We start from the raw sequence: 72,089 nt of genomic DNA on the forward strand, positions 1-72,089 counted from the left end.
CCAGGAGAACCCAAAGCTCATTGCTTAGCCTACCCTCCTGGTAGCTAGCCATGGCTTCCCCCAACGCACCACTAGGAGCAGCGTGACGAGCCCACTCCACGCACTCCACAGGGGTGCGAAGGGTTGTTCCTCGGCGAATGTTCCATCGTGGAACATACACTTCATTGGAATCCGACACTGCAAAAAACAAATAGCAGTTAGGAAAAGATGATTGAAAAATAAAAATAGGCCAAAAGAACCCTACGCACCTGTAGGGTCAATAACAGGCCGATAGCCGCCGAACCCATCACCTGAACCCAAGGGAAATCCATCCAAGAGGTCAGGCAGATGGGAAGGTGGCAGAGGTTGGCGATACGCCCCATGCATACCTGAAGGATCGGCTGTCGTTGCCGATGACGGAGGAGGCATGGTAGCGGCCGCCGCGGTCGCCGCTGCGGAATCCGCAGCAATAGTAACCGCCGGCTCGGTGAAGGATGCTGTAAAAATAGCACTCACAGCCGGCGGTGACGTCATCACAGATGGAACAGTCGGCTCAAAGGAGTGAGCAACTGAACCAGCGGAAGCAGGCGCAGGCGCCTGGGTCGTCGCCTCAGGTAGGCTGACCAAGCCTACCGTCATTGGCGGAGAGGTACCCCTCTGCGCTCTACCCTGGAATGCGTCAACATCCACGCCTGCGTAAAGAAGATAAGTATTAATGATGGAAAACTATGAAGTTAAAAGAAAGGAAGTTTGTACTTACGGGTTTTCTTGAGCCTAAAGGTACGGAGAGGCGGGGACGAACCCGATGGAGCCGGCCTCTTTGCGCCGCTCACCGTCGTCTTCTTGGGCTCTCCGGAGGTGACAGTCGCAGCCTCCGGAGCGGTGGTCTTATCACCACCGGGATTCCCCGCCACCTCTTCGCTCTCGGTCTCCGAATCAGACCGAGGCGCCGGATCGGCAGTGGAGGCCACCTTCTCCTTCCCCTTCCCGCCGGCAGCCTTCTTCTTCCGCACCAACGGAGGACCATCTGCGGATTCCTCATCAGAACATACGATTAAAGGAATTCCAGCAGAGGTTTCAACATTGAGGGGTTGAGGGTCGAATAGCGCCTTACCTGGCCGCCTGGCGCTAAGGATCTCGTGGCCTAGTGGATAGACCTCCACGAACCGATCCGCCGTTTATTCTAGGATGGGCAACTCGTTCTCGTCTAGAGCGCGAGTACCCATCCGAGCGGGACCGTCAGCCTCCCGCGGGTTCAGGAGCGACTGCAAGTCGTTCCCCTCTGAAATAAACAGGAAAAAAAGGTTAGAAGAAATTCAGAATCAACAAAAAGAAACAAAGCATACCGTAAGGGATAGAGTTCGAACCGTATTCGAGGACGATCGGAATCTTTCGCGCATCCGCCTCCTTCCACACCCGGCTCATCCCCAGCATCACCATCCCAGACTCCGCAAACCGGTAAACCGGAGATTGGACTCGGGATATCTTCGAAAACCATTCCGCCTCCTCGTAGTTGGAGGCGTGAAGGCTGGGAAGTGCTTGCCCGTTCTTGAATTTCATGGCAAGGGGGATGGCGCGAGCGGATATGTAGAAGAACTCCCGCTTCCACGAGCGAAGACTGCGCTCGGTTGCGCAGATCTTCAAACATTTAATCCGGGTTATCAATGTATACCACCCCTGGATGCACCTCCAAGTGTAGAAGGTCATCAGGCGGTCAACATAGGGCTCAATGCCCAGAATCCGGCACACCCACTCGAAGTGCCGAATCTTGGCAATCGCCATCGGGTGCACCTCGGTCAGGTGCACACCGTGCCTCTCAAGGACACGGTAAACAAACTTTGTCAATGGGAACCTAAGATTCCCTTAAACAAAGAATGCAGCATAAACCCCGATCTTGCCTCTGGGGGCATCATACACCGTCTGGTGGGGTTCAGGAAACTCAGGCTCGAGAGACTCGAGCATGAACTTCCTGACGATGTACTGATACAGATCGCCAGGCAGAGCACACTGGCACTCGCCAGCAGTACTCTTGTCATCGGCTGTAGATTCGAGATCACGAGACGACATCTTGCAAAAAGAAAGAAGAAAACGATTTCAAGAGAATGCTCGACTGAAAGATGAGTATTCGCCGGAAATCGTTCTTAAGATGAAGAGAAGAGTGAAAGTGTGGATTACAAAGAACCCTCTCCCCCTTTATATACTAATCGCAATTAATGCGATGAATTTAATGCGGAGGAGAGAGAAATCGAAGGTGCAATGAAACTATGACACGTGGCAAAAAGCAAGCTGGCAACAACTGTTGAAAGGACGCGTACCATTAATTTCGCGGCCACGCGCCCGAAAACTCGCGCCCACGCGCCTGAAAAAGCGTCTGGAATGACCATGTACTGTCACGTCACCATAACTTCCTGCACGTCCTGACACAGTCAGAAGAAACCGTCGCACGACGTTTCAGAGGTTTGGACTGTTCTTATCCTTTCACCAACTCTTCGAATTTCAAAAAAATTCAAAAAAAAGATTCAAAAGTAGGCGGGAAAATACCCCTTACCTTGGTAACCAAGTAACCATAAGACGGGTGCGGGTACAGTGTCAAGGCAAAACTCTTCACATACTTAGCACCCGCAGGGAATTGGCACCAGGAATACCTTGGGAATAAAGTAACCGTAAGACGAGTGCGGGTACAGTGTCAAGGCAAAACCCTTCACATACTTAGCACTCTGCAGGGAATTCAAACCAAGAAGGATCTTCTGGGCCATGCTTGCGGAAACGGGAATAACATCCCCGCATGACGGGAACGTCGAGAACTATATTGTTTGAAACTCCAAGATGGAATTGGTGGTTTTGGCATAATTGATCACTATGTTGAAAACTATCAAAACCCCATGGAGAATCCACACAAGTGGGACTCAACGCTCCTGACTTGCGAGAAGGCTACAAACCTACCCGCTTCATACCCTAAGATCAAGCAGAAAAGTCAGGAATTTCTGCGTGACATCAGGAAAACCGCGGGGAGAATCACCACGGAAAACCTAAGATCTAAACCCCTTTTCAAAACCCCTTGCTAAGTCCAAAAGTTCACCTCACTTATTAATAATTCATGAGAAGAACATTGGACTTAGGGGACTTGAAGAGGTAGGTCCCAGCAGAGCCCAGTTGGACCCGCAAGACTCACCTTGAACAGGGACGTCTGCGCAACGACCAACTGCTCCAGCAGGACCCACCATGCTCAAAGAACCTTACGCGCAGTACGCCAGCTGTACCCGCAGGGAAAGCCTCCCAATGGTGAAGTACCCCGCCTGTTCCCGCAGTTACGGATACAAGCCATCAGGGAAGGCTACCCGCACTAACAGCAAGGCTACACGCACAAGGCACTAGCTACTTCAGTAGTCACATGAAGGAATGAGCAAGGCGGGAATTCTCCCGCCTAAATGAGCCAGTCCGTATGCTTCTGGAAGATCTTTTGTACTATACCTACTAAGGTATGGGCAGAAGACGATTTGACCAGAACAGCCCGTGAACCAATCACAGGGTGACAGCTCACCGACAACAGTACGAGGAGGAGCACCCTCTAGTACTGTTTGTCACTATTAGCCGCTGCCTACTCACCAACCCTTACAATGGGACGTGCGCAGCCTACAGTTGGTGGAACAGTGCGTAGCCGGCAGTAAAGGAACAGTGTACAGCCGACCTTGTTACTATTGGCCGTAGCCTATCCACCAACCAGTATGGCCTGTGCGTAGTCCACTGTTGGTAGAACAGGAATACTATTCAGCCGGCTGTACCTTCTAGGAAACCTACCTTCGGCTATAAATACTCCAACACCTTGGAATGGTAAGGACATCATCTGATATCTCAATCTTATCTAGCAATCTCTTAATATACACTTATATTCAGAGCAATCTAGTCTGATTCTCACGCCGGAGGGTGGTCACAAGGAGGAACCCCCCCTTCTCAGTGACGAGCTTACGGTGTCTGTTTTGCAGGTTCCCTGAAGGACAACCTTCTCTGCTGGACCTCATCCTCGTGGGAAACATTACTTAACCCCCAGATTATCTATAATCTGCCCGTGGGTTCACTTAGTGTTTCTTCAGTTTGAAAGTGAGTCGAACCGAGCGGATTGAATTTATAGAAACGAGCGATATCTTTATGCTTGAAACCGAGCGGCTTGGTTCGGTTTGGTTTTGCTTGATTTCGAACAAAAGTTCCACTTTTAAATTTTTAAAACTTCAAAATATCATTATTTTAAGACTTTTCAACTCTAAATTGTCTAATACCTTTAAAATGTATAAAACTCATAGTTAACAACAAAACATATATAAAACGAGTGGCTATGGTTTAAATTTGAACTTTGAATTCAACACAAAAGAGGGAATTTTTAATAAGTTAAAAAAAATAGTATACTTTTATATATATATATATATATATATATATATATATACATAAAGTTTATATATAAAACTAATAAATAAAAAATAGTTCGAGCAAAACGAACCAAACCAAACCTAGTGAGGCTTTGCTCGTGTTTGGATTGCTTTTTTTGATATATATTTCGTTTTTCATTTTTAGTTGTTTATTAAAACAGGAAGGTAGTTTAGTTTCTTCTTCAATATGTGAGTTTATATTAGTTTGTTTTATGATTTCCATTTTATATATTTTTATCATAATTTTACCTTTTTTTTGTTTTTAAATATAACTAGATAATACAATTTCATATGTACATATATAGAGATATCCTTTTTAGGTAAAAAACTAGATAAAAGAAACTCAAACCAAAGACAAAGGGTAGTTAGATCGGTGTAATAACAAAAATAATACGAAAGTAAGTTGAAATATTAACACTAACTAATATAGAAAAAGTTTATTACGACCCTCCAATTAAAATGTTCTGGTTCCGTCACTGCGTGAGATTTGTTAACCACTCACAGTGTGACACGTGTAAAGGTACGTGAAAGTTACTCCCAAATCTGTCTGCACCGATAGTTTTCTGGCCAAAATCTTTTTCTCATAAATTCATCTCATTCGACGCATTTCAGGTGAATTTCATCTTTTTTTGAATAAAAAGAAGAGTTGTAAGAAAAGATGGATTTTGTTACAAATTATTTAAATTCGATGGTTTTTAGATGAAAGTTATCTTTTTTTTTTGCATAAAAAGAATAGTTGTTTATAAAACATTTTCGAAAATCATATCCACCACCTACCACCGCCCACCGCCCACCGCCATCATCAACCACCACCACACACCGCCATCATCCACCACCACCATCACCCATTACATTCTTAACACTTGCCATATTTTTAAAACTTTTATAAAAATCATCTAAGGAGATTAAATTCGTTGGGAAATTATCGTTTTTTTTACCACCACCACACACCGCCATCATCCACCACCACCACCACCCACCACATTCTTAACAATTGCCATATTTTTAAAACTTTTATAAAAATCATCTAAGGAGATTAAATTCGTTGGGAAATTATCGTTTTTTTAAAACTTTTTTGAAAATAATCTAACAAGACTAAATTCATTGGAAAAGTATCGTTATTTTTGCAACATTTTTGAAATTTTTCGTAGGAGACGAAATTCACCTGAAATGCGTCGGATAAATTTTGGCCAGAAAACCATCGGCGCAGACAGATTTGGGAGTAACTTTCACGTACCTTTACACGTGTCACACTGGGAGTGGTTAACAAATCTTACGTCACGATTCCCAATCTCACGTTCCCGATTAGTTTGGTTGGGCTGGTAATTAAAATCACTTTTGGACTAATTTGGTCTTCTCTCTTCTATTTTAGACTATTTTGGAAATTATCCCTTTAAAATTTTACATGATATAAAGCTGTTTGCTATTTAAATAATGTTTATGTATATCGTTACTCCTTAGGGAGGAGTGGGCACAACCCGCACCCACCCACCGAAAAACCAATCACCCACTAACTACTCACCAGTTGCCCTTAGCCTGCGGAACCCGCTACCACCGGTTCTCCATTAACCGTGAACTCGCTCCCTCCCTCCCTCTCCCCTACACACAAAATCAACACTCGATGTCGATATAACCAATAACGATTCCAATGGGTCCAAGACTCCAACCTAAAACAGGCCGGTCCTAATCATAAAGGCTGACATGGCCCGAACCAAACTGTTGGGATTTGCGGTTCTAGCTAGAGATGATCAACAAAACCGGTTCCTGGAACCGAACCGGTGGACCCGAACCGGACCCGAACCGGTTCCTACCCGTTTTTTGTAGGAACTGGACCCTATCTGATTCAACCCGATGATCCGTGACCGGTTCTTGCATTTCTGAGTGGGGGCGGGTAGGAACCGGAACCGAACCGGAACCGGAACCGGTTCCTAACCGTTTTTTTTGGCCGTTTTTTGACCGTTGGGGTCAAAAATAGCCGTTTTTTGACCGGTTACGGTACAGGAACCGGGTTAGAAACCGGTAAGAACCGGTTAGATAGGTTAGGGGTCCGAGGGTGGGAGAACCGGTTCGGTTCCCTAACCGGTTCGAGCCTGGAACCGGTTTAAAAGGTGGTTTTGAATATAGGAACCGGTTCCGGTTCCTAGTCCCAAACCGTTTTGAACATCTCTAGTTCTAGCTCTAACCAGCCAAGTTCAGTTGTCACAAAGACATTGATAGTAATCACAAAACAATGTCTGGATAGTATTAATAGTCAGATTAATATAAGTGATGGTCTCATTATTAAGAAATGATATTAGTTGAAACATTTAAAAAAAAGTACATCAAAATTCATTTATTGTCAATTCGTGTCTTATTAAGTTTAATAAGTTAAAAACGACGTGCTTAACACACTATCAAACATGAATATGACTTGTTTAACTACTTTATATATCATGGCTATAAGACAATTTAAAGTTTCATGTATCAATAAGAAGAAATGATGGAACTTAGCCTACTAATTTCAATTATTTAAATTAATAAAAAAATAACGTACCAGACGTTAATATAAATAAATAACTTCAACTTAGAATTTTAAAGAATGTATCATTCTTTATCTTGGAATGTTTTTTTTTAAGGTCAAATCCACTTCTATATTTTTATTCAAAACTTAAGATAAGATGATAATCATATGATGTTTATAGTCATATATAATACGTTAGATTAACTTATACAAACAAAAAAAAGTATATCTTGTTCATGCTTACGTATAGTATAATTTTCCTCTAGTTATTAATAGATTTATTTTTCAAAATATATGTTTATTGAGATGATAATAAAAGATGTCTGATACTTTTTGAATAGGCTATTAAGAAGATAAGAATATAAGAATATTAAAGTGGGCTGAGCTGATCATGAGCTGATCAACATAGCCCATTATGCTGTACAAGCATAATACAAATCCAACTTCACTTATTTGGTTATGTCTTATTAGTTGACATGGGAAAGGTTAAAGTACAAATGAAATTACCATGCTAAATGTGAGAATCAAGTAGAGTAATTATATATACAATTAAAGTAATTATTTAATGAGGAAAGTGAGTATGAGGCTGTTATGCATCTAACTTAGATGTGAAACTCATTAAAACTACGTAGTTTTGATTAAAACCTAATTAAATCCCTAATATTCAATCCATCTATTACATGACAACTTATCTCCTACGCCCTGCTCTTGACAAATTGTATTCCAAAAATTTGTTTTTCTCTTTGCCATATATCAACAAAAAATGAAGAATATTCAGTTCATATACAACGTAATACAAATATGAGTAAACACAATTAAAAATTCAGATAGTGAACATTAGTTCTTAACAAATGTATTCCGAAGATTTGTGATCCACGTTCGTATTAGAATCAACATGAATAGAATATAATAAAAGTTCAGAATAGTGAGCATTATCATAACCAAATAGCAAAATAATGGATAATTACCAAAGTCTAGAACGATGATTACCAGTTGAATTAATTTGGAAAATGAATATAAGCGGTTAAATTACGATTATAATTAAGATGCAAGTGGGATTGAAAACCTACTACCCCTGATCGCAATTTTTTTACTGATCGATATTAATGGAGAATATTGATTTGGAAAGAATAAGGTAAATAAGGGATTTAATTAGGTTTTAATCAAAACTACGTAGTTTTGATGAGTTTCACATCTAAGTTAGATGTATAACAGCCTCATACTCACTTTCCCCTTATTTAATTACATCAGAGAGTAATTATCATAGAGTAATTACATAATTACTCTACTTGATTCTCACGTTTAACACGTTAATTTTATTTGTATTTGATTCAAACCCTAGTTGTTATCCTATTCCATAGTGATCAATAAATCGACTAATAAGTCGTTTCATGGCAGTTCCGTCTATCACTTTATTGTGAAAGACCTGAGTGGGCCGTTCTGCCTTATTTGTATCCGAAAATTAAACATAAATTTAAAAATAAGTATCTGCAATTTTATTTTAACAATACATTTTCAGTGGGATATGATATGCTTATAATATTATTCGGTTTTAAAAAAATTGGATAGGAGGCTAGGAGCACTTTTTTTACATATTAAAGTATCCACAATGCGAATACATAGATGGTCACCGATGATAACATGACAGGCGACATGCCGACATACAAAACTGCCACTTATGCCGCAATGTACAAGTTCGTCCATGGCCGTTTTCCAAGTTCACGTTCGTGAGACTAGCGAGGAGAAACCTTACGATGAGCAAATGTGACCTTTAATTTTCTTTATTAATCATCTATCTATGTTATATTTATAGGGTAGAGATACTGTACACTAATACCTTAACGTACGATAGGTACGCGAGACGCTCAAAGGCAAAAAATAAAGCCTTGTTCTTGAGTTTTTTAACTAAGGAAAGAAAAGGAAAGGAGAGGGAAGGATAAGAAAGGAAGGGAAGAGAATGAATTTTTTTTAATTAGGTATGTTCTTGAGTTGGAAGAAATTAGAGGAAAGAAAATGATAACTTATTGGGAAAAAAATTATCCTTAGTAATTATCCAATTTTTTAGAAGATAACTTATTGAGAAAAAATATCAATTTAATCCCTCCTAACTCCTCCTACTACTTTCCTTTCCATCCTAAAAAAAACTCAAGAACACCCATTTTTTAATTATCCTTAGTTTTCCTTTCCTTTCCATCCTTTAAAAAAACTCAAGAACAGGACGTAAACGCTCAAACAAACCCTAAAACGCTCAGCCAAAAACCTAACACGCTCAAAAACGTTTTTCGTGAAAAAAAGTGAAAAATTGATCGATTAACAATCCAAAACTGTTTTTCGGTGAACCAATGATTAATTGGATATGCATTGACGATTCCAAGATGTTTGGATGTGATTAATCATGGGCGGATCTAGGTAATGGGGTGTGGGTTCACGGGAACCCACTGAGTTTCGGATTTTATATAAAATGCCTATATAAAATATGATAGTGAGCTCAGATATAAATTATGAGTGAACACATAAGCAAAGTTGAACCATGGTCTGATAGTAAAAACCTTGCTTTATTACTATGAGAACCCGGGTTCGATTCCCACTTGCAACAAGTTCTTTCATTTTTTTATAATTGGTTACTTAATTATTGGTGTGCATCTTACTGTCTTATGTTTAGCCCAACTTAGCTTGCATGCAAATCTGATTGCTATGTATAGAAATAGAGATAGGCTTAGTCTTTCTAAAAGAATGTTTTGGTCATTATTTTAAGGAAACAAATATGATCTTTAGTAAAATCTTATTCTTGGTACACCGAATTGAACCGAACCATCAATTCATCGAAGCGATCCGAATAGTCGGAACGACCCGAACCGTAAGACCTACCCGAACAGTGAACCCATTGAAAAATATTCCTAGATCCGTCACAGTGATTTCATGGATCCATTTCGTGAAAAAGTGGATTCACGTACCTATTGTATGTTAAGGTTTATTATATTGGATTTTTTCCCAATATTTATAAATCCTTAAGATATGAGCAAACATTATGATATTTATATGTCGTTAAAAATTACAAAATTACTTAGTTAAATAAATTATAAACTTGAAACAACGTTAAAAGCATATTTGGTTGTAAAAAAATAGATGTGAAAGGCAATTATCATGTGAAAAAGTACGTAGATAACGTGTCAAATTACATTGCACATTATAAAAACAGGGGTGTTTATTAACAATCCATGAATTATTTTGTGTAAATCGTTCAAACCGAAACAAACTGAGACTATCTAATCTCATGAATTATTTTGACTTCTGAGTTGGGAGTTATTTTAGGTAAACCACCCCATGACTATCATCAAACCATCTACATTAACCTAATATAAAATTCATAGATGTTAGTCCAAGTCATCTAAATGATATTCATAGAGGAGTCTCAAGTTTTAAATTTATATACACATTTTTGTTTTTTATAGTACATTTGTAACTTTAAAGTGAGATAGAAAACAAAATATAACAAAAAACTTCTACTTAAACAAGTCATGTATGATAACGGGTACTATCGTGGTTTAAAAAGTGTGCCTGGACGCAAGGCGACCTCAAGCACATCTCCCTTCAGTAGAGGTGTGAACGAGCCGAGTCACGCCAAAACTCGACTAGACACGAGCGCCTTTTCTAAAGCCCAAGCTCAGCTCGTGAACTGTTTTAAGTCGTCATGGCATTAAAACCAAGCATACTTTGAAGAGTCCCTAATTATGGTATTAGCAAGGGTATGACGGTCGAATGGGTTAAAAGTGTACACGTAGAGTAGATACCAGTATTGTGAAGGTTAAAGAGTCTAGCCCAACTTATAACTATTAATAGGTTATTTTCACTTAGCTTAACGCATGCCTGATGCGCAAAGTGCACCTGTAAATAAAACATCGGCTGCCATACATGAAGCTCTCGTCTCGCTCCCTAAATGCCACTCAAGTACTCATGCTTTCTAAACCAAGTCTAAAAGGTAGGAGATCAAACACTCAATATCTAAACTATGTAACAAAATGATGCATTTGCCACATAAAAGTCTACAAAACAAATAATATTAAGTTAGACCTACACAATTTCTTATAAAACACCCTGTACATCAAACAACCAAGATAACAAACACCAACTTCTTTCACATTGACAAATCAAATATATATAGTTACCAATTTCACAATTCACATATTATAGCTCTACCACTACAACAAAACCAAACACTATATAATAATAATAATAATAATAATCAATAAACCAAACAGAAATAACTAAACTTAACCCGGTTTCACTTCGACACCAAAAGGATCTCAGGCTTCTTAGCTTTACTCGGCGTGTTAGCATTCGAACCCGTTGTAACAGCAGCCGATGCAGCCGCCACTGCAGCATCATCCCGAGCCCGCTTATCGAGTTGAATCAAACTCCGTGTAGCCAAAATCGCCTGCGGAACTAAATCATGTGAAGCCCTAGCATACAAACACCTCACCGCAACAGACGCTGCATCCTTCACATCGTTCGAATTCAACGGGCCTAACAAACAATGCGCTAAAATCCTCAAAACCGGCTGCAGTAACTCCCACGGAAGCAGTATTCTCGTCCCTCTACCGACACCATCACCCGACTCATCATCATCCTCAATCTCCAAATTCTTCATCTTTTCAACCACATCATTCCCCTCAATCTCAATTTCATCTTCCACTTTATCAGAGCCATTCACATTCACCCGTTCACGAACATTATCGAACTCGGACTTGCACGCGCAATCCTGCCCGGCCCAATCCGCTGCAAACCTACAGAAATCCCGCTTCGACCAGCTTGGCATCTGCGAGACCTGCTTAAAATAACAATCCAACGCAACCCCAACGATAGTGGCCCGCTTCGTCGACTTAATCGCCGTCTGCGGCTCCAACGGGGGCGACAACACCCCAACAACAGGCCGAAACGCCCTTGACCCGGAATCACTACCCGGGTTCACTTTGGCCGAATTGGGCTTCTTCTTGGCGCCGCTAACTCTGGGATAATGGTAGAGCGAGGGTTGCGATAAGTCGGGTATGGAAACGACAACCGGCTTTCCGCCTCGGGATTTCGTTTCGGAGGAGTATAAAGCGAGAAGGACCGCTTCGAAGCCGGAGAGTGATGGGGTTAAGGTTTGGGAAATTGAATGGATACGGGATAAATAAAGGCCGGATATTAAAGGGATGAAGGACAGGACGACAAGACGGAGGTCTGGGTCCGAGGAGAGGAAGGTGTCGTAGAGCCAGTTGCAGAGGTTGTCGTCGCCGGAGCCGGAGTGGTCGGAGGAGGTTAAGGAGAGAGAGACGGCGGTGTAGGCGGTTAAAGAGGAGAGTAGAGAGTGGGCCGGGTTGTCGGAGTCGGCCAAGGAGGAGATCGGGTTAGGATCTTGTGGTTCGGATTCAGGTATGGGTAAGAGGGTGGAGAGTAAGTGGATACGGGATCGGGCTTTGGAAATGGATTCCCACCAGGAATGCATTGGATCGGCGTTGTTGGTAGTAGTAGTGGTGTTGAGGATCTGGTGGTTGCCGTTACGGTGGTGGGTTTGGGAGGAGGAGGAGGAGGTGGAAGAGGAGGAAGGAGATCCGCCGGGGGCGTGGTGGCGGAAGTCCATCGCTGGTGGTGGGTTTCCGGTGAAAGAGGAACGTGGAGGTCCACGACTCAGGATGAAAGCTGTTGTTTTGAGTTGTGGGGGTGATTTTTCTTATGTTTCGTAGGATATTATTTTATCCAGAAACTATTTTTTAGGTATCTAGTAGTTTATTATGTAGAGATTATTATGATTTGCGTCACTTTATTTTAGGGGTGGAATCATGTTTAAATAGACCCTCTCATCTTTGCTACAACTCAATTCACGAAATTTCTCTTGTTCTTGCTAATTGGAGTATTTTTACCTACTTTGACTTTATAAAGTCAGTTGTCCGAGTTCAAGATTTCTCCTTTTATTATCTTGATTTTTTCCGGGTTTGTTAAGTTATATTTTTTCTTGCGTGTTTGAGTCGTTTAGAACTTGATGTTATGTTAAAGCTAATTTAACAACAATGTTAGTTTATAAAAAAAAAAACGAACTTGACTCATTTATTTAGTTATTCGGTTTAGTTTAGTTAATTTTTTCCAACATCAAAAAAATTGATTATTTTCATCTCATCAACTCAAAAATAATTTTTTTAACAAGTCGGAAATGAACCCATCATAAAAGTTGAGTTCGGGTCCAACCGGAAACGAACCACTTGCTTAACTCGTTTAGGGTCCGCTGGGATTTTTCTTGAAACGAGCCCTGTAACAATTCGGGTTTTTTCGTTTAATATTTTGTGACCGTTACCCGACCTGTTTCTATGTTCGGGTAATTTTATCAATAAAATATCACACTTATCGAGTTATTATTATTTTATTATTATTATTATTATTTAATATATTTAATTAATATTCAATATATATGCATTTTTAACCCTAAATTTAAGTTTTATCTCTATATGTACCCTCATCCATAGTCCAGGGACTGAAGTACAATTATGACAATTATATTATACCAAACCTATTTATCCAACTTGTAAACCCAAATAGAGTACCCAGACCTGTAAACCCGTGACCCAAATTGTTTCTTGAACCAATCTTCGCATTTAACATGGAATTGATCGGTGCATCTTATTCATTATACCCAATACGGCCTTACCGACATAGATAACTAGGAATTAACGATCAAAACGATTGTGTTTGCATTATTATACTAACCGTCTATAACTCAATTGGTATATATCATTTATCATAGATCATAACTCAATTACTCGTGTCTACACAATCACATACACATCACAAACCAAACCCCATAAGCAGTTATATTATCGTAGCCTGCTGTTACTTGTTCTTAATTATGTTTTGGCCGTATACAAGTTGATCAAATTAACTATCGTTTAAACACTGTATAAGGTAATAGTTTATATGTGTCTATTCGTTTTAATGTCAGCAACATTAACCCCATGGTTAATTGGCCAAATGATTAACGATTTGGCCGATTGAATTATTAGGGTTCTTATTTGAATAAGGGGTTTTTAACTGTGCGTGGGGTTTTTAACTGTGCGTGGGGTTTTTGACTGTGCTTATAAACTTTTAGTTTCATGTTATATCAGTTGACATCCCCACCTCAGTTGGTTTGGTGTGTATGTGTTTAAGGTTCTGGTTGAATGGAGGGCGCGGGTTCGAGCTCCTCCATGCCCGTTTTTGTTTTGGTTATTTTTGGAAAATCATATTAATAATATATTACTTATTTTAATTCATTAAACTATAATATAAATAATATAAATATAATAATTAATTAATATTTAATCAAAACCGGATTTATTAATTGGTCGTTTGTTCGTACTTTTGTGTTGGTTGGGTGTGTATGTGTTTAAGGTTCTGGTTGAATGGAGGGCGCGGGTTCGAGCTCCTCCATGCCCGTTTTTGTTTTGGTTATTTTTGGAAAATCATATTAATAATATATTACTTATTTTAATTCATTAAACTATAATATAAATAATATAAATATAATAATTAATTAATATTTAATCAAAACCGGATTTATTAATTGGTCGTTTGTTCGTACTTTTGTTAAATCGTAAGTATAGGTATATATTTACATATGTATATGTATATATATATATGTGTGTGTATAACAAGTATTAAAAATTAATAAACGTTTTAACAATAACGATTATAATAAGGCTTTTAATTTATAATACATAATTAATATATCTTATTATTTAACGTGATAAATAATTATTGATACAAGTCTTTTGTAAACAGATTTATTTTTATATAAAATAAAATTTAAATAAATTATTATTTCACAAATACCCGATCGATCTCAAATCGTTATTAATCTACATAATCTATTCACTAATCAATAGTATTTCTCCTATTACTCTTACTTAGGATTTTCTCGCACTCATTCCTCTTGCTTATTTGATAAGGTGAGTAATCACTCCCCTCTTTTTACCATTTTTAAATGTTATGGGAACATATGCGTACTTTATGTTATTCACATATTACTAGTATTCATTGTAACAATTCGGGTTTTCCATATTCTATTTTTTAACCGTTACCCGACCCATTTATATGTTCGGGCTATCCTATCAATAAAAAAACCGCATTTATCGAGTAAATTAATTATTATTATATTATTTATTAATTATTTGTATAATATACATTTATAACTTTCAAAAGGTTGCAAATCTAACCCTTAACTAAGCTTTTATCCAATTATGTTTCAATCTTCTTAATTCAGGGAGTAAAGTGCAAATTACACATATTAATATTATTATAACCCATCAGATTCATTTACCCAAGATCCGAACCAAACCCTAGACCCGTATTACGAACCCGTTTATACTAAATTACGACTTGGACCTCAATTCTCGTAATCAAAATGGTAATTGAATTATAATTCTTATTATACATTCCAAGTTTGGCCTAACCGACGTTCTAATTTAGTTATATCGATAAATTTTGATATGTTCTACCTAATATACTATGCCAACAATAATACGATCGTGTTATACAAGATACCGATTGTTATAATCAAGTTAAACACAAAATTAATCCTCTAACCCTCGTCGTCATAACCCCTCAACCCAATTAGATTATCATCACTGTTCGTTTAAATTAACCAGTTATATATCACAATACGACCTAATTGATTTATGAATTGTATTCGTCACTGATCAATTAATGAAACCATAACATGTAATTGATTAACAACTGATTAACTCAACTGTGATTTCTAGGGTTTAAACTGATTTGGGAATCATTAATGTTAGTTTATAATTAAACGGTTTGATGTTATAACTAGGTTAGCCACCAGTGGGCTGGTGGACCCCTGGTTAGACTTTGGAGTGGCTGGTCGCGGGTTCGAACCCCAACCATTCCCTTTGTGGTTATTTTTGGTAATTTTATTATATTTAATCATTTTTGATTAATATTAAGTATAACAAATAATATTTTATTAAAAACCGACAATAATACATGTGTTATTCCACATCTTTATATGTATGTATAAATATATATATGCATGTATATATATATATAGGGGTGAGTTAAAGTACAATAATAGGTTATCGTACATTAGGTACGCGAGACCCTGCACCACCCAATCCTAATTGCAATTAAAACTATGTAGTGGCATAATTGTAAATCAATCAAAAGATACTTCTTGCACAACAGATCGTCATTTGCTGCAAGCCTTCAACCATAATCAATCATCCACAAAACTAAAGCATAATCAAAATCGATAAACCCATTATCGCTATAGGTTAATAATATTCAAATTGATCAAAAATTGGTGATTTAATCAATCGATTTGATGTGTAAGAGGCTTTAGAATCATCAATCGATTATGGAATTACAGAAATAACGCACTAAATCGAGCTCTGATTAGGGTTCAAAATATTATGTTTAAACGTTCTAAAACAAAACTGAAGACCTTTAAACGTTCTGACAAAAAAATAACATCATTAAATATTCTACCACATTCAAAGAAGTTATGGGTGTAAAAAATTGAACATCTTTAAACATTCTAATATGTTCTAAGAAGTTCAGGGTGTTTAAAAAAGTTTAGAAGTTTTGATAAAGTTTAGAAGTTCCGGGTGTTCAAAAAATTGATCAAAAATTGATGATTTAATCAATCGAATTGATGTGTAAGAGGCTTTAGAATCGTCAATCGCTTATGAAAATACAAATTAACACACTTAATTGAGCTATAATTAGGTTTCATGTTTAAACGTTCTGACCAAAATGAACACCAAAATGAAAAAAAGCTTAAATCTTATCTTATTTGGATATAATTATGGACTTTAGAATGAGCGATAAGTTATTAGCGTATAATTTACAAGTTTGCCACTGCGTGTCTTTTGAAATCGACATTTAAAACTGTCGCGTACGCATTGTACGATAAGTTATTAGCGTATTTGATCATTTACCTATATATATATATATATATATAAAATAAGAGAAAAGATCAAATAAGAAGTTTGATTTTCCTAAGAAAGCTAGGAAGGAGAGTATTTTTGTCTAATACCTTAATATTGAAACCCACTTAATTTAATTTTAAAAACCCACTTAAATTCACTTATCTCCTACAACCACCACCGCCCACCGCCACCACCTTGCCGGAAAAGTCTTCGGAAATTTCGTCGGAAAATAAAACACTATGAAAAACACAATGAAAAAGACACAATGTAAAAAACACAATGGAATAAACAATATGAAAATAAAAACACAATGACAAAAACACAATGAAAAACACAATTAAATTACACAATGTAAAAAACACAATGCAGAAAACACTATGAAAAAATAAAACACAATTGTATAACACAATTTTGTAAAACACAATTATGGTAAATACATTCTGTAAAAACCCACGAATTTTTTTTTTATTTTTATAAAGCAATATGATACTCATATAAAAGATAAAAAAAACACTTGTTTTTTTGGTGAAATTGTTTTGAAAAAAAAATGTCGTATAAAAAAGTTATGGACGTTTTAAAATGATGGGGGAATTTGACATGTGCCTTGCATGTGGAGAGAATGTGTTATCCCTATTATGTCCTTACCCTTGTTTTACACTTGATAATCTCTCTAATCTAATCTCAACCATTCAATTCTCAAATGAATGGACAAAATTATTTTCTATCATTTCTAGGAAAACTAATATTCTTGTTTGAAATCAACCCTAAAAAATAATACTTGTAATAAATATAAATAATTAAGATGTTTATAATTTATTATCTATATATTACGTTATAATACATATATTCATCATCTTCTTTCTTAAGACACCTTCAAATTAAATGTTTATTGACCGTCCGGCAAGTTCCTTGGCAACCATCCCGCTTGCATATTCAATGCGAGTCATTAAGTCTCCGACAGTACGTTCACTTTGTGATAGCTGGAGCAATTGAATTCAGCTGTTACGATTCTCCCAATTTAACGCTAAATCGATGCAATCTTTCATTGTTTCCCTAACCACTGAACCCTAAACCGATCCCACAAATCTTCTCATCTGAATCCGAACGAAGGAAAAATTTGTTAAAATATTCTTTTTTCTCAACGTTGGTGCTTTTCTTTTTCTGTTAGTGTGATCTTTTGATGGAAACTTATTTGTTTTTAGGGTTTCAGATGTGTATAATCTAGCAGTATCTGCTCCATTATGTGTTGTTTATGTTAGTTAATGCTTTCTACATCCTTTAAGTTTATGTTGTTTACACCATTTTCTGATGTTATGTATGACTGTTTTTATGTTTTTTTATTTGTTTAGTTTTGTGTACAGGTTGCTAACATTTCAATATTCATGATGTTTCAGTCACCTGGCACGTTTATCTTGTCTTCGGGTATGCAAAGTATAACAGTTTTTTAAGTCTTTCAAATCATTTTTAAATATTTAATGGTTTTGTTACAGAACCAAAATGCTCATGAGGCACTTGTGGAATTTATTGCTGCGAATTTTCTTTTTTTTGGTAAGCCCATTGTTGTATCGAATCAATATGGTGATTTGAAAACGATTAAGTAGGCACCGCACCGTCGGCAGTCTCGATTACAGGTAACTTTCTAAAACTATCACATTTTGATCGTTTTGTTGAAGCTAGGGCTAATCTTATAATGCATACTAATATAAAAGTAGTAGCTATGTTATACATATATATATATATATATATATATATATATTCGTTGAGTGTATGTGTTAATTTAGGGAATAAAGGTTGTTGCATGTTTTTTGTGTAAATTTAAGTGTTTCTAAGCTGGCAATGATCCTAGGCTGTTAAAGTCACCATTGATATTTCCTCGAAAGCTGGCAGTTGATGTATTTAACAAACACCTTATCATTTCAGACAGTAACGCAGGTTATTTTATATTAGTGACTGTTTATTTGGTATAGTGACTACTGATTTCTGGTGGATAAGCGGGGAGCAGTGGAAAATAAGGTCCGCATGATGGCAGTTTTGACATTGCAATGTTCGACCGCCTACAGGTCAATCTCACATATAATATTTTACTTTTTATAAGTTTCTTAGTTGGGTGTGTTTTAATAATGTACCTGGGCTTTCGTATTTTTCATGTTTTCGTTGATGAGTAATTGCTTATGTTTGTTTTCATGTTTGTGTAGGGTTTGGCATACAATGCCACTAAAAATCCTCTGCCCCGAATCTGCATATGAAACGGGCATATGGAGTTAAAGCGCTATTCGAGATCCTATATATGACAATTTCCATGTGAAGGTATATATTTTTGTCCAAAAATAATTATTTAATGTTATTTGCGTTAACCTACTAAAAATGTTATTTTTATGCTGGCCTTTAAATCACTACCACCTTTGCTTCATCAAAATAACTCACTACTCATATGAGCAGTGGCGGACCCAGGATTTTTTGTCAATGGGGTCCCAATTTTTCCGGTTTACAAAATTTTTCGGGTCGGTCGTTATTCGGGTCGGGTCGAGGCGAGGAACACAATAAAACACGGAACTATGGTGTCATTGGAAACGAGTAAGTAGAAAGAATCTAAATTACAAACTAGATGAAACATACACTTTTAATTCATACCCGAAAAACATGAACATAATCTATATATATGGTCTTACATAATTGACCAAAACATGAAAAAATAACTCTTAAAACAAATAAATGATTAATTATAATATACATACACAAGGTAAATAATAAAAGAATATGCAAAATCCATGTTAACATTATATATGTTGCATGGTGATAATGACTATATGAGAGAAACTAACAAAAAGCACAAATACCCTAATTGAATAACTAAGACTAGGATATTAAAAAAACAACAAAAAATGAGTATTGTGGGGCTTGAACCTACAACCTCTCACAAGTAAAACAAGGGACTTTCCACTGTACCAGTTCAATCTTAATAGTATGGGTTCCAAGTATTAATTTTTATGGGGTCCTTACAAAATTTAATATACCGTCTCTAAGTAATTTTTAAAAAACATCGGTGTCCCGGGACCCCGATCGGACCTATGTGGGTCCGCCCCTGCATATGAGCTAATGTGTTAGATACTTACTAAGCACAAAAAGTTTTTTTTTGTGAGAAAATGATGTTTTTTCAGTTAATGTGGTTTGTTTGGGAGTGGGCCCACCAGTTTTGGTGGAAACTGAGTTGGTCTGGGTCAAAGAAAGTCAACATCCTGTTTTGGGTGAGCCCGGTTTGAGTTTTAACCCGGCTTTTTGGTCAAAATGTCAGTTTTACTGGTTTGACACAAGTTTTTAACTTGGTTGGATTCAAACCGGTTTCAAGGTTTTGGGTTAAAAACCAACTAAACATCCTTTATGCCATAAAAGTTAGATTTTATGAGTAACCCATGATAAAACCTTTTTGTCTATTGATGGTTTTTTTTTCATTGTCTCAAACGGGTCGCATATGAATATGTTATCATTCTAAATATATTTTTTTATATTAATGTTTACTATTCTTTGTCGTAACGAGTATTATTGGTGTACGTTTGATATTTTAAATAAACATGAAAATTGTGTTTAATTATAGTTTGTATTTTCTTTATGCAGGCTGCTTGTTTTTAACGGTGCTAATTTGCATATGAATTAATGGATTGACGACATTTTTCACTTTAGGTATGTGGAATATTATTATTTCGCCGCTAATTTCGTAATATTTTGAGTGATTTAGGGTCATTCAGCCTTACTTGCATGATATTTTGATGGAGAGTCTATGTTGTTTTTGCACCGGTTTTTCGGTGCACAGGTGACAAGTCAAACCGGTAATATCCGTGGGTTCTTTAAAGCTTGATCTTGCCCTTGGTGGTTGAATGAAATAAGAATATTTTTGAAATTGGTAAAGCAATTGACAAAAATGATCTTAGAATTGTCACACTTCTCCGTTTCAGCCTCTTATTCTCGTTTTCTGTTGGAAATTATATTATATGCACCTACATCAGTCAAATTTGTTCCATACGTCTTAGGAAGGTTAGCCTTTACTTACCAACTTATTTTATATATTTTTGTTATATAATTATAAAGAGTGCAACATGTTGGTGATAAAATGTTATAAAACCCCATGATTGGGTGCAGTTGGTTGGTGATGTTACCTGCAACATGGGCTTTTGTTGGCGCTGATACATTTGGTCGAGCGATCACTGCGAGTTTATACAATTTTAATGGAAAAGGTATATGGTTTTTTTTATTGCTATTAAGTTGTAATATTTTGCAGCAAGAAAGAACTAGGAGTGGTTTACCAGGGAGGACAAATCATCTACTGACTTTGGGGGTTAGATATTGGCAACAACATTGGCCCCTGGATAGAACCTATAGCATGCTTGCACGGTTAGCCGAGTTTAGGCATGTGGTCTTCCATATATGTATGTGTGTGTGTGTGTGTGTGTGTAGTATTGCATTGTTCATTAAATTCTGTTTGTTTGCAGGGGAGGGCATAATCCATCATACATGTACCGGCTCATAGCAGATTACTACTCTGCTGATGATCTGGTGTTGCAACAGAGGCCAACTTCTTGATATTGGTTTCAACATCCATATCTGTTTTCATTCCTGAGTAAGCCAAGCCTTTGATTTCATTTGCTTGATCTTAATGTTGCATTTCGACTTATTATAACTGTTGTTGATTTGGTAGGTGTAATTGAGGAGTGTTTTGTATAGCTCTGATTGCGGAGGAATTGCAGCAGTTTTGAAAGGAGCTGGAGCTGGATGATTAGGGACAATGATAACATTTGTGAGAATGTAGTTAATTTATGGTATGATGTGCTGTTTGTTTTAGATCCTTTTGTCTCTGTTTTGTTTTGCAAATAAGTGTTGCTAGACCCAAAATGAATGATGAAATATTATAATACTCAAAACCATCAACATTAGGAATGGTGCCGAGTTTTAGCACCACTTGTATCAGAATCAAGCTCAAAGAACACATCAGAATTATTATTAAAAACTGTAGTAAACTTTTAGGCACTTTCAAACACGTTCAGTTAAAAGTCTACTCTACTTCACCTGAAAATTTAATTATTAAATAATTAACATAATTATTAATACCTGAATTCATTTTTTTTGGCCTAAAGCTAAAGATTTCAAACTCAAATAGCAAAAAATGAAAAAGCCGAAACCAGACTAATACCAAAACAAAATCAGAAGCCGAAAAAACTGAAACCAAAAGGTTTCAAAAATCTATAAACCGAAGTTTTGGTTTAATTCAAACTGCAATGAACCGCACTATGCACACTACCACATGTAATCAAGTTTTTTTAACTTTAAATACAAGGATACAATCGGTATTTCAAAATAATAATGTAACATGCATCCCATTCACGAATAATCCGCCCAAGCAATTTGTCATAGCTATGATCAAACATGCAATATATGGACACCACCTACATAAACCATGAAACCAACCACCATCGATGCCTTGTAGAACCACAACCGAAATGAACTCAATTCTTCTTCTTCAACCTTCAATTCTTCACCAGTAGGTTCATTCTAGGGTTTCAATTGAAAGCAATTAATTGGCGAATACTTCCGCACATCAATTAATTAGTGGTACCAAAAGTGATGTAAAGATGTCTCTACAATGCTCTATGTTGAGAGTTTGAGTTAGCCGTTTTAAAAATCACAAGAAATTAGATATGAAGATTAAAAACAAACATATGTTAAAGATCAAATATTTTTTTTGTGTTAAAAGCCTAATCTTTAAATTGGTTTTAACAAAAAAAAAACCCTCAAATATGCTATATAGTTATACATGTAAGCATACAAAGATCAACAACTTGAAGAAAATAACACGGCCAGACCTCAAGAGTAAACAAATATGGTCCAGGAAATACAAAAACTATTTTAATTCACAAACCAAACTCATAACCAAATATCCTCAAAAATTTCAAACACTCGAGGAACAAAAATTGTTGTATAAGCAAAGAGCTGACCCACAAATGCGTTACGGTGCTTAGCATTTTCCGATAAGGCCCGAAAAGTAAATAAAATTCCAAGATATCAGTCAATCACATCTAAGGTTAAAACAAAAATATTTGCAACCTCGATTTTGTGAAGAACAAAAGAGTAAAGAAGAAATACGTATGCGTTTTAACAACTTATCTGCGTATTGTGCTTTTTTTAAAAACAAGCGGTCCTGAATGTTAGAATGAAAATGAGGGATCATGCTTGTCAACTTATTTGTAGGTGAAACGAGTTGTTTACATTACAATAACCAGTTGATATCGCTCAGTTCAAACTCGTTATTCTTGGTGTATAATAAGCATAATCATGCTTACATTAGCAATCCCAATTCTTAAAACACTAGATGAATTTATCATTCAACAAAACAAGCTGCTTAGGAAATGTAGAATTACTTAATATTAATAATAATCAACTATATTAAGTTATACCAATAACTAGTTGATATATATAATAAGTTGATAATAAAAAAGCCCTAAATCATTTGCCCTAAATAAAATTCATCATCACATACTATTACTAATAATCCTTCTCCTGGCTAAAAACCTAGCAATCGGAGGCGTAAGAGCGATCGTAACCGGAAGGAAACAAAGCCTTATTACAAAGCACCGCCAGCTCCGCCGTCCGGTTCTTCCTTCGGACCGATCTTATCGAAGACGTAATCGAGTTGTTTGAACCGGAGTTTCTCCAAGGCGGCTTCGACGTCGAGGTTGTTTTGAATGGCGACGTAGAGTCAGGTGATGGACGACTAAGCCGTATTTCTTCACGGAATCCACCTCCGGCCATTGATTGAAGATGGAAATGAGGGTTTTGAATTTAGGAAGGGTTGTCTGGATTCATGAAGCCTCCCTCCACATCAAGTAGTAATGTTGTTGGGCTGGGCTGGGCTGGGCTGGGCTATATTTACAATGATTCATAAAAAATGTTATCGTTCGGGTTGTAACTCATCCGGTTTGGTCAAAACGTAGAAACTAGTTAGTTGATGTGGAAAATATACAAATCGGCTTGGTTGGTTTGAAACTCGCCTCGAGTTATGAGCCGGTTTGGGCAACGACAAGGAATTGGGCATCCAATCTTAGGAATGATGGGTCATGTAGATAGTGTTAGGTAACATGTTAAAGAGACTTCATGGTATTATACGGTCCAAGTTTTAGTCAGGTTTCACGCGTCCAACAACATCGGGACCTTTAATGATGTTGGACTTAACAACACGATTGGAATTAGGTAATAATTTGAAATTTGTTTATATATCAGCTTAGATTTTAGGAGCTCATTTTTTCTAGTCACATAAGGCAACTGAATTCTTAGCAACGGTCATGTTACTTATCCAAATAAACATTTAGTTCCATGATACCCCCAAGATATAAGACTGAAAAACTATGTGAATTAGTTTTGTATCATTATTGCACTCTATTACTCTAAGGGGGTGTTTATGATTCCTTATTTTGGCCTTCTTATAACCTTTTAACTTTTTATAAAGTTAAATGATATTTAGAAGTTTGTATAATGTAAGTGGAGAAGTTGGATAAGTTACAACTTTATAAATTCACTTTTTCATAAGACATAAGCAGGACAAAATAAGAAAGTCCAAAACCCTCCTAAATGCCTGAACATTCACGCTTTTAAGCTTGCATATGAGTTCTAAACATAACTACTAAAATATACAAGGAAACAAAAATGACAAGTGTGAGAAGAATTTGTGGCCACACAAAAAGACTACTTAACAAAAAATTAATAAAAAAATCATAACTCGAAATAAAATAAAAAACGAAAAATTAAAAAACCAAAATGTTTCCTCGGCATTCTGGTTCCAAAAAAAACCGACGAAAAGACAATGCCGAAAATGAATAAACAACACAATAATAAATAAAAAAAGACACAATATGTCACAAAATTTAACACAATAACGAACAAAATATAATACAATGTTGAGTAATATAACACAACATAAGAAAAAAAAGACAAAATATCAAGGAAAAAAGACATAATCAATGACGAAAATAAACACAAAACACAATAATAAATAGAAAAACACAATGTTGTTTTTTTCCTCAACATTTTGTCTTTTTTAATTTTTTTAGAACGAGGAAGACGGTGTAAACATTTTTGAAAATTTACTTTTCATTTTTTTATTAAATTTTGAGTTATGATTTTTTTAAATTAATTTTCATTATTTTTTACAGGTTTTATTCTGTGGTTAAAATTCTTTCTCATCCTTCCCCCCCCCCCCCCCCCCGCGCTAAATAAAATAATTTAATACTAAGCTAGCATATGTATTCTAAACATAACTGTTGAGAAAATTTGAAACTGTATGTAAAATCTGAAAGTTTGTATTAGTTTTCCCAATCTTCAACTCTTCCACAATATTTAATAATTGTTCTTCCAATTTCGTCATTCTCGTAGCATGCTCGACTTTGATTAGAGGGTAGGGTGGTGGACGGTCACCCTAATTTTAATGTATTTAAATTATATAGTATTTTAATGTCAAAACCTAATTACTCAACTAATTCAAGTATATAAAAAGTACTTTCTTGAAAACTCAAACTAAATCAATTTAAATTTTTAATTATTTAAACCGAACAGAAAATCTTTTAACTTAAAAGCCCATAACTATTTTAACTAATCTTAAAGAAATGTTTGAAGTTTATTGCTAAAACGTGTAGTTTGAGGGAGTCGAGGACTGACTACCAATAGTGATAAGTTTTACCTGAAGCACACAACGTTATCTTAAGTTTCTCTCGCCGCCCTGCTCTCTCACGGTTGGTCTCCTGTTTCAATTTAACTCTCTAATTTGATCCTTGTTTCCTATATATATATATATATATATATATATATATATCATCCATCAGTATTTGAATGAAATCAAACTAAAAACGATACCCATTTATAAAACCCTCAAATACTTTGTGGTTTTGACAACCCAAATCAGCTTCAAACTGGTGTTTTTTAAGATGCACATAAGGTGTTTGTGAAAATGCCTATATTAAGTTCACCAATTCAGGGCCAGGGCCTCTATGCTTGAACTCGGTTAGAACCATACAGTTCAATCAAAGGCCATACCATCTTCCAAGAAAGACTTGTTATTATGTTGGTGTTCACATGAATAAAGATTTTCGGGTTATAAAAGTGGTTGATGAATCTAATTTGGATTGGAAAGGGGAATTTCTAGGAGAGATTGACCCTAATCCTCTAAACAAGAAAAAACAAAAAGAAAGATCCGAATTGCTTCAAGAAACCGACTCTACGGATTGGTGTGTAAGAGCTAGGAAGTCTGCACTCGGGTCTATTCAAACCCGAGGGTTGACCAGTGCGATGGAACAACTTATGAAACGTAAAACCAAGAAAAAGAAGAAGAAATCGGTTTCCGCCACCAAAGATTTGGATTTTGAATCTGATGCTGAAGAAGTTGAACTTAATATTGAAAACTTTATGGACGATGTAGATGAACTTAAAGCACGTATGAGTAATCTGGCGGGTGGGGTGTTTCTAGAAAAGAAGGAGAAAGCCAGGGAAGCGTTTGTTGAGAAGCTATCTCAGTTCTCGGTTAGTGGAGCAACCGACCGAATGAAAGAGGTCAACTTGAACAGAGAAATAGTGGAAGCACAGACTGCAGAGCAAGTATTGGAGGTGACATCAGAGATGATAATGGCGGTCGGGAAAGGTTTGAGTCCCTCACCTCTATCTCCATTAAATCTCACCACCGCGGTCCATCGTATCGCTAAGAATATGGAGAAAGTGTCAATGACCTGAACTCACCGGCTTGCGTTTGCACGGAGACGAGAGATGTGCATGATTATAGGCATGGCCATGATGGTTCTTCCGGAATGTTCTGCTCAAGGCGTGTCGAATATCGCGTGGGCCTTGTCCAAGATCGGGGGTGAGCTTCTTTATGTGTCCGAGATGGATCGGGTGGCAGAGGTGGCGTTGACCAAGGTTGACCAGTTCAACTCACAAAATGTTGCTAATATTGCTGGCGCGTTTGCATCTATGCATCATGCTGCCCCGGACCTGTTTCAAGAATTGTCAAAACGGGCTTCCGTTATTATTCATACTTTCCAAGAACGGGCGTTGCTTGCTCCCTTAAATGATGTGGTTCAAGAGATTAATGATCGTATGTTAGCGTATTTTCCTGGTCAAGAAATGGAGTATTTAAGTTCAGATAGCATCGACGAGGTTGAAAGTGTATCTGAGGTTTTTGATCCCACGTTGTACTCTCCTGATTTTGTTAATGGTATAAAGATGTCCGGAATGCCAAACCATCGTTTGTTACTTAAGGCTGGAGTTCCAATTATGTTACTACGGAATATTAATCAGAAAAAAGGGCTGTGCAATGGAACTCGACTACAAGTTGTTAGTTTGGGTAAACGCGTCATTGAAGCTAAGGTTGTTTCTGGTACTAATATTGGATTTCGCACTTTAATTAGCAGAATAAGTCTTACACCGTCTGATAAGAAGCTTCCATTCAAGTTAAAGAGGAGACAGTTTCCTATATCGGTTTGTTTTGCAATGACTATAAATAAAAGTCAAGGACAATCTTTAGCGCGCGTTGGATTATATTTAAAAGACCCGGTTTTTACACATGGCCAGCTTTATGTTGCTTTGTCTAGAGTGAAGACTCGCGAAGGTATTAAGATTGTTTTATTAGATAAGGAATCCAAATTGATTAGTGAAACAAAAAATGTTGTGTATAAGGAAATATTTGGAAACCTTCTATGAATTTTTTGACAATACTTTTTTGTTTACGTTTGTACCTTTTTAAATATGTTTAAGGTTTTTTAATAAAGGGATTGTATAATTTTATTTAGTCTAATTATAGGTACATGTTTGTATGTTCAATTATTTTTAGTTGTTTATGTTTTTTGTAGTATATCTTTTATGTTTTTGAAATTTAATTTTATAGACTTTTATTTATAGGCTAATATTATACTGGTTTATATATATATATATCCGAAATATATCTTATATACATTTATATCTTATCAATTTACTACATTAAAAAAATAGGAGAATATGTTAAAGGTTCATCAATAGTTTAATAAATATAGGGTTAATCATGAGTTTTATTGAATGAATAAACCGTCATTTTTATTAATAATTAAAAAAGACTCTTTGGAAGATAAACACAATAATCATAACTTCTACAATAATCAGTTTCTTTGAAATTTTCATCTCTTCCATCATCTTCAACAATGACAACAATTGTTTCTTGGAAATTTTCATTCGAAACCAATAATTATCAGTTTCTTCTTAGCGATCTGTCTACAATCCATAAGCCTTCTATCGAATCGGTTCTGTCTTTTAACATTCTGTTCAAGTACCAAATAATAGGATTCGGAAACCGCAAACAAGTTATTAACGACGAAGAGGGAGAACTATTGAATGTTCTAAATGAAGAGATTTTACAACATGAACAAGAACTACTTCCTTTGGTCAATGTTAGGGAGTGACTTTATTATCCTTTGCAAAATAATGTGGTTATTAAATATGTGAATGGGCAACAAAAGAGTGTTAATCCTAAGTCCATATTGCAATCCAATGACATTTTTCTTTTAAGAGATTTAGATTTCTTGAAGCTTTCTAACGTTTTTAAAGCAAGAGCACATTTGGATTTGGAGAATGAGGTGGCTGAGAAGGTTAAATGGTTGTTAGATTGTCAAAATTATGAATCCGATTTTGATGATCTTCAAAGCTATTTTGGTTCTGATCCAGAAGTTTAAGGTAAATTAGATGAAATATGTTAGTCATATTTTTGAGAAATATAATTTTTGACTTTATTATTGACTTTGCTTTTTTCTTTTATGTTAGTAGTTTACTTCATATACATAGGCTTCTAAAAAAGTACAATACACACTTATAATAGTTTGTTTTTGTTTTGTCAGGTTGTTATGACACTTTGCGGTTTTTGGTGGGTTGTGATGTAAGGTCATTTTTGGTAAACTTAACTTCCACATGTTTATATTTTCTTTTAGAGTATACATTTTATGTTTATATTTAGTTTGTGTTAGCATGAAGATTGTATTAACGGTATTAGAATTTTAATTAGTTGGTATTAGTGATTACTTTTAATATGTATGTCTCTCTAATATTATATTTTCAATATACTTTGATTTGTAATTATCAAATTGATTTTTTTTTGTTTCTGGTTATAAACGTAGGTTATAAAATTGATTTATTTTCTTTTGACCTCAACATAAGTAGCTACATATTTTATATATCACCCATTCATTATGATATACATTAACTTTTTGGTTTAATACTTAATAACGTTCCCTGGTTTGTTTATATTTTTCAGGTGGTTAAGGTGCATGATTTTGTTTTGGACGGAAATTTTCAAGGTCATCCTGTTCAAGTCATGTTAATATCTAATGGTTTAATGTGTTTGATAAGACAATGAATTATTTGTTTATATTAGGTTATTATGTGGACAATGGTTTGGTGTACTTCTTTTTGGGGATGTTTTTGAATGTTTATATATCGTTATATATTATTATATTTTGAATGTTTATATATCGTTATATATTATTATATTGTATGGTAGTTTATTACATTTTGTTATATATCTAATATCAACTCGTGTGTAATACGGGTACTATCATACTATTTTAATATTGGTTGACTTTATCTTTCCACATGTAATATACATATCAATTTCCTCATCATTTTAAAACATTCATAACTTTTTCATATGACAATTTAAAAAAAAAATCACCATAAAAACAAACATTTTTTTTATCTTTAATATAAGTATCATATTGTTGTAAAAAAATTAAAAAAAAATAGTGGATTTTTATACATTGTGTTATTGGTTGTATTTGTGTTTTTTAATTGAGTTTTCTACATTGTGTTATAGGTTATGGTCATTTTGTTTTTCTCAATCAGCACTCATATTAAAGATAAAATTCTAAACAAAACCTATGTCGTTGTGTCTTTTATTCGTCATTGTGTCTTTATACTCATCATTTTGTCTATTGTTCGCCATTGTATTTTTTATACTCATCATTGTGTTTTAGTCATTTTGTATTATGTTCAAGTCATTGTGTATTATGTATTTACCATTGATTTTTAGTTTCACGTCATTGTGTAATATGCATTTACTGTTATGTTTTATGTTTCAGGTTATTATGTAATATGTATTAATAATTGTGTTTTATGTATTTGTTAAAGTTGTTATTTTATTATTATGTATACATATTATGATTGCACAACGGTGTTATTTCACTATTACAATTTTTAGATTCCATCACTTTATTAAAACACATACATAATGATGTGCATAAAGACACAATGATAAATGAAGAGACACCATAGCAAGTAAAAAGACACAATAACGTTTTCTTTATAAAACAAAGTTAAATATATAGTAGAGGAATATTTGTGTAATTTACTCAAAATAACAAATAAGTGACAGAGATATATAACTAGGTAATAAACATGTCTAATTTGAAGTATATCATTGCCATATACATAAACATTTAAAAATAACAAGAGAGTAGACGGGAATATAAAATGCTAATGCTTTATTAATGAATAGATTAGACTAGATAGATGAACATATACTAAATGAAACCGATGACTAATAGATAGATATCAGACTAGATAAAGTAAAATCGGGGGGTTAAAATGAAAAATATAGCATCGCCGCTTTATTATAAATAAACCCTACTTCTCCATTATCAAATGCATCAAGAGCGGCGCATCTCCCACCATATAACCTTAAGTCTCATATGCATCAAGAGTGGCGCATCTTCCACCATAAAACCCTAATTCTCATTTAGTTCTTATCATATGGATTGCTTCGTTAACGATGCTGAGCGTTGGGATTCAGTTGTAAGTATTCTTAATCATATTTTGTATAATCTAATCATCTATATTCTTTTTAATTTATTGTTTTGATTTATGATGCAGGGGACTGAAGAACACATGACAATTATTGATAACATGTTGATTGTTTATAGAGTTTGGTATGTATATAAACCTTGAACATCTTTTTAAATATTTACCAAGTTTATTCGATTTTATCTTAATTTCTCATACAAACTATGGAATGCACACACTATTATCATCGGTATCCGTTACCATTTTTTTTAAAGTTATCGCTATTGATCATCATCATCGTCTCTTTATATATATACAATGTACGTGATCATTATATATGGGTGTTCATCGGATTAGATAACTAATTATTCAGTTTATTCGGTTCGGATTATTCGGATTTGAAAATTTTTGGACTCTATCTGAAATCCGATCCGAATTAGGAATATTCCTATCCGATCTGAATCTATCCGAATTCAATTAGGATCGGATTCAGATAATATCCGAATAATCTGAAATAAACCTAAAAAATTTCCTAATTTTTTGTTAATAACATTTAATAGTTTATAATCACAATAAACATAAAAACCGGAAAATACGAATTACTCTTAACACAAATTTAAATTCCAAACTTCAATTAATAGTCAAATAAATATACCAAATCGGAAAATATCATTTAAAACATGTTTTTTATCCGGTTTGAAAACAAACCAAGCAAGAGCAAAGCCTCGCTTGGTTTGTTTTTGCTTGAATTATTTTTTATTTATTATATATATATGTGTGTGTGTGTAAAATTAAAATAAGTTTTAAAATTTTGAATTTTCCTTCTATTATATTGACTTTAAAGTTCAATTTTAAACTTTAGTTGTCCGCTTTATATATGTTTTCTTGTTAACTTTGAGTTTTAGACATTTTAAGGTTGAAAGTCTAGACATTTTGGAGTTGAAAGTCTTGAATTTATTATATTTTTTTTACTTTTAGAAATTTAAAATTTAAAACTTAGTACGAAACCAAGCCGCTCGATTTCAAACCAAACCAAGTTCAAGCATAAAATTATCGCTCGTTTCTTAAAATTCAATCCGTTCGGTTCGGCCTGGTTCGTGAACAGCCTTATCCAATGCACACACTAATATCGTAGATATATGTTAGACTGTTACCATTTTTTAAAGCCATCACTATTGATCATCATCGTCTCTTTATATATATGGCAGGTCAAAATTTAGGCGACTTGATTATTCAGGCTTCTTTACCGCTATATTGGATGAAAAATTTATTACGGTTGCATCCATAAGGTAACTTCAATTAAGCTTATTCAATAAATTTGTTACACAAGTCATTATTTGGTAGCATACCCTCTCACGTATTTTTATGTATCCGCAAAAATGACTGATTTTGGCACCGGTACTAAGCATAGGCGTTAGTGGATGTGTCGTCGCCTTATAGGTTCAATCGAAACAATATGTTCACGTATTGTTTAGTTATGTTTATTAGGTGTAAAGTATGATTTTCGTCATTGTTGGTTGTTCATTGTTATTTAAGTCTAAAAGTTTAAAATTTTTCTATTTACATCATTAAAATTTCATTTTCGTTGTAATTTTCCCTCGTGGTTTGTTAAAATCTCCAATTTAAGTTCATATACGGTTAAATCCTAGGTCAGCTTGACCCCATCCAGGAGCTCTGCCCCTTAGACCCTGCTAGGGATTGTCGCCCCTTGGACCCTGCAACTAGGGGCGTTGCCCCTTAGAATCCCCATTACTTAGGGGCTTCTCCCCCACATATCAATAGGGTTAAATTATAATATTATCAAAATAAGTGTGTACCCTACAGCCAACATTTCCGATTCATATTACAATTAACTTGATCAACAAGTTAATCCCGTTACACTAAAATAGACAACACATATTTAGTTTCTATTCCTTTCTATTTCGTCCCCTCATCATTCATTTTATGAGTTTGTTGGATGCTTAAATTATGACAATATTCATTCAGATAACTCAGCTTATAATCTTCATGTGCCTAGCTCTTTGTTTAACATGACATTTCTTTCTCTTGTCTTTCTTCATTAGGAAATTATTAGGAGTTATGTGGCATGTATGTCCTTCGATTCTAACAACATATCCTTGTAAAACCAATTGATCAAAATATAACACTTTTCTATTAAGTTCAGGAGAATAAAACACAATTGGCTCTCTATTGTTTTCATTTTATGTTTTAACTTCAAAAACACCCCAACCCAAGGAACACAAAATTATTTTCTCATGTTCTTGTTTCCGTGTAAAAAGAATTTGATTCGTTTGCACATAGAGAGGTTGCCAGAGTAGTTGTGTTTGAACGGTTTTTGGCACCAACAAATTGATAGAAATGGTAACAGACGACGTCATTGTTAATCTCCTTTAACCCCCAATTAGTCTAATGCTACATAGTTCAAATAATGATAATTACAAATATAATATTAATTATATTAAAAATAGTTCCAATTACAATAAAGAGGCAGGTAAGCGGGCAACAAGCTGCGCCGCCACCCCCTTTTGAATGGCAAAACCGATCCTACTGAAAACAAAGTTATCGTTCTTCGGCGTCGATGAGTTACTGTGCACGACCCGCTGAACTCTTTTTAGAAACGCAACAGCATCGGGGGCAAGAGACCCAAATGTGTCAAAAGCAAAAGGAATGAAGGCGTGTTGATTCTCCACATACGCCTTCTCGTGCTTAGCAATTTTTCCTGCTTCTGCCTTTAGCACGGCATGCCTAGCAAAAAACCCGGTGTCCCTAAGCCCGACAAGAGGGGACACCCCAGTAAGGTCCACACAAGCATGTTTCCCCCCGTCCATCCAAACACAAGAATGTCCGCTGGTCGGAGAGTAGACCTTCCTTCACGTGGATCCGAGAAGAAATTCACAGGAGACTCTTTTTTGCCGAGATTCCCGCCCATTTTAACACATCACAAAGGACATCTCTGACCAAATCATGTCTATATTTGAACCCAGGGAGTTCTTTGCAATGAATCGTGTGTTCACCAAAATTATCTAAACAAACCTTACGACAGACCGGGCATGGCTCATCAACTGGGAACAGTGGGATCATTAAACGATATTTAAGAATGGCTCGGTACTCCACTGCTGACATGTGCTGGCCTAACCCTTCGATTGGGGTGACAGTCAAAAAGTCTTGAGCATGAGGAGCATGAAGACATTCTAATACCGCTCTTTGACGAGAGGACATGCCAAACTTTTCTCCCAAACTTTGGACGGTTTTACTATAAAGGGCACTCGCCAAAGCATTTTGGGCTTTAGGGGGGGGGGGGGGGCGGTGTCCTTATTAGCGAACCCGCCAAGATCAAAATCGGGAATAGAGTTGTGCAAATAATCCATCGCACACCCAAAATCGGAATCCAACCCATCACCACCACAATCACGCAAAATGTGGTTCTGTAACTTCCAAGATTGTGCTCTCGAGGCGACGAAAGCATAGGTGGAAACATCCTCAGCTGAATATAACCCTAAACCACCGAAATGGATAGAGAGAGAGGCTAGTCTCCATTGAAAATCCCCAAAAAACGGCCCCCACATACCACAATATCCTCAATCGCCGCTCGAAGCCCTTTGTCAAAAACAGAGACAGCTTCTTTAACAAACATAGGCTGACATGTTCGGAGTCCAAACAACAATTTAGCCACCCCCATACATGAGCGAAGCAAGAGAAGCTCACATTGAGGGTCACGCAGACGAGTAAGACATCTCATTAGTTCCACGGCTCTTGAAGCTCTAGTAATGGCCAAACTACTGATAAACCCAGCATCCCGGCTAACCGCACCTCCAAGGAGTTTTACCCCTAACTCCGGTCTCCCAATCCCTATAGGAAATAAACCTACTTTTGCCTTTACCCCATTGCACGACGGCCAGTATACTTCTGTCTTTTTAATATTAAGCTCAAGCCCTAAACTTGGCCCCTTAGATCTAATTATATCCAAGGCTTTAGCCACTTCAATGGCGTCTCCTATAATCGTGCCATCATCTAAGTACCATGCATGGAAAAGTAACTTGCAACCATCTCGTACTTGATGAATGAGAGGGTGTAAAGCTAAAGCAAAGAGAAGGGGTCCTAAAGGATCGCCTTGTTGAACCCTAGTAGTTGATTGGATACAATCATTCCCTACATATAGCCTTGCAGGTTGCCCGTAAAGAAAATTAACCCATAGGGAAATAGATGGGCATCTGGCACGAACTTCCTGCAGGAGAGTGGTCCTATCCACCAGGTTGAAGGCATTAGAAAAATCTACTGTAAGCAAAGCCAACGACCCGTCCGAGTGGAACATATTAAGAAATCTATTCGCGCTATGAAGCACCGCCTCCGCTCCACTCGGGACCCCCACCCCGAATTGAAAATCACCAAGGTATTTTGCCATCTCTTTCCCAACACTCCTCATAGCCACTTTGGATACAAGTCTTCTCCAAATCGCGCCAACGGCAATAGGCCTAACCCCATTGTCGGGCTTAAGCAGTGGCGTTAGAGGGGCCGAGGCCACAAACTCCGCCAAAGAAACAGGGCATCTCCCCCTAACCACAAGTTAACCACCTCAGTGATAACCTTAAGCAACCCCACGGCAATCGCGGATCCTTCCCCACATAGAGCATCCAAAATATGTTGGGCCCTAAGCCCATCTCTACCACATGAAGTCCCTTTAGGAAACGATTTAACACACCCTAGGACACTTTCAACGTCCACAACCAAAGGGGCCACCGAGAGTAAGACATCAGGCAAGGCGGGCGGGGGCAAGCCGGGATGCTTATCAAGCAACGCTTTCATAGTAGCGTCACCAAAAGGAGCAACACCCGAAGAGCACAAAACTTTAACTGCGGCCGTGAAGTGCCCATCGGCAACTTTCCGAATACATTGCTTAGCATTGAGGCCCTCTCTCGAATGATCACCCCCGAAGGAGCCCTCATCGTCTCTGGAGCCCATATCCATCGGTTGGTTAAAGAGCGATTGGATAAGATCAAAACATCCGCTTCCATCACCCCAACTTGCTAGGGCCTGCCGAATATAATGGCATTGTAAGGATTTCCTATTCCCCGACCTACGCTCCTGTTGGTTGGAAGGCTTGACAACTTGTAATGTGCAACGGGGTAATGTCAAAAGTTTAACCCACGCTTCAATGGACTCTGGCCTAGACACCACCTTGCACAATGAAGCAGATAAGGCATGGGCAAATGCCATGCGACAGCTAGAAGGGATGCTTTTAACTGTCTTTACCGGAAGTGCGAAAATACGGTCAAGGAGGGTCGCGTCCAAAAGTATCCCACCCAAAGGAGCTACATCTATCGCAAGTTGTGGCTTAGGGATCCCGACAATGGAGTCTTCCACCCCTCCCGTATCACCTTTGAACTTGATAACTTTGTCTACATGGTGACAATGCCGATTGAGGGCCTGTAAAGACATGCACTCACCGCACAACCATAGTTTGGTAACCTTTAGAGCATCTGCCAACGCAACAAAAAGCTCACAATCCCCGGATACCGCATCCCGCATAGTACATTTTTTGTCATCCGAATATAGGTGTAACCGCTTTATATGTGCACCTAACCTTTGGATCCCCTTGGACCCAACCAATCCATCCGGGCAGCAATGGAATCCTCTAAACGGGCACGGCCAATAGCACGTGCCCACCTCCCCCGATGGGGCTCCGTTGACAATCCGAGCCCTAGTCATAACCCCACAAGACGAAAGGCCAACAAACAAACTCGAGCTGAGTTTGAAAGTAAAAACCCGAACTAAGAGGCGAAAGGAGAGCAACCCACAGTTGCTCTCCCCTCCGTAAACCCAAAAAAACCGATTAACTCATTGAGACATTTTATCGAACACCTGGTGGGCAGACCGAAAACCTTGATCGTGTGTTGATGTAGAAGCTGATCTAGCTGTGGTGCTGAAATCGTGAGAGAGGGAGGGTGAAGCTGGGTTGACGGTTGACGGCGGTGGTGCAGGCGTGCAGCAACACGACGGAAGGTGCTCGTGACCGGTGGAAGCTGCAACGGACTGCCGGAATTGAAGGGTGGTTTGAGGCGGCGGTGGTGGTTTGATTTAATTTAATTTAAACAGTTTATAGACGATAAGATATAACATTACTAGTACGTGAAAATGGTGGTGGCAGTATAAAGCGTTCCAACACGATATCTTTGATACATGGAAGCTCGATCAGGATTGTTTAAATCGGTGCCTTTGAAGAAGTCGTGGTTTGGAAAGATACAAGGGTGTGGAGGATTTTCTGCATGGTAACGGGCAGAATGCCAACTTCTGGATGGGGAGGTTTGTTGTACGTGAATCCTTTCTCGCAATTTTCGATCTTGACGCTGCCAAAAAAGTAGTTTAGAATCGAAATCGAAATCGAAATCGAAAAGAGGGTCAATGGTTGAATGGCCAGAAACTGGGTTGTTGATGATTACTTTTAAGCACACAAAGCTGAGTTATAATGAGGACATGCAGCTGGGTTTTAACAAGGACCTTCGAGTTTCAAAATAGTATGATTAAGTTATAAAGAAAGAATGGGTAAAAAATAAATCTAGGTTCCAATATGAAAATTCGGATAGCTAGGTGGTGCTCGCGCGTTTAACTTATTTGGTAAACGATCTTGTTTGATTGTATTTTTTGGCTATTCGTTAGAAATAGATTGCTCGACTTCACTCTGCTACGATCATGTTCATGTTGTGGTTTTAATGATTTCACTGTTAAGAAAACACGTAAGTCAAAAGAAAAAAAAAGTGTTGCCAAACGTACCACCCGTCCCATTTTTACTAAGCACACCCTCTCAATCAATTTTCACATTTATATAATTCAAACCTTTTTTGATTTTTTTTTGTCATTTTTTTATCTTTTATTATTATTATTATTATTATTATTATCTTCAAACACATTTTTTAAGAATTAAGAATATTTTTTACTATTTTTATATTGTTAAAGTAATTTTTTTAAATGACAAAAACCATTTTTTTCTTAAATAAACATTTTTATAATATAAAATACATTTTTTTCTATAATTATTTTCATTGGTTAGAGAGTGTTTTTTTAATAACTTTTGGAGAAACAAATTTCTTAATGTTTGTTAATATATAAAAACAATAGTGTATCTACGTAATAAATTGCACAAATTTTGTACTATAAAATTAAAAAATATTAGGCGGAGTAATATATCAAATAAATTTGTTAAAAAAATTAAATATCTAGGAGAGGGGATATGACAAGTAAAAAAGAGAGTTACGTTTAGCCTGACAAAAAAAAACATTTAATTATGAGATATGGAATTATATCAGAGTAGATTCAATTATTATCTTAAACTAAACAAGTAGACTTAGGAGGTTTTTTTTTTTCAAACTCAGTCATCAAATAATAGAAATTTAATGTATGCAATTAATGTTAATTTAAATACTTGCATTTTAGTAAAGTTGTTAAAGTTATGATTTATAATAGTTATAATATAATTGTTAATAAGAAAATACAATATTGTTTCAAAACATAACAAATATTGAAGAATGGTTTTTGCCATTAATCCTACTTTGATAAGGTGATAATTTTGTTAGGAGGTCAAGTATTTATTTAATATGTAGACTTGCATTAGCCGGTAAAAAATTAGAAGTTCAAACTTTATATAAAAAATATATCATATCATGACCATAATTTAGTTCATTTTGCCTTTATAAGTGTCATGGTGACATTATTTTGAAAATTATTATTTGTACTCAACAAAAGTTTGTTTAATTTAATGCTATTTTAAGTTTGTTTTAATGTTATTTTAAGTACTATTTATATACTTCTTTTTAAACTATATAGTGTATTTTCTTTTGCATTAATTAATATTAAATTTTACACCAAGCTTAATTATTCTTAAAACAAATTTTTATATAGCTGTGTATTAAGCAAACATGAAAGAATTGTGGATTATTAAAATCAACAAAATAAAAGTATTTATATGTTTAATTACTTAATTCGTGATTATATAATTATTATCATTAATTAAATTCAAATTACAGCACTTAATGTAGTCAAACATTTGTATGAGTGTATATATTTAAACAACAATTGTATGAGAGTGTATGAGACCAAGCGTACTGCAGGCCTTATAGAGGCGTTATGGGCTAAAACGTCGGGGGCACCCCCCCCCCGGGGGGCATTATGGCTTTTTTTTGGGCGTTTTGTACATAACGCGCATGGAAGATAAAAAAATAATAAAGTTATGGCTTTATGGGAGCTTTATGACTACACTTATGGCTTTATGGAGTCTTTATGACTACACTCTATTTTTGTATAAAACCATACTCTGACTGGACGTCACATGTCGCATAATGCCTGAGGGTGGGGCTTTATGACTACACATGGTCTAAGTTAAATTCAATTTAAAATAAAAATCAAAATAAGTCAAAACAATTGTATGAGAGTATATCTGATGTAAATCTTTTTGTCTTAGGACAAGAAAACCATGTGAATAATATTGAAAACCTTAAAAATCATTAAATTCCGCAAACATTTGTTCAAGGTGTTTTCAGTTGTGAAATAATTACATCTATAAATTCTATGCTTGAAAACCTTAAAAATCATTAAATTCCGCAAACATTTGTTCAAGGTGTTTTCAGTTGTGAAATAATTACATCTATAAATTCTATGCTTAAAGCCAAATTTCACAACAAACTCCCAGCTGACCTCATCTCTGTCTCTCTCTTAACCCTTTTGTCTCTCTAAACTCCATCAACTCATCATCTTCAATTTCTCTCTGAACTAATTTTAGGTTGTCATCATTGTTCTTTTATGTTAGGGATATTTTTTTTTTGTTCTTTTTCTGATCTAAATTTCTGTGTTCAAGCTTTAATTTACACTCTTTATTGATAAAAATGTATTGTTTTATTTTGGATGATTTCAATTTTGTTGTTTGGGTGTGTGTACTGAGTGTTAATCCAGATGTGGTTTGATGCTTACAACTTTGAAGTGGTTAATTTAGCATCAAATATTAGCTGAATTTCGTTATTTTCTGTCTGGAAATGTTATTGATGCTTTTATCATTTTATGTAAACAAAAATGAATTAGGTTTTTTTTTCTTTTCTTTTCTTATTATACTTTTCATTGAAGCACTGATAAATATCAATTAATTCTACTGTTTGCTTGTTGATTCATGTCATTATGTCTAGCATGTTAGGATTAAACGCACACATGAAACTGAACACGACACGAAAGCAGTAAACGAACACGAGGATTTAACGTGGTTCGGTCTAAACTGACCTACGTCCACGGGTGGCAACTAGGTATATTTTTATTGAGTGACAAATATTACAAGTACATAATGTTGTTTATATAGAGACTGAACTAGGGTTAGTAAATTATTATGCAAGAAATCTAAACCGGGCCGGGCTTGGGCCCGACCGCCCACACCCGTCTCCTCTTTTGACTTCATATAATAAACCGGGCCAACAAGGCCTACGAACCCAACAATCTCCCACTCGGAGGCCTTGAGTACTCTCGTCTGCACTCCTGATTGTACTTCTGTAATCTGAACATTAAACTTCTTCTAGTTGCCACCTCCTTCTCATCAATTAACCTGAAGGCCCGTTGAAACTCCCCGGAGCTCCAACACGTCAGTCACGGCTGAAACTGCCCCTGACCCGTTCTCTGTCCCTACCGGCTCCCACTGTAACGAACTACCGGATCCTGAGATAACCTGAGAACAAACAATCTCCATATTCAGCAAGTAATTCATTGGAGAGACTTTTACAGCTGGAATACTGGTTTTCTTAATCCACTGTCGACCTGGAACTGTAACTGAAACACGACCTGTGCTCCCACTGTCACGATGTCCCCCAACTGATTTAACCTTCCTAGCTCGTTCATCTTGAATCTTCACTTTGGCTTTGGGTTTGTTACTTGCAAAACGAACCTTCTTCTGCCCACGAGATTCTGTGAACCGGACTTTGTCTTTCACCAAAACTGGATCCACTCCTTTCGGTGACATGCCGACCATATACAATGAACCCATTTTCTTTCCACGAGCAACAACGAGATTCCCTTTGACTACTTTCCACTGCCCATTCCCGAACTTAACATCGTGCCCTTGGTCATCCAACTGCCCAACTGAAATCAAACGTTTCTTCAAACTTGGAATAACCCTCACGTCTTTCAAAGTCCAAGAAGTACCGGCTGAAGTTATCAAATCAACGTCTCCCATACCCGTAACCTCTAAAATATCATCATTTGCTAGTCGAACATTTCCAAAATCCCCAATTTTAAGATTCTTCATCGTTTCACTACAGTGAGTGGCATGAAACGATGCACCAGAATCCATCACCCAAGCATCAACGCTACTCTCAACACTACAAACCAAAGCCTCATCACTACTGACCCCGTCATCTGTGTCGTCTTCTGTAACGTTCACCTCTTTCTTACCATTCGGACACTGATTCCTGAAGTGTCCTTTCTCTTTACAACCCCAACATTCAATATCCTTACGAGTCTTAGACTGACTCCTCTTCCTGCTCCCACTGCCTCGCTGTTTTCCCCTACCTCTACCTTCTGTGACTAGCATATTGCCTGATGATTCACCTGAACTTCTGCGTCTTGAATCTTCTCCCAGAATCAGATCTCGAATCCCATCGAAAGTAATATTTGTAGACGAACTACAAACTGCAGTCACTGTTTGCGACCAACTGTCGGGCAAAGAGGATAATAACAAGAGGCCTTGAACTTCATCATCAAACTTAATGTCAACTGACACTAAGCGGGACAAGATCGAATTAAGATTATTGATATGAGTTGTAACTGACCCACCCTCTTTCATTCGAGTTGTCACTAGCTCTCTGATAAGATAGACCTTATTCGCTGCCGAAGGCTTCTCATACATGTTGGATAGTGCGTCCATCATACCACGGGCTGTGGTTTCTTTCATGACGTTAAACGCCACATCTTCCGACAACGACAATGTAATACAAGCCCTAGCTTTCTTGTCTAACTTCTTCCAATCTGCTTCTGACAACTTTTCTGGTTTTTCATCCTCAAACACTACATCCAAGTCTTTCTGACAAAGTAGTGCCTCAATCTGCATCTTCCACCAACCAAACTTCTGTCCGTCAAACTTCTGTATCGAAACCTTTCCGTCTTCTGCCATAACAATGACTAAAACGAAAAACTGGATAAAAACAGAGACAGACACAGCAACACGAGCCTGAACTTAACGATTGTTCTACTAAACTCTGTTAAAAAATCAACCTATTTATACGCAGCGGAATATCAAACTGAAAATCAGAAACCGAAACTTTAAACTGAAACGATAAACCTGACAAACGCGGTTGGCACTGGTTCTCCGTTTCTTTAACGCTTCTTCTGACTTGACAACGATTCTTCAATGAAAAATAGAATCCTGATTCAACTTGTTCTTGGTTCGGTTAGGCTGATCAGCGATAATAGGTAATCAGGCCGGCTTCACTGCTCGGCTACCACACTTATACTTCGACCACAAACCCGTAACGGTAGCTGGTTACTCAGTTCTGTCGGCTAGACTGCTCGACACGACTTTTAGCGGTTGATGCTTCTTGAATGACGATCGAACAAATCGGTAATAGGGTGGCGGCGCTACTGCCGGCAAACCCTAATCGAACTGATGACCAACAAGACGAACCCGGTGACCGCTGGGTTAATTTGGCGGCTGCCAAAAAACGAAACCCTAGATCAACCCTATCTTCTGCAACTCAAAAAACAACAAGCGTTGGCTTACGGTGGTGTATGGCGGTGGACTGAACCCTAGTCGCGATCGTCGGGCTGGGTTTAGTGGCGGCGAAACAGCGGCGGCGTAAACCCTAACGACAATCGGAGAACCGTAGCGGCGGCGGAACCCTAGCGAAGTAGGGTGGCGGCGGCGGGAGGTTTGGCGGCGACTCGGCTGGTTCAACGTGTTCTTCGCGTGATCTGAACCTAAGCTCTAGATACCACTTGTTAGGATTAAACGCACACACGAAACTGAACACGACACGAAAGCAGTAAACGAACACGAGGATTTAACGTGGTTCGGTCTAAACTGACCTACGTCCACGGGTGGCAACTAGGTATATCTTTATTGAGTGACAAATATTACAAGTACATAATGTTGTTTATATAGAGACTGAACTAGGGTTAGTAAATTATTATGCAAGAAATCTAAACCGGGCCGGGCTTGGGCCCGACCGCCCACACCCGTCTCCTCTTTTGACTTCATATAATAAACCGGGCCAACAAGGCCTACGAACCCAACATAGCAGTTGTGTTTAATTTCTCGTGATTTCAAAGCATTGGAGTTTGATATATAGGTTAAACATATGATCATTTGACTAAAAAAATGAAATTGCTTTTTTTTATTATAAATATTCATTCAAGCAATGATTATATATATATATATATATATCAATCAGATCTACTGTTTGATTGTTTTTAAATTCATGTTAATTTGTTTAAATATCTTTTGTTGGAGTTTATCTGATTGTCTAGGGGTGAAATATTTAATTTTGCACTGTTAATTTATGTAAGAATAAAACTAATAATAATAATGTGTTTACGATAGATGATCTTATTCTCACATTGATATATTGTTTGCTAGAAAAATATAATATGCATAATGATGTCAGTATTGCAGCCTTTCCTTGAGTTTCTTCTTTTCCTAATTACATTATATTCCAATGTTTTGTAGGTTTATCACCATGAAACTGAGAAGTGGTATGTTGATAAACTCCACCCAAGCAAATGTTGAAGTCATTAATAAACGTCAACCTAAACGTCGTTAAAACCTGCAAAGCCGGATTATTATTATTTTGAGCCTGTCGTGAAACACAGACGTCTCCCAAATATAAAGACACAAAGTGACACACCACTGATAATCCCAGGCGAGAGTCCGGCCAAAGATAGAACTTCTTCAAAGAATGTGTTGATAAATTCGGGGAATGAAAATGAAGAAGTCAATACACGCCCAAAGCGTTGTGTAAGGCCTCCGAAGTTAGATGATTATCATCTGGAGCCAGCAGTGAAACACAAACGCCTTAAAACAAATAACGCACCCCAGAAAATACAAGAAGCGAGTTCAACATTACAAAATCTTGCAGTTGGGGTGGGATTTAATGATGATGTATGCAACCTTTGCGGAGTCGATGGTGATTTAGTATTATGCGATAGTTGCCCTTCGGCTTTTCATAAAACCTGCCTTGAAATTCAAGTAAGAACACTCTTAGATTTTAGACTTACGTAACTTGTTTTGTGAACTTACATTATCGGGTGTTATGTTATGTTGAACAATATTTAACGAGCTTATTTTCACTGTGCAGGACTTGCCTTTGGGGGAATGGCACTGCGTATACTGTTTGTGTAAATTCTGTGGCGCCTTTCAACATCGTCGTGCATTGAATTCGGAAATGGTGAAATGTTCGCTCTGTGAGCAAAAATGTATGTAACCAGAATTTGATAACTTTCATATAATTTTAAACGTACTATAACTGATGAAGTCTTCTAACTATTTTTGGTGCTATGTACAGTTCACAAATCTTGTACAAAGGCTTCAAGTGTATACTTGGGAGGACTATCATTTTGTGGAAGGGAATGCCATGAGGTATACATCTTGACTTGTTATTGTATAGAATGTGTAAAATCTATGCTTGAATCATGTTATATTAAGAAATACGGAGTAACTAAAAACTAAGAAAGTACAATATATGATTCTTATATTCTTTTCTTAACAGGTTTACAACAAACTACAAAGGAATTTCGGCCTCAAGATTGATCTTAAAGATGGTTTCTCGTGTACATTTGTTAAGCGATATGATCTTGGAAGATGTTCAACCTCGTCTAGGAAAAAATGCAATAATAATCTAGCTAAAGCATTGAAGATATTGAAAGTGTTGACGAGGCAACTCGAACAAATATCATCAAGAATATATTATACAACAAATCGTAAGTTTTTTTTCTTATGACAACTTTATTCCTTAATCAGTGTTAGATTATAGGAGCATTTGTCTTCAAGTAAGTTGTGAGCTCAAGTCTGTTTAAAAGTAACAACTGATCATCATGGGCTCTTTATATATTTCGCAGGTCAAAATTTAGGCGACATGATTATTCAGGTTTCTTTACGGCTATACTGGAAAAGGGTACAGAAATGATTTCCGTAGCAACCATAAGGTAACATTAATTAAGCTTATTCACGCAAATCTATTAACATGTGTCGTTAGTTTGTATTATACCCTCACGTGCTCTATTTTTGTGCATTAATCATGACAGGATTCAGGGGAAAAAAGTTGCAGAAATACCATATATTGGCACTGCTACTAAGCATAGGCGTCAAGGAATGTGTCGTCGTCTTCTAGATTCAATCGTAAAAGTGTGTTCCCATATAGTTTAATTATTTTACTTTATAACCGCAAAAATTGATTTAACATGTGCACCGTAAATAAATAACTTACAATACTTTATCGTGTATTTAATTCTAGACTTTATGTGCTCTTGGTGTCTGGGAGCTAGTCATTCCTGCCACATCTGATACTGTATCGATGTGGAGGGACGCTTATGGCTTCAAACCGCTTGAAGAATCAACAAAGGAAAAAATGAAATCAATGAGCATTGTAATCTTCCATGACTCAAAAATGCTTCAGAAACATGTGAAAAATAAAAGGTATTTTACAAATTCTTGTGTTATTTTTAGTCTAAATTATCAGAAATTTCAAAGCTTATATGTGACATGTTTTTTAAGGCTTAAAGAAACTATGATCAATCATAGCAATAGTCACATCCTTTTTTATGTCCTCTGCACTTCTAACCATGACTTTTGAAATGCAAATTTTTAAAACATTTATACGTAGTAAGAGTAGCGAAAACTGTTTTTAAAAGGATATATTAAAATGCTATATTTTTTGTTTGTTCAGACAAATAAATCACATTTGTTATAAAAGGTTATATATATACCCATTGAGATTGAATACTTTTGACTTCCAAAATTATCCCGAATGAGACTCCTGACATACGGAACAACTCGTGTCACTAATTAAGGTTAACTCAAGAAATAAACTATAAATCTTGAAAAAGTATAAGGTTCTGTTTTCTTTTGCTTCTCATTATATATTGTTTAATATACCACCTTAACTATATATGTTTTTCTGCTTACTGCAGGTAGTCTTATATAGACAACGGCTGCTAATGTGAACATGGATTTTCAGAGTCGTTCGCCATTTTAAATTAACTATAGAGGCATGCACACAAAGATTGTGTTTTGGTGATATATTTTCTCGTGTTTGATGAATCTTGATATATATATATATATATATATATATATATCTGAGTTAATTTTTTTTTGAAAAATATTTTGTTTTGAACATAAATTTTCCTATTTTAGTTTGTTCATCTTTGGGTATTATGACTAAATTGTGAGCAATAAAATGTATTATGGCATGTATTTGTTCAATATCATCGTTCGTAGGTCCACAAACACCTCTTGAATCTAACTCAAATGGATCGTGTACTAGGTCTAGGTGGCTGAAACACTAGATCGTGTAGAAGATGAAATAATAACTAAACATGATCAAATATGATGTGAAACAATGAGAATCGGATCAAGGATGATAAACATGGTGGAGTTGGATCGAATACGCCTTTAAGTGTGTGTAAATGGTTTTGCAATTGATAATCCACACAAAAACCGTATTACAAAAGAGTTTATAAACTAACAAGCCCATATGTTTGTGTAAGCCTAACCCAAGGCTAGTTATTAGATATTTAGATGTAGTGATGTAATGTTATTTACTGTAGAGTAAACCGCGGTTTTCGTCCATTTGTTTTGTTCAAATCTGCGATTTTAGTCTAATAGTTTCAAATTTGCGATTTTCGTTCATGTGGTTTCATTCACTTGCAATGAAGCTCAACCCCACTAACCCCGTTAAGTCTGATCGTTAAACTCATTAGTATACCCCTCGCGTGAGGGGCAATTTTGTCATTTTTTCGGAAATACATCACAACCTCTCACGCGAGGGGGCTTGCGAATTAGAGTTGGGGTTTAGTCGGTTATGTTTTAATGGTTGTCATGTTTGTAAAGTTTTATTAATCCAATTTGTAATGATTCTATTAGGTCATGTTAATTCAAAGTTTCAAAACTAAAGTGCATCTCTAAGACACTGTGTTTCAATGCTTATTTATAAAATAGAGATTATTATAATTTAAAATATTTTTAAATAGAAGGACATAAATAATAAAATAATGATTTTCATAGCATAAATTTAAAGAATGGTAAGGATTCAGCACCCGATAATATAGTTTCGTATCATAATATATAGGTGTTTAAAATGTGTGAGTGACAGGTAAAAAAATTTATAGTTTTTTTGTTAAAGAGTATAGATGTGATGTTGTTATATCATCTCGTAACATGTGATGTTGTAACATATAATATCATTATGAATCAATATAACATATCATATCGAATAAAATAATTTAATATATATCGTAACATATCATGTCATAACAAATCATATCATATAATTACAAAAAAAGATATTTTGTTATTTTTAATTAAATAATATATTTGATAATTTTATCATTACCTTTTATCTCTTTTTCAATCACAACAACTTTCAGAAAATATTAAAAATTTATACGGCGTGAACAATGTAAACCCAAATTTAACCTTCTCATAGCATTCCAAGCACATTCTCTATTCATATCCTTATAATTACATTATAAATTACTACATTTTATATCTCATTTTCAATTAAATAATCATTTTTTTACATTTATCATTATCTTTTCTATTTCCTCCACGCACAACCATTTTTCAAAAAATATTAAAAAATTTACGATGTGAACAATAGAAACCAAATTTAACTTTCCCCGTTACATTTTCTCTCAATCTACTCACAACCACTTATAACCACATGAAACAGATTGAGAATGTTCTCATATAACATTCTCTATGCTCTACTCACAATCACTAATAACTATACAATATAATTTACAAAATCCATTCATATATTTATTAGGCATGGGCTGAGAATACTCTTATATGTACGATATTATTATACTATATCATAGCGTGTCGTATTACAGAACGATATCAAATAACATTATATCATATCAGTATATCACATCATATGATATATATCACATTATATTACAATATGTTTACCTGATTTTGTAGTACCATTTTAAAAGGATAGATTACAATAAATTATATGCATATATTTTTAGGGTAAAGTTAAAATATAAAGAGACACAAAAATGAGAAGTGTGAGAAGAATTTTTGACCATATAACAAACCCCTTAAAAATAAATTCAAAAAAAAATAATAAAAAATCACAAATCAAAATATAAATAAAAAAGGAAAAAAAATGAAAACACTAAGATGATTTCGCCATCATTCCCGTTAAAAAAATATATATATTAAAAATACAAAAAAAATGACGAAAAGACACAATGACGAAAATAAACAAAAGACACAATTATAACTAAAAAATCACACAATAGATTGCAAAATATAGCAACTGTCGAACAAAATATTAGCTCAATATTGAGTAATATAACATACAGAAAGAAAAAAATACACAATGTTAAGGAAAAAAGACACAATCAATGACGAAAATAAACACAAAACACAATGATAAACAAAAAGACACAACGACTTTTTCCACTTACCATTGTGTTTTTTTTTATGAGAATGAGAAACACAATGAAAATATTTTTGTGTCTTTACTTTCTTTATTTTTTTTATTAAATTTTGAGTTATAATTTTTTTATGGTTAAAAGTCATTCTCATTCTTCTCATTTTTGTTTCTTTTTGTATAATAATTTAACCCTATATTTTTATAGCTATGATTATAAATGTAAACACGTGAGTTTTCATTGAGAAAAATATATGTTAAAAAGAGTCAAACTAAAGGTATTTTTAAAAGGGGTTGTCTATTTAGACACTCTTTTTACTCACATTTTATCTTTTAGGTACACTCTCTTTAAAGGGTGTATGGGTGTATAAGTAGCCGCCTCATTTTAAAAAAGGTAAGAGTATATTACCGTTATAGTCCATACTCTATATGGTGTCGCCAAACCTATTATTTAAGTCCATCAGTTTTATCTTGGCATTTTTTTCGTTTTGCATATTTAGTTTATATTTCTTCTCAACAAAAGTCATGCCTCTAACATTCTTAAACGTTTTTGTTAAATGGAACAAATTTTAGATTTTACATTCATAGACTAATTATGTAGCTTGCTACTTATAACTTAAAGTTTGCGACTTGTGTAATTTACACAAAATAAGAAAAAAAAAAGAACTTCTAGCGTAAAATAAAAAAGGCATAACACGGAAATAAGAAAGCTAATATGAAAATGGAAACATTTAATAAGTTGATTATAACTATGTTAATGTCAAATAAAATGAAAAGTGTAAAAAGAATCAAGTTAATTGATTTTAGATTTGAACATTTGTGATTAATTTGAAAAAAAAAAGGATAGAAATGGCATTAATGGAATCGTTAATATTTGTTTTTTTTCGAACGTTGACTTTCACAGTTAAGCTACCATTACGCGACCAAGTCACGCCCCACCACCCCACTCAGGCTAGCTATGTTGACATGATCGGGATCCACGCTGGCATCCAAGTTTGTCTTGGCGTTCCCGGTAAAACCCAGTTTGCTCACCCCGCTCGAAGACACGACAGGTTTTTAATGCTCTAAAAAAATTCAGTCGGAATCAAGATTCGAACCCGGGACACCCGGGTCATCCATCATGTTTCTGGCCATTGGGGCAAGCCCCTCTGGTTAATAGTTAATATTTGTTGACTTTATCTTTTCATATGTAATATACATGTCAATTCACTCATCATTTTAAAACATTCATAACTTTTTCATACGATAATTTTTTTTAAATCACCATTAAAAAAACGTTTTTATATATTTAATATGAGTATCATATTGTTCTAAAAAAATTTAAAAAAAATTGTGGATCTTTATACATTGTGTCATTGGTTGGTCATTGTGCTTTTTAATTTAGTTTTTTACACTGTGTTATAGATTATGGTCATTGTGTTTTTCAATCAGTACTCATATTAAATATATATTTTTAAACAAAACCTATGTCGTTGTGTCTTTTGTTCGTCATTGTGTCTTTATACTCATCATTTTGTCTATTATTCGCCATTGTGTCCTTATATTCATCATTGTGTTTTAGTCATTTTGTATTATGTTCAGGTCATTGTGTATTATGTATTTACCATTGTGTTTTAGTTTCACGCCATTGTGTAATATGAAGTTACTGTTATGTTTTATGTTTCAGGTTATTATGTAATATGTATTAATCATTGTGTTTTATGTATTTGTTAAAATTGTTATTTTATTTTTATATTTACATTTTATGATTGCACAACAGTGTTATTTCACTATTACAATTTTTAGATTTCATCATTTTATTAAAACACACACATAATGATGTGCATAAAGACACAATGATAAATAGAGAGTCACAATGACAAGTAGAAAGACACAATAACGTTTTCTTTATAAAACAAAGTCGTACTCATATTAAAAATAAAAAAAACTTTGATATTATGGTGACCCTTTTATTTAAAAAAATACCGTACGAAAAAGTTATAGACGTTTTAAATTATAAGAGAACTGACGTGTGCATTGCAAATGACTAGAGAAATATGTGTTTTTTCCCTTTATGTCTTTCCCCATTTGATCCCTTCTTGACACATAGCAATCAATTATAACTTCATACCCTTCTCATTTATATAACACTTTGTACTTTGTAGTATAACTCAATCCATCTTATCATAAAATATCATGTCATAATAAATATTTAATATATATCATAACCTATCATGTCATATTAGGCTAAGCGTAGTGGGGCTACAATGTGGGCGACAAGGGCGAAAACATCGCCCCTGGGCGATAAGAGGGGCGATAAGGGGCGGCGCGACACAAATATGTCGCCTGCTTGTATTATGGTGATGATGACGTGGCGATTTATTATTGGTGGGAGGGGCGATAAGGGGCAGGGCGAGACAAACATGTCGTCTAAGGAATGCAATTCATTCAGTATATTACATTTTTCATTCCTTGGTAAAAGGTGATTTTTATTTCACTATTTTTAAAAATAGAATGGAAATGATCGACAACAATAATAATAATAATAATAATAATAATAATAATAATATAATAAATAATAATAATTATTATAAATCATAATAATAATAATTATTTATTATATTATTATTATTATTAAATAATAATAATTATTATTTATTATTATATTATTATTATTATTATTATAGTTGTTGTTGACTTGTTGGTATTGTTACTCCAATAGTTATTATTTTTATTATATTATCATTATTGTTTTATTAAAACATAACTATTATTAAATTATAATTGTTATTATATTTTTATTATTATATGTCACACCCTCAAAATCCACTAACGGGGTTTTACCGTCCGAATGTGTGAACTAACAGGATCGGAATCATTAATTATAATCAAACCATAAAAACATTTAAATGAAATAAGTGCGGAAGCGTAAAAACCAAAAGACAAAAGTTGCGTCACGCAGGACAACTTAAAAACCCAAGTAATAATAGTTAAAAACATGTTTGCATATCAGAATGTTCAAAAACCATGCATGATCCTATACCGCGTGCCCGCCTCGGCTACCTGAGAATAACATACTAAAAGTGTCAACACAAGGTTGGTGAGTTCACAGGTTTATATAAAATAAAGCGTTTAGCGTTTTGCGTTTAGCGTTTTGCGTTCAGCGTTTTGCGTTACCAGATAGTGTTAAATCAATTATATATCTATAGGTAGCTAGCCTATAAAACAAGTATTACTAAGTGTTCGACACCGAAGCTGACTGTTTATCATTTGCCTTGCCACCAGGTCTATCCCGACCATGGTATGTGTTTAGCCAAGATTACACCCACTCGACCTCCAGTCGAGTTTAGCGTTGGGTGGGGTTTGTCAAACCCAGTAGTACTACTCAACAATGACTTGCTATTATCCAATATTAAACGGTTCGATGTGAATGAAGGACTTTAGTTATTGCGTTTGCCACTTAGACTTTACAAGTGATATATAATTTATACTAACAAAATCTTAAATGCGTTTTCGGAGTATGTTATCTCCCCAAGTGAAAAGCGTTTGAAAACAGTTTAGAGGGGTAAGTGAACTCACTGTTTGCGAAGAATTCCCAAAAATAAATCACCAAGTGATGCGCGTCACAGAAAACTCTCTCTAGCGTTCTAAAACAACAAAAGGATTTTCTAAGTGTCGGAACTATTAACGAGTCTCTAGACCCGGCACATAATTCCTAAGCACAAGATACGTTTAGTGTTTGTTTGTGAATCGTGTGTGTCTTAACAAGCACCTTCGTGATACGCTACGTGTGTGAACAATCATTTACGTGTCATGTATTAATAATGTACATCACTAGCAACTATTCCCCGCAGGGGCAATTTGGTCAAAACATAGCAATTAACTAGCAATTATCATGTTTCATGCATTTTCACAGAATTCAGCAGCTAGTTTCACCGAGACAGAAATTCTACTTGAAAGATTATACTATACCACCAATCATAGCATCTCAATTAATTCATCAAAAATCATCACAAAAGCATACATGTCTTAGGTTTCCAGAACATATTTTATTATATTTTTATTCCACATAGGTTTCTCACAATAATCAAATCATTACAGCAAACTCATAACAGTCAAATTCATGCGCAACAGAATGTTATTTGAAATTCCCGTTAAATGAAAAATCCAACAAATGCAAGACCACTTGGGTTAGGTTCCTAACTCAACAAGTCAACTTCCAGAAGTGGAACCAACCCAATTGGTCTCGTAGTTCATGAGATATAATATTTACAAAACAACCTAACAGCAGGTCTAACAACTCATCTTTGCGCAACGTTTTTGTAAAATCATAAAGGTTAACTTTTACACGTCCAAAAATTGCAAATTTATATTCTTTAGAAACTAGACTCAACCTAGTTTACTGTAGCATCAATAATCGCAACCAATTTTCAAATTTAAACCCCGATACATTCAATTGAAAATCAACAACACAATCTGTCCAGAAACTGTTTGCAACAAAACTCAACATATTAACTATCTATAGACCACCATTCATTCATATAACATTCTAGACACCATAACCATTATCCATGCACATCAATTACACTATACATACATGGTTAGGGTTTTATTTGATCTCAAAATCAAAGACACAACAATTAACATGTAACAATATCAATCCTAGTTATCAAATCATCATCAATACATCATCAAATCAAACAAAGATCATATGAACACAATATATGAAATTTCCAGATTTTAGGGTTTATAATTATACCTTCAAAAGCACAAAAATAAGCAAGAGGAAGGTAGAAGATGACTAGAATCGGGTGTAGGAGGCTTCAATTGTGAAAAACAAGATCAAAAACCAAGAGATATGTGTGTGTGTGTGAGCCGATCGTGAGGAGAGGGGGGGGGGGGGTAGCTGCCTTCGGGTTTGAGGGAGAGAAAGAGGAGAGTTAGGGTTTTTAAGTTAATATTAATAATAATAATATAATACACTTTGGTCCCTTAACTTTCAAATGTTGCTTTACTAGCTTTATTAACTAATTCTAGCACATTGAGTTAACGTTTATAACAATGTTATCACATAACACATAAGTCTAACACATAATTATCACATAATTATTGTTTTGACGTTTTTCGTTTATTCACCAATTGTTTGCGTCAACTCGTTTGCGTTTCGGTGCAAATCCCGAAAGACTACACATGCAGTAAGTGTCAAGCGTCATTTAAACCCTAGTTTAAATGTAATGAGGTGTGCGTCACAGATTCAATGATCTTTAAGTTTAAATTGACGGAGTTGAGTTAACGGAGTTAACCTGAAATTGACGATTGTCACATCATTCCCATGTTAAAGAATTTTCGTCCCGAAAATTTGAGTCAAGTCGTGATGAGTGTCTGAAAAAGTAAGAAAAATTTTCAGTTTGTCATATCATCCCCTAGTAGAAAGAAATTTCGTCCCGAAATTTAATTCATACCTCCGGTGATTTCTGACGGTTTGTCGGGTTTTGCGGTTTTCTGTGTTTGGTCAGCCTTTCAAAAAGATAAGGATACTTTTTCATCAATTGATCCTCGCGTTCCCACGTGAACTCCGGTCCACGTCTCGAGTTCCAACGGACCTTAACAATTGGAATTTTGCTGTGCTTGAGCGTTTTGGTTTCCCAATCCAAAACTTCGACTGGTTCTTCAATGAAGCGTAACTGTTCATCAACTTGCAGTTCATCCAAAGGGACTACTTGGGTTTCATCAGATAGGCATCTCTTCAAATTGGATACGTGGAATACATTGTGTACGCCACTGAGTTCCGTTGGTAGGTCCAGTCGGTACGCCACCGAACCAATGCGTTCAGTTATCCGATAAGGGCCAACGTATCGTGGGTTGAGTTTGTTTCGCTTCCCAAAGCGAACCACACCTTTCCAAGGTGAGACTTTGAGTAACACTTGGTCATTCACTTGAAATTCGAGAGGTTTTCGGCACTTGTCGGCGTAACTCTTTTGGCGATCTCGTGCTGCTGCCATGCGATTTCGGATTTGAACAATCTTTTCCGAAGTTTCGAGTACCAGTTCTGGACCAGTGATTTGGCTGTCACCCACCTCTGCCCAGCAGAGAGGTGATCGACACTTCCGTCCGTACAGTGCCTCAAACGGCGTTGCTTTAATACTTGCGTGGTAGCTGTTATTATACGAAAACTCTACCAAAGGTAAGTGAGGTTCCCAACTTTTTCCGAAATCCAACACACATGCACGCAACATGTCCTCTAAGGTCTGAATAGTTCATTCACTTTGCCCATCCGTCTGAGGATGGTATACTGTGCTCATATCAAGACGGGTGCCTAGTGCGCTTTGCAGTGACTTCCAAAAGTGCGAAGTGAAACGGGAATCTCGATCAGAAATGATTGAGACAGGCACTCCGTGTCTAGACACCACTTCTTTCATGTAGACGCGAGTCAGTCTTTCCATTTTGTCCGACTCCTTAATCGCTAAGAAGTGTGCCGACTTAGTCAACCGGTCAACGATCACCCAGATGGTATCGCATCCCGTCGGTGTTTTAGGTAATCCCCTGATAAAATCCATGGAAATGTGTTCCCATTTCCACATTGGAAGTTCCGGTTGTTGTAGTAGGCCAGATGGTTTCTGGTATTCTATTTTGACTCGGGCGCAAGTCAAGCATTTGCTCACGTAGGTGGCAATGTCGGCTTTCATGTTCGGCCACCAGTAAAGTGCCTTTAAGTCATGGTACATTTTATCTGAGCCGGGGTGGATAGAATATCGGGACTTGTGTGCTTCGTCCATCACTAGAGTTCTCAACTCTTTCCGTATCGTGGAACCCAAATCCGGTTATCAAAATATCGGACCCCGTTCGATTTGGTTTCAAGTTGCTTGTTCATGCCCCGCATGAGTTCCGATGGGAGATTATCATCTTTCAAAGCTTCGAGTTGGGCATCGCGAATCTGGTCGGGTAAGTTGGCATGAATCGTGAGTTGCAGTGCTCGCACTCGCCTAGGTTTATCGGTTTCTTTTCTGCTGAGGGCATCGGCCACTACATTGGCCTTGCCAGGGTGGTACTTGATGGCACAATCATAATCCTTAAGCAGCTTAACCCAACGACGCTGTCGCATGTTCAGCTCCTTCTGATCGTAGATATGTTGGAGACTCTTGTGGTCGGTGTAAATGGTAAACTTGGTACCGTACAAGTAATGCCTCCATATCTTAAGGGCAAACACCACAGCTCCAAGTTCCAAGTCATGGGTCGTGTAGTTCTTCTCGTGAATCCGTAGTTGTCGAGAGGCATAGGCTATAACCTTCTCTAGTTGCATCAGCACACAACCGAGACCTTGTATCGATGCGTCACAGTGTACCTCAAAATTCTCTGTTCCCTCGGGTAGGGCTAGAATAGGGGCGCTACAGAGTTTGGTTTTCAACAATTGAAAAGCGGATTCTTGTGCGTCACCCCAATTGTACTTAGTACCCTTGTGAGTCAAAACGGTGAGGGGTTGTGCAATCTTTGAAAATCCCTCGATGAAACACCGGTAGTAGCCGGCCAGTCCTAGGAATTGCCGCACCTCAGTCGGAGTCTTAGGTGCTTCCCAGTTTTTGATGGCATCTACCTTACCGGGATCGACATGGATACCATTTTCGTTGATCACATGTCCTAAAAAGTGAACCTCGCGAAGCCAAAATTCGCATTTCGAGAGTTTAGCATACAGTTGTTCCTTCTTCAATAATTCCAGAATTATCCTCAAGTGTTCTTCATGGTCTGCCTTGTCCTTGGAATAGAACAGGATATCTTCAATAAACACAACCACAAACTTGTCGAGGTACGCCTTGCATACTCGATTCATGAGATCCATGAATACGGCTGGTGCGTTGGTTAGGCCAAAAGGCATAACCGAAAACTCGTAGTGACCATACCGAGTACTGAATGCCGTCTTTGAAATATCTTCCTCGCGCACTCTAAGCTGATGGTAACCAGATCGCAGATCGATCTTCGAGTAAAAACTCGATCCTTGAAGCTGGTCAAACAAATCATCAATTCGGGGTAAAGGATAACGGTTCTTGACCGTCACCTTGTTCAACTCCCGGTAGTCGATGCACATGCGAAAAGTCCCATCCTTCTTTCGAACAAACAAGACAGGGGCTCCCCATGGCGATGAGCTAGGTCGGATAAAACCCTTATCCAACAAATCTTGCAACTGGGTGGACAAATCCTGAAGCTCCGCCGGTGCGAGCCGATACGGGGCTCGGGCTATGGGTTCTGCACCGGGTGTCAACTCGATTTGGAATTCGACTTGTCGTATAGGAGGGAGTCCAGGCAAATCTTCCGGAAAAACTTCCGGAAAATCTCGCACAATTGGTATATCTTCGATTCTCTTCTCCTCCGCGGGTTTCTCAACAATATGCGCCAAAATTGTCGGATGACCCTTTCGTAGATACTTCTGCGCCTTCATGAGGGTGATAACGCTGGTGGTCATGCCGCTTCTCTCGCCCCGGATCGAAATGATCTCGCCGGAAGGGGTAGAAATGTGGACTATCTAGTCATGACATATAATCTCCGCCCGGTTCTCGGATAACCAGTCCATGCCGACCACGACATCGAAACTACCAAGCGTAAAAGGAATAAGGTCGATATAAAAAACATGACCTGACAGTTTTAACTTACATCCCGCAAGTACATGAGTCGTTTCTACAGACTTACCGTCAGCTAATTCAACAGGAAATTTAGCATCTAACGGGGTTGGAGTTAGGTCTAAGAGTTGACTAAAGGCTTTCGACACAAAACTCCTATCAGCTCCAGTGTCAAACAATACAGAAGCAAAACAATCGTTCACAGGGAACTTACCAGTCACCACGTATGGATCATTGCGGGCTTGACCCGACCCAATAACAAAAGCTCTTCCTTTACCATTGTTTCCACCACCACTGCCACTTCCATTACCTCCATTGTTGTCATTCTGTTTCAGCTTGGGACAATCTTTCCTGAAATGACCCTCTTGCCCACATTCGAAACATCCCTTCGTCGTCATAGGTGGTTTAGGAGCACCCTTTGCCGCAAGGTCTCCTCTACATTCCTTTGCCTGGTGACTCATCTTTCCGCATCTCAGACACTTGACACGGTCACACGGGCCAGCATGATGATAGTTGCACCTGTTGCACTTCGGATATTTCCCAGCATCTCCGCTCGAACCCTGCCTGCCACCGTTGTTATTGTTGTTGTGACCCTGATGGTTGAAGCGCCGGGTGAATTCGGGCTTACGGTAGTGTTGTTGCTATGGGGGATTCGAGGATGAGGATCTGGTATTGTCAAACTTTCTCTTTCCGCTGCTCGGGTTGCTGTTGCTGTTGTTGTCAGTGTTCGGGTTGTCACGGGCTTTAGTGGTTGAACCCCTAGGTGGTAGCGCACCCTGGGTCACTGCTTGATCCGTCAGTTTGTGAGCTAACCGGATCGCTTGTTGAATCGTGGCTGGTCTGGAAGACGTCACCATGCCCTGAATTTGTGGTGCTAACCCATCAATATACATTTCAATCCTCTTACTCGGCGGGTCTACCATCCGTGGACACATCACAGCTAACTCGTGAGAACGGGTGGTGTAGGCTTCGATTTCTGAACCCACAATCTTCAATGACCAACACTCTGACTCCAACTTTGCAATCTCCTCTCTCGGACAGTACTCTTCTCGCATCATGTTTTTGAACTCCTCCCAGTTCATCGCGTTAGCCAGTTCCAATCCAAGAATCTGTACGTTCGAATTCCACCAAGTGAGGGCAGAATCTTCAAGTGTTCCAGCAGCAAATTTGACCATACTGGTAGGGGGACAATTACACATCTCAAACGCCGATTCGGCCTTCTCAGCACAACGCAGGAAGCCTATAGCTCCCTCAGTGCCCTTAAACGTACTGGGCTTGCAGTCAAGGTAATTCTTGAAGGTACACGTTCCAATTGGACCTCCAGCTTGGTTCTGAACATGTGCGGCTAGAGCGGCCGCCGCATGGTCGTTCAGCAGAGTTTGGAGTTCTGCTGCGGTCAAGTTGATGTCACCACGTCCGTGTCCAGCGTTTCTTCCTGCCATTTCCTTGTCCGAGTACTTTCCGACTGCTCCAAGTACACTCAACTCCTCTGTCGGTCGCCTAGGGTTCGCTTACTGATCTTTGCAACCTTGCATGTGTATAAGATTTTATGAAAGTAGTCTAGTCCATCGGTAGCATCTTCACTAGCCTTTGTAGTCGTACACCATGTAAAACAGTAGCATCCACCTAGTATTGTAGAGAACATAATCCTAGATATCTCCTATATCTTGAAACAATGACTGCTTGACCGGGTGGATGATGGTGGCCGCCGGTTGGTATGGATCATGAAGCGGCTGGATGATAAGAAAACGTTGCTACTGCTATTTCTGTTCGGGTCCTTGCTACTTGGAGTTGCTCTTGCAAGTCTATCATCTCGGCTTGCATCCTTCTCATAATTTTCATCTGTTGGTCGCTAGCCTCTTGCATCTCCTTCATGGCCGCTGTCATGCGGGAAATTTCCTCTTTAGTTTTGGTTCCATCTTTTAACTGTCCGGAAACGTTCGCTCTCGTATAGCGCATGTAACCCACGTCACGCTCCAAACAAGAAACGGCAGCTGTGAGAACTCGCTCCACAGGTTCGGTTATGGGTGGTAGAGTGTTGGGGTAAGCAGGATAGTTCGGGTGAGGTAGCGGTGGAACTTGTTCACGATAGACCATACGCCTGATCATATTAGGGTACCAATCCCAACTAACTTCGTTTTCGTACATGCCTCCGGATAAGCGATACCTCTTCGGAGCAGGAGCTTCGAGTTCCGGGACTACACGGGGTGGCGATGAGTTAGGAAGATGCGGTTCCTTTCCAGGGGCGTGAGACATCGGGTCGGATGATGACGACGATGGCGTCGACATCCTTACAGGTAAGCCGTGTATGTGCGCGCGTATGAGTGAAAGAGGTAAAGAGATAAGATAACTAAGACTACACAAACATACGCAGTGCGTATCATTATAACTAATGGGTCGTCGCGGTTATAGTCTAGTATGCATGCAGCTTCTAGTTCGCTATAACCAATGGCTCTGATACCAATCTGTCACACCCTCAAAATCCACTAACGGGGTTTTACCGTCAGAGGGTGTGAACTAACAGGATCGGAATCATTAATTATAATCAAACCATAAAAACGTTTAAATGAAAATACGCGCGGAAGCGTAAAAACCAAAAGACAAAAGTTGCGTCACGCAGGACAACTTAAAAACCCAAGTAATAATAGTTAAAAACATGTTTGCATATCAGAATGTTCAAAAACCATGCATGATCCTATACCCCGCGCCCGCCTCGGCTACCTGAGAATAACATACTAAAAGTGTCAACACAAGGTTGGTGAGTTCACAAGTTTATATAAAATAAAGCGTTTAGCGTTTTACGTTTAGCGTTTTGCGTTCAGCGTTTTGCGTTACCAGATAGTGTTAAATCAATTATATATCTATAGGTAGCTAGCATATAAAACAAGTATTACTAAGTGTTCGACACCGAAGCTGACTGTTTATCATTTGCCTTGCCACCAGGTCTATCCCGACCATGGTATGTGTTTAGCCAAGATTACACCCATTCGACCTCCAGTCGAGTTTAGCGTTGGGTGGGGTTTGTCAAACCCAGTAGTACTACTCAACAATGACTTGCTATTATCCAATATTAAACGGTTCGATGTGAATGAAGGACTTTAGTTATTGCGTTTGCCACTTAGACTTTACAAGTGATATATAATTTATACTAACAAAATCTTAAATGCGTTTTCGGAGTATGTTATCTCCCCAAGTGAAAAGCGTTTGAAAACAGTTTAGAGGGGTAAGTGAACTCACTGTTTTCGAAGAATTCCCAAAAATAAATCACCAAGTGATGCGCGTCACAGAAAACTCTCTCTAGCGTTCTAAAACAACAAAATGATTTTCTAAGTGTTGGAACTATTAACGAGTCTCTAGACCCGGCACATAATTCCTAAGCACAAGATACGTTTAGTGTTTGTTTGTGAATCGTGTGTGTCTTAACAAGCACCTTCGTGATACGCTACGTGTGTGAACAATCATTTACGTGTCATGTATTAATAATGTACATCACTAGCAACTATTCCCCGCAGGGGCAATTTGGTCAAAACATAGCAATTAACTAGCAATTATCATGTTTCATGCATTTTCACAGAATTCAGCAGCTAGTTTCACCGAGACAGAAATTCTACTTGAAAGATTATACTATACCACCAATCATAGCATCTCAATTAATTCATCAAAAATCATCACAAAAGCATACATGTCTTAGGTTTCCAGAACATATTTTATTATATTTTTATTCCACATAGGTTTCTCACAATAATCAAATCATTACAGCAAACTCATAACAGTCAAATTCATGCGCAACAGAATGTTATTTGAAATTCCCGTTAAATGAAAAATCCAACAAATGCAAGACCACTTGGGTTAGGTTCCTAACTCAACAAGTCAACTTCCAGAAGTGGAACCAACCCAATTGGTCTCGTAGTTCATGAGATATAATATTTACAAAACAACCTAACAGCAGGTCTAACAACTCAGCTTTGCACAACGTTTTTGTAAAATCATAAAGGTTAACTTTTACACGTCCAAAAATTGCAAATTTATATTCTTTAGAAACTAGACTCAACCTAGTTTACTGTAGCATCAATAATCTCAACCAATTTTCACATTTACACGCCGATACATTCAATTGAACATCAACAACACAATCTGTCCAGAAACTGTTTGCAACAAAACTCAACATATTAACCATCTATAGACCACCATTCATTCATATAACATTCTAGACACCATAACCATTATCCATGCACTTCAATTACACCATACATACATGGTTAGGGTTTTATTTGATCTCAAAATCAAAGACACAACAATTAACATGTAACAATATCAATCCTAGTTATCAAATCATCATCAATACATCTTCAAATCAAACAAAGATCATATGAACACAATATATGAAATTTCCAGATTTTAGGGTTTATAATTATACCTTCAAAAGCACAAAAATAAGCAAGAGGAAGGTAGAAGATGACTAGAATCGGGTGTAGGAGGCTTCAATTGTGAAAAACAAGATCAAAAACCAAGAGATATGTGTGTGTGTGTGAGCCGATCGTGAGGAGAGGGGGGGGGGGGTAGCTGCCTTCGGGTTTGAGGGAGAGAAAGAGGAGAGTTAGGGTTTTTAAGTTAATGTTAATAATAATATAATACACTTTGGTCCCTTAACTTTCAAATGTTGCTTTACTAGCTTTATTAACTAATTCTAGCACATTGAGTTAACGTTTATAACAATGTTATCACATAACACATAAGTCTAACACATAATTATCACATAATTATTGTTTTGACGTTTTTCGTTTATTCACCAATTGTTTGCGTCAACTCGTTTGCGTTTCGGTGCAAATCCCGAAAGATTACACATGTAGTAAGTGTCAAGCGTCATTTAAACCCTAATTTAAATGTAATGAAGTGTGCGTCACAAATTCAATGATCTTTAAGTTTAAATTGACGGAGTTGAGTTAACGGAGTTAACCTGAAATTGACGATTGTCACATTATATCGCATTATGTTATTATCGTTCATTAATTGACAAAAAAAATATTATTTTTGAATAGTTTACTATTTAATAATAAAATAATAATAAAGTGATTATTCATTTAATTCATATGTGATAACCAAACAAGATTATAGAATAGTAATGATTTATTTCATTCTTATGTTCATTTCATTCTTTCGTTCATTCCGTTACTTCATACCAAACAGACCCATCATATGTTCATGTTGGATAGTATAGTATAATATCGTATAATACCTTTGCATAACATATTATAATTATATCGTATTGTATACTAATAAATTATACCATATAACATAGGGATGAGCTCGGTACCGAAAATACCGTTACCTAAAATACCGATCCCGAAAATTGCTAACTCGTGGTACCGATATTGGTACCGTAATATTCGGTTCAGTACCGGTAATATCGGTACCGAAGGTAAAAATTCAGGAAATACGGTACCGTACCGATCCCGAAACTCAAAACTTTGGTACCGGTACCTAGGGATGAGCGTGGGACAGTAATCCGTACCCATAATTGTACCCGATTGTACTCGTATCAAAGATCAATAAAAACATGTACCAATACTCGTACCAAATTTTTCGGTATGTACGGATACGAGTATTGGTACGGGTAATTCGGTACAATACCCGCTTTTGTACCACTTTACGTTTTTATTTCCAAATTTCCGACGATCTTGAAACCAGTACCGGTACGAGTAACAAACAACCTGAATTAGTCCGGGTATCGGTACTTGCACAGGTACGTGATGGGTACCAAATTAGTGCATGTACCAAATTGGCCGTCGATTTAATTATAATATAGTATTGAAGAACCCTAAGTCGGTCGCCGACTTTAAATGATTTGTTTGTTGGTTCGAGTCTTGGATGTTATATTATTTAATTTTAAAGAAACTATTGGTACTTGTTTAATAATAGCATGGTTGGAGAATTTGTTTTACATATTAAACATAAAGAATCCCAATAAAACCCTTATATAATCCAAACATGTACAAAATACCAAATGTAACTGTACCGTACCCGTACCTGTACTCGATTGTACCCGTACCAAAATTCAACAAAATTGAGTACCAACACCCGTACCGAATAGGCTAAATCGGTACGGGTATAGGTACGTGTACGGGAACGGATACAAGTACGGGTATTTGGGACAAAATACTCATCCCTACCGGTACGGATTTTGTCCGTCCATAATATAACATTATATGGTATGATATCAAATAACACCATATCATATCACATATTTCATAATATATGATGTCACAACATATTATATCATATCATTTTATAAATCTTTACCTCATATGTGATTTATTATACTATAAAAATTTTGGAAGAATTAATATAAGTTAAATGATCATATCTTTATTTATAAAGTACGAATATAAATGTAAACATGTGAATTTTAATGGGAAAATAATTGTTTAAAAATAGACATCAGAGTATCTGACATTACTTAGTCGTTCTAACAAAAAAACAGAGAATTATTTTAACGTGTAATAAAATATAAGACTTAAATATTATCATAGTCGGCCTATTGTTGACCAAACTTATTCTTTCAATCAATTAGTTGCAATTTATCTTTTATCTAGCATCTATTGTTTCAACTTCTTCTCGGTTAAAGTCACGTATCTAACATTGTTAAAACTCTTTTTGTAAATGTCACGTCATTTTATTTTTTACACATATAGACTAATTATGTAACTTACTTATAATTAATTAAATATATAGTTAGAGAAATATTTGTGTAATTTACTCAAAATAACAAATAAGTGATAGGTGATAAACATGTCTAATTTGAAGTATATCATTGCCATATATATAAACATTTAAAAATAACAAGAGAGTAGACGGGAATATAAAATGCTAACGCTTTATTAATGAATAGATTAGACTAGATAGATGGACATATACTAAATGAAACGGATGATTAATAGATAGATATCAGAATAGATAAAGTAAAATTGAGGAGTTAAAATGAAAAATATAGATTCGACGCTTTATTATAAATATACCTACTTCTCAATTATCAAATGCATCAAGAGCGGTGCATCTCCCACCATATAACCCTAATTCTCATATGCATCAAGAGTGGCGCATCTGCCACCATAAAACCCTAATTCTCATTTAGTTCTTATCATATGGATCGCTTCGTTATCGACGCTGAGCGTTGGGATTCAGTTGTAAGTATTCTTAATCATATTTTGTATAATCTAATCAACTATATTCTTTTTAATTTATTGTTTCGATTTATGATGCAGGGGACTGAAGAACACATGACAATTATTGATAACATGTTGATTGTTTATAGAGTTTGGTACGTATATAAACCTTGAACATCTTTTAAAATATTTACCAAGTTTATTCGATTTTATCTTAATTTCTCATACAAACTATCGAATACACACACTAATATCATCGGTATCGGTATCCGTTACCATATTTTTAAAGTTATCGCTATTGATCATCATCGTCTCTTTATATATACAATGTACGTGATCGTTATATATGGGTGTTCATCGGATCGGATAACTGATTACTCAGTTTGTTCGGTTCGGGTTATTCGGATTTGAAAATTTTGGACGCTATCCGAAATCCGATCCGAATTAGGAATATTCCTATCCGATCCGAAACTATCTGAATTCAATTTGGATGGGATTCAGATAATATCAAAATAATTCGAAATAAACCTAAAAAAAATTCCTAATTTTTCATTCATTACATTTGATAGTTTAGAATCACAATAAACATACAAACCGGAAAATACGAATTACTCTTAACACAATTTAAAGTTCAAACTTCAAATAATAGTCTAATAAATATACCAAACCGGAAAATATCACTAAAAATATTTTTTTTATTCGGATTAAACGGATATCCGAATAAAGCGAACAATCCGATTTTTTTAAAATTCCATATCCGAATCCGATCCGAATTATTTATTCGGATTGATCCAATCTGAATATCAAATAAGAATTCAGATCGGTTTATTGGGTTTGGGTTTCGGTTTTATTCCGATTTCAGATTTCTTGAACGCTCCCATCGTTATATTCTTTTCTTAACAAGTTTATTACAAACGACGGGTCGTTAGTTTGTATTATACCCTCACACACTCTATTTTTGTACATTAATCATGACAGGATTCAGGGGGAAAGTTGCAGAAATGCCGTATGTTGGCATACTAAGCATAGGCGTCAAGGGATCTGTCGCCGTCTTCTAAATTCAATCGAAAAAGTATGTTCCCATATAGTTTAATTATGTTACTTTATTACCACAAAAATTGTTTCAGCATTTGCACCGTAAATAAAGAACTTACAATACTTTATCTTGTATTTAATTCTAGATTTATGTGCCCGGAGCTAGTCATTCCTGCCACATCGGGTATTGTATCGATGTGGAGGGACGCTTACAGCTTCAAGCCGCTTGAAGAATCAACAAAGGAAAAAATGAAATCAATGAGCATTGTAATCTTCCATGACTCAAAAATGCTTCAGAAACATGTGAAAAACAAAAATAACATCCTCTTAAATGGCCTTTGGACGTCAAATAAAATGTATTTTATTTGAAGCCATAATAAACGACAAAAACGTCGTTTAAAACCTTAAAAGCCAGACTATTATTATTTCGAGCCACTTTCGAAAAACACACTCGTCTCTCGAATATAGAGAAACAAAATAACACAGTACCCCTTATAATCCCTTGAGGGAGTCCAGCGGAACAAAAATCTTCGGGTTTCAAAGGATGAGTATCGCGTTGATAAATTCGAGGAAAGAAAACAATGTAGTCAATTCATAACCGAAGCGTCGTCGTTTTAGGCCTTCGAAGCTAGATGATTATAATTTGCAGCCGGTTGTGAAACACAAACGTCTTAAAACAAAACAATGCACCCTAGTTAATCCGAGAAGGGAGAGTTCAGCTATACAAAATCTTAGAGTTGGAGATTTAGCAATGATGTAATGCAACCTTTATGAAGATGGTGGTGATTTAGTATTATGTGATAGTTGCCCTTTGGCTTTTCATAAAACATGTTGTGTTAACACTACAAGAATTTGAAGGAATAGCGGCGGCACCGGGCATTAGCGTTGGTTGTCGCTGCTAATGCGCTGGTGCCGCCGCTATTGGCGTCAAGTGGTCATCTTCAGCCATGGACCAGTAGCTGCAACCGTCAACCACCAACTGTATCTCGTGTTCAATCGTTAAGTCTTTTGATTTACATATTTTATAAGAAATCGTCCAAAGAAAATTTTCAATTACTTAACTTGCTTCAAAACCCGAACACTGGAGTTTGGTTATTTTTATATCATTGTTTACAAACTAATCAACTAAACCGCTTGACATCGTCTGTCCACTTTAATTATTTTTATAATAACATTTGAGTTTCACTTTCACTTTCCACTGATTCCATGTGGACTCGACACCTTACTTTCCCCAGCTAGTAAAGGTATTTATAAATGTTTTTGATTGACCTTTCGACATCGATCACCAAGTTGTCACTAGTTTCAACTCTTTTCATTTCCAATAGACCTTTCTCACTGCAATCTCTGATAAAATGGTGTCTGATTTCAATATACTTGGTCTTTGAGTGTAGGGCGGATTCTTAACAATGAACAGTGCAACAATAGTATCAATATAAATAGGAGTGTTCAAGTAATTCAAATCATAGTCCAACAGTTGATTCTGAATCTAGAGGACTTGAGCACAACAAGTAGATGCAGCAATGTATATAGCTTCAACAATGGATATTGAAACAGTTGTTTGCTTCTTGCATTGCCATGATACTAGCATGTCTCCCAAGAATAGACAACCACCTGATGTAGACTTTCTACTCATGTTACATCCATAATAATCATTGTCTGTGTATGCAAGTAGATCAAAGGCGTGGTTCTTAGAATACCAAATACCCAATTCAGGATTTCCTTTCAAATATCTAAAGATTCTTGATAGCAGTGATATGAGAAACTTTTGGATTTGATTGGAATCTCGCACACACACATACATTAAACATAATGTCTGGTCTTGAAGCATTTAAATACATCAATGATCCAATCTTGACTCTATATTCATGTTCATCCACAGGCTCCCCCTTTTGATCAGCTACCATTTTCTCATAAGTGTCAATTGGAGTAGAAGCAGTCTTCAAGTCTTGGCATTTGAACTTGTTTAAGATGTCTTGTAAATACTTGAATTGATAGATAAAGATTCCTTATACCTTCTGTTGAACTTGTAATCCAAGAAAGAAATGTATCTCTCCCATAGAGCTCATTCAATATTTTGACTTCATAACTTCTTCAAACTCCAAACACATATGTTCATTTGTAGATCTAAAGATGATATCATCAACATATACTTGAACCAGAAGCAAATCTTTTCCTCTTTTCTTGTAGAAGAGGGTCTTATCAATGGCTCCCCTTTGAAACCATTCACAAGTAGATGATATGACAACTCATCATACCAAGCTCGTGGAGCTTGATGTAGTCCATATAAAGCCTTGTTAAGTTTATAGACTCTATTTTGATAATCCGGATCCTCAAAACTTGGAGGTTTAATGACATACACCTCCTTTTCTATCTTGCCATTTAAGAAAGCAGATTTGACATCCATTCGAAATACTCTGATATTTTTAGAAGCAGCATTGGCTAAGAAGATTCTGACAGCTTCTAGCCTTGCTACTAGAGCAAACACCTCTTCAAAATCAATCCCTTCTTCCTGTAGGCATCCTAGTGCAACTAGTCTTGCTTTGTTCTTCATTACAATCCCTCGTTCATCCTTATTCCTGACAGCCTACTTGGTGCCAATTGCAAACTTTCCTCTTGGCTTATCAACAAGTTCCCCAGACTTGCAAAATTTTGAATTGAGCTAACTCCTCCTTCATTGCCTCTACTCAACTATTGTCTTTCAATGCTTGAACTATGTTCTTGGGTTCAATTTGGGATAAAAAGCAAGAGTAGAAACAAATGTTAGCAGATTCAGATGCACTTTTAGTTACTCTTTCATGCAGATCACCAATTATGTTTTCAGCAGGATGGTTTCTTTCAACAGAAGAAGTTTGGATAATTTGATTTAAATTAATAGTTTAATTAAGATTTGTGTCATTTAGATCAGGTTCTTCAACTATCAAATATGATGATTCATTGTTCATAGCAGCTTCTTCTTCATTCGGATTTGATGTTGATGCAATGTCATTTCCCATGTTCAAGTTTTGAAACAATGTTTCAAACCTTGACTGTCTTTCTACTTGATCTTGATCTTGCTGATCACTTGTTTGTTCATCATTTAAATCATTATTTTCTTGATCTTGCTGATGATTAATATTTTCATTTTGTTTATCATCAGATTCATCATCAGAAGCATTCTTATTAAAAGAAAACTCAATGTTCTTATCAGCAACTTTGGACCATAACCTGTAACATCCGGCCCCTCGCACCACCAATATTGTCCGCTCTGCCCACGAAGAGCTCACGGATTTGTTTTTGGTTGCCCAAAACGCGTTGGTGATTGAAGAGGCAGGACATTACTTAATGAACTAGTGATCTCTCTTGTCCACGGCCGATGTGGGATAGCCTAAGAGTGGGAAAATGTTGTGTTTGCCAAGGGTGTTACAGACAACCCCCCTTTGGACTCATCTTCCTCGATGAGGCGTGTCCCAACATCCCGAACGGCACAAGAGTGGCTTTGATACCAACTGTAACATCCGGCCCCTCGCACCACCAATATTGTCCGCTCTGCCCACAAAGAGCTCACGGATTTGTTTTTGGTTGCCCAAAACGCGTTGGTGATTGAAGAGGCAGGACATTACTTATGAACCAGTGATCTCTCTTGTCCACGGCCGATGTGGGATAGCCTAAGAGTGGGACAATGTTGTATTTGCCAAGGGTGTTACATAACCTGTCCAAATCAACTTTCTTCTCTGAAGTAGCTTCAGGGTCACTTGTTCTATACAAGGTTTCATCAAAGTCTTCAGGGTAAATCTTGAAGGATTTGATTAATTTTTCCTGATCAAATAGCCATGATGTTCCATCAATAGTGTTGAATTAATTTCGTTAAAGATTATGTCTGAAGATTCAATCACACTCTGATGATCTTTCACATAAACTCTCTAAGATTTTGAGTGTGAGGAATATCCAACAAAGAAGCAATATAAGGATTTTGATTGAAATTTGTTCAAATAATCTTTAGTATTTAATAAAGAACACTTGCAACCAAAGCTCTTGATAAACTTGATGTAGGGCTTCCTTTTATACAAAATCTCATAAGAAGTTTTGTTTTGGCTTTCGTTGAGAAGGACCATGTTCTGAACATAACTAGCATGTTAATTGCTTCTGCCCAAAAGCTAACATGCAAGTAAGCATCCGCAAGCATGGTTCTTGCATCCTCAATAAATGTTCTGTTTCTTCTATTTCAATTCCTTTTTCTTATCAATTGCATCCTTAGTCTTGAGAGCTTGTACATCATCCTTCTTCTTACCCTTACTCAAGTACTCATTATACCTTTTCTTGTATAATGCAAAGTCCTGTCCAAACATTGTATGGTCAGGGACATTAAAGGGTTCAGGAGAGAACCTTTCTTGACATGAATCAGTGTGATATCTATAAACATTACACACTTTGAACCAAACTTGTCCTTTAAAACATTCACTTGATTTACCCCTTTTGTATCTTTCACTTGGTATTAGGGGATCAACTCGAATGGTCTTTTGATGATAACTGAGACCATCAAAGTTTATTGAAAAGGTAGGAATTTTTCAATCTTGGTATCTTCCCTTTCCACAATACTTTTCACAAAATTATATTTTCTCCAATTTGATTGGGCTTTCATCTTTATCTTGCCTTGGTCTAAGCCATCTTCTAGCGTAATATTCCATACTCTCCACATCCCCAACATCAAACAGTTCATGATTGGAGAAAACTGGATGGATTGGAAGAAAAAGATCATCACACTTGAGGTTTTCTTCACTCTTCTTGTTGTTCGTGATGCTTGTTCTTTTTGAAAATACTTTGCTTGAAGGAGTTTCACTGACTTTCTTTGCAAAGTTTTTGACAACTTGTTTCTCATTTTTCTTTCCTTTTGATTCACAAATATCAAAGGATTTATGTTCTCTTCTCATTTGCTCATGGTGTTTCTTCATTTTTCAAGTAATCTTTAGTAACAAAGGGATCTTGTCCTTTGAACTTTGTTTACTCATTCTTTTGTCCTTTAAAACACCATAGCTTGAACATTCATAACTTGAATCACTCAAACCATCTTCATTTAACACATTACTTTCTTAATCTTCCAATGAAACTTGTATACCAACAGATTTTTCAACCAAAATTTCTTTTGTTTCAACAGCTTTCATCACAAACTCACCTTCCTCATCAACCTCAACCATTTTATAATTTTCAACAACTCCCTTTTATCTTCAAAAACATTCATGAATTGATCAAGATATGCACTTATCTTTTCTTTGTCCACCTTTAATGAATAATTGTCATTAAATGGTGGAGAAACAACCTTGTACTTATCCTCCACTTTAATTTTCTTCAACTTTCCACAGATGTTACTAGTAAACAGTAGATTCTTTAGAAAATCAACCTCAAGTTGAAGTTGAGTGTTCTTCAACTTCTCATCAAGGTACATTTTCTTTAATCCTTCAATCTTAGTAGTATATCTTGACTGAATATTATAACTGTCCATACAGTCTTGTTCCAAACTCTAGATTTGGTTTTCATATGTTAACTCACTCAACTCATAGACATTGATTATGATTTATTTCGTAAAACACTCAGTTTGCAATTTACCAACTTCCCTTTTTAAAGTATCATTCAAGTCAAGTAATTCAAGGTTGTGGGATTTGAATGTACCATAGATGAAGAGGATTTATCTCCATTTCCAATCTTTTCCATGAATGCTACATGAGCCTTCTCAATGTCTTCAGTATGGTTACTCCAGTCAAACACACCATCTTGTGGTTGTTGAGCCAAAGCAACATTTCCTTGATTCCTAGGCTGATTAGCATTGTTCCTGAATTGATTGGTAGGAGCTTGTGGAGGGATTTGTTGGTTGTTTTGAAATGGTTGTTGTTGTGGGACTATTTGTTAATGATTCTGTTGCTGAAAGTTGTTGTTGCTGTTGTTAAAGTGTCTTTGTTGGCCTTATTTTGATTTTGGTACTATAACTGATTTCTCTGTTGTTTGTTGTTTTGAAACAATCTTGGCTGGCTACATTCTCTGGAAAAATGACCTGGTAGTTGGAAATTAAAGCTAATTGCCTTGGACTTGTCAAAGCTAATTTTGTCATTAGATCCATAAACCAATTTTCTAATAGTTCTATTGTATAACCTTCTGCTTCTCATAGCCAACATGGCAGCTTGCCACTTGAGATCCATATTGTAAGGCCTCCCGTTACCGGTGCCCTACATTGGACGTTGGATTTACTCATAAACACAGTTATAAATATCAGAGTTAACTAAAACTTTACACGAAATATAAAACTTTCATAGCATTACAATAATAATTCATAACATGTCTTAAAACATTCTTGTCTTTCAAAATTAAAACATTAAATATAAAACATCATGCATCTTCAGATGCTTGACTCTTATTCTTCTGCCATGTGTCCCCGCTCAAGCCAGTTGTCTCATCCTACTCACCAGCATGCATACTAAAAGTCAGCTATGCTGAGTGAGTTCTAGTTAATCACATATCATACAATACATATACTTACTGTTGGGCCTAGTTTAGTATGGTTTTTACTTAGTCTATATTATGTGGGCTTGGGCTACGGGTTTAATATGTAAGCCGAGATCTCTTAAGATCTCGGTGGGCTTTTGGTTAGTTTGGGCTTAGGTGTTTGGTTCCCTATATATAGTGCATGAATTGTATAGGGTTTTGGTTGTTCATTGAGTTGGTTTTTGGCCATCTACGTGTTTACTAGACGAAGTTGTAATAGTGCTTAAGCACCCGACATATAATAATAATACGTGTGTTTTTGAAGCATTGCTTGAGTCTCGTGTTTGTGTTATTCCGTATTCTTGAGTCATTGGGTATAGGTATTCCGCACCTATACTTGATTAGTTGATATCATAATTGTAGTGATTAAGATTTGGGACTTACAATTGGTATCAGAGCCTTAGACTTATTTAGGCTCGTTATTGTGATATCACCGGATTTAAGACATTAAGGTTTGGTGGTTTTGTTGATTTCCGACGAGCTCATAATCGGAGAAGA

General features: G+C 36.4%; 1 protein-coding gene and 1 pseudogene across 1 annotated transcript; one reads left to right on the forward strand and one right to left on the reverse strand.

Moving 5' to 3' along the window:
- Positions 1-10,955: 10,955 nt before the first annotated feature.
- LOC143545590 (uncharacterized) lies at positions 10,956-12,613 on the reverse strand. The gene has a single exon (XM_077037453.1). The coding sequence runs from the start codon at positions 12,518-12,520 to the stop codon at positions 11,183-11,185; it is 1,338 nt and encodes a 445-aa protein (XP_076893568.1). The 5' UTR covers positions 12,521-12,613; the 3' UTR covers positions 10,956-11,182.
- Positions 12,614-23,974: 11,361 nt separating this feature from the next.
- Positions 23,975-28,579, forward strand: LOC143545602 (RAP domain-containing protein, chloroplastic pseudogene; annotated as a pseudogene).
- The last annotated feature ends 43,510 nt before the right edge of the window (positions 28,580-72,089 follow it).

Source organism: Bidens hawaiensis, unplaced genomic scaffold, assembly GCF_021521415.1.
Source record: "Bidens hawaiensis isolate Kalapana, Puna unplaced genomic scaffold, B.hawaiensis_p1.1 tig00013985_1, whole genome shotgun sequence".
In the NCBI taxonomy this organism is placed as follows: Eukaryota; Viridiplantae; Streptophyta; class Magnoliopsida; order Asterales; family Asteraceae; genus Bidens; species Bidens hawaiensis.

What these genes read in the sequence shown, in the direction of transcription:
- LOC143545590 (XM_077037453.1), bottom strand. Translation starts at nt 12,520, where the DNA reads ATGGACTTCCGCCACCACGCCCCCGGCGGATCTCCTTCCTCCTCTTCC.